The 72,089-nt window shown below is 42.4% G+C and overlaps 2 protein-coding genes across 2 annotated transcripts; one reads left to right on the top strand and one right to left on the bottom strand.

Annotated features, from left to right (window-relative positions):
- Positions 1 to 3,914: 3,914 nt before the first annotated feature.
- LOC120924365 (vomeronasal type-2 receptor 26-like) lies at positions 3,915 to 16,971 on the top strand. The gene is made up of 5 exons (XM_040335324.1): positions 3,915 to 3,926; positions 10,568 to 10,795; positions 11,872 to 11,995; positions 15,717 to 15,873; positions 16,149 to 16,971. The coding sequence occupies exons 1-5, from the start codon at positions 3,915 to 3,917 to the stop codon at positions 16,912 to 16,914; spliced, it is 1,287 nt and encodes a 428-aa protein (XP_040191258.1). The 3' UTR covers positions 16,915 to 16,971.
- Positions 16,972 to 36,539: 19,568 nt separating this feature from the next.
- LOC120924298 (vomeronasal type-2 receptor 26-like) lies at positions 36,540 to 46,473 on the bottom strand. The gene is made up of 4 exons (XM_040335209.1): positions 46,462 to 46,473; positions 44,692 to 44,919; positions 38,428 to 38,551; positions 36,540 to 37,504 (listed from the first exon to the last, which is right to left on the bottom strand). Exons 1-4 carry the CDS (start codon positions 46,471 to 46,473, stop codon positions 36,597 to 36,599), a joined length of 1,272 nt encoding a protein of 423 aa, XP_040191143.1. The 3' UTR covers positions 36,540 to 36,596.
- Between the last annotated feature and the right edge of the window lie 25,616 nt (positions 46,474 to 72,089).

Raw genomic sequence — 72,089 nt, 5'->3', positions numbered from 1 at the left:
AAGAGTAAATTTAGCCCAATTTTTTATATTGTAAAAGATAATGTTTTGCCGAGTAAATTCATACCCATGGAATGGCGACAACCTTTTACCCTTAAAAATCACCAAAGGCAATGTTTAAAAATTTCTATAGGTTACCAGTTTTGAGTTATAGAGGAGGTCTAGGGCTAGAATTATTGCTAGAATGATCGAGGCGCATATGAAAACACCGTTTTCATATGCGGGCGCTGCTTACATATGTGTCCACTTCTGCAGGTGAGCTTGGCGAAACAGGGCACTTTAAAACATTTTTTTTTTCAAAAATAGATTTTACTTTTTATTTTTTTATTTTTACACTGTCTTTAAAAAAATAAAAAATGGGTCACTTTTATTCCTATTACAAGGAATGTAAACATCCCTTGTACTAGAAAAAAAAAAGCACGATAGGACCTCTTACATATGAGATCTGGGGTCAAAAAGACCTCACATCTCATATTTACACTAAAATGCAATAAAAAAGTCACCTGAAAAACAATTCTCCTTTAAGAGCAATCCATACCAGACCCTTATCCAAGCACGCAACCTGGCTGGCCACAGGATAAGAGGGGAGGACGAGAGAGCGCCCCCCTTCTGAACCTTACCAGGCCACATGCCCTCAACTGTGGTTTTAAATATTTTGACACTTTTTTTGTGAAATGGTAGGGGTATAATGTACCCCATTACCAATTCACATAGGGGGGCAGGATCTGGAGTTCCCCTTTGTAAAAGGGGGCTTCCACATTCCTATAAGCCTCCCTGCCCGCAAACTCCCACAACCACCGGGCAAGGGTTGTGGGGATGAGGCCCTTATCCCCATCAACATGGGGACATCCTCTCTCATCCCCCCTTTTATCCTGAGGCCTGCCAGGTTTTGTGCTTGGATAAGGGCCTGGTATGGATTTTTGGGGGAACCCCACGCCATTTAAAAAAAATGGCGCAGGGTTCCCCTTGATATCCATGCCAGACCTGAAGGGCCTGGTAATGGACTAAGGGGGAACCCATGCTGTTTTTTTTCAATGACTTTTATCTGTATTGCCGGGACCCGACAATTCATTACAGCTGTGAGTCTTAAATGACTTTTTTTCCTTTTGAAATTACATTTTGTGCAGGGACTATTCTAAGCACGGGAAACATGTGCTGCTTTACAGACATACTATAGACACACCCAGGTACGAAATTTAAAGGAATATTTCACTTTTATTGTTTCACTTTAAGAATTATTAAAATCACTGCTCCCGAAAAAATGGTTGTTTTTAAAATGAATTTTTGCATTGATACATGTCCCCTGGGGCAAGACCCGGGTCCCCAAACACTTTTTATGACAATAACTTGCATATAAGCCTTTAAAATGAGCACTTTTGATGTTTCATGTTCGTGTCCCGTAGACTTTAATGGCGTTCACGTGTTTGAACAAATTTTTTGCATGTTCTGCTGCAAACCGAACCGGGGGGTGTTCGGCTCATCCCTACTCACCTTCAGTTTCCTCCTCTGCTCTATCTGACACCCAAGTCGAGTCAGTGACCTCATTATTATTATCATCTCCTCCATCCTCATTACCACTGGAGACAACTTGGTAATATTCTGTGGCTGGAGGAACATGACTGCTATTTTTTGTACCAGTGTTTTCCCATCTCTGTAGGCTCATGTTCCTGCCTTCCTCAACCTCAGAGTCAGAAGCAACAACTAAATCGAGTAATTGCTGTGCATTGTCATGGAGCAAGTGGCTGACGCTGTGTTCAAATAACTCAACTGACACCTCGGTCTCTGATGCTTGGTCTATGGTAGAAATAGCCGTGGACAAGTAGGCAGGTTTTGTCACTCTGGCAGCTGCAGGGGACTGGATACTAGTCCCTGGTTGTGTGATGGAGGATGAGGATGGTTTAGTAAGCCAGTCCACCACCTTCTCTGCATACTGTGGCTGGATAGCATCACTAAACAGAGGAAATGATGCCTATGGACTGACCATGTCCACATTTTCCTGTGGACACATATACACTTCTGGCCCACTTACAGTGCCATGGGAATGTCTGCCTCTCTTTGCTGTCCTCCCAGACATGATGGGGGTGCTTATTATGAAAATGTAATAAAGATGTGTAAATGTTGTAAGGGATCAGAGGGGTGAACAACCGGTTCAGAGACAGTCCAGTAAAATTAAAGTAAGCTTTATTCCGCAAAAGGTAAGTCAAACAGGAAAACGACAGGCTTGTCTTGTAACATAGTTGCACACACTGGTAAAGTTTGGTCTCTGTAGCAAACAGGTTAATGTGCGCAGTTCACAGCTCCAGCCAGAGCTTTCATTAGGGTTAGCGCAAACCAGCAGGCCACAATTAAGCAATGGAGCTCTCCTCTCAACGTGCTGATTTCTCTCTCGCTCCAAGCACACTGCTCCACTGACATTTTTAGAGCACCTGATTGATAAGCAGGTCTGAAAGGGAAATCAAAACTATACAGCGTTAAACTTGCAATAACGCACAGAACTATATGGCATTAAACTTGCAATAATGCAGAGAACCATACAGCGTTAAACTTACAGTAACGCTCAGAACTATATCCCGTTAAACTTGCAGTAACTCAATGAAATATTTGGCGTTAAACTTACGTTCAACTCAAACATCAGGCTCATCCCTGATGAGGACTAATCATTATTTGCCTATGACCTCTTATTATCTTGTAAAGTGTTGTTAATCCCATTGTGCCTGTAATAAATATTTTACATACTGCACTTAGAGGCGCCTTTCTCTTTCCTTTACAACATCCAATTTGTATCTGTTTTGTATCTGACTGATTTGTATTTTAGTTCTGAGTGAGTGAGTGAGTGAGTGAGTGAGTGAGTGAGAAACTTATAAAGCGCAAACAAATGAGAACTTAATCGCCTCAAGGCGCTGGCCTCCAGAGTTGTACAGGTCTTCAGAAGAGGTGGGTCTTCAGTTTTTTCCTAAAAACCCGATGGTTTTCTTCCAATCGGATAGTCGTGGGTAGAGCATTCCAGAGCATTTGGACCGAGAATCTACGTTCTCCCTTAGATTTGTAGCGAGATTTGGGGATTTGGAGAAGGTTTTGGTTGGTTGATCGGAGCATGCGCTGGGTGACGTAGGGTTTTATTTTCTCACTTAAGTATTGAGGAGCTTTACCCTGTATACATTTGTGGGTGAGGCAGAGAGTCTTGAATGTCACCCGGTCCTGTATGGGCAGCCAGTGGAGGGACCTCAAGGCCGGGGAGATTGGTTCCCACGGCTTTTTACCAGTTACCAGTCTGGCTGCCGTGTTCTGGACGACTTGTAGACGTGAAATTTGGTATTTTGGTAGTCCTAAGTAGAGGGAGTTTGCGTAGTCGAGTCGTGAGTTGATGATTGTTCCAACCACTACTGCTGTGTCCTCTTCCGGGATGAAGGGGATGAGTCTACGTAGCATGCGGAGCAGATGATGAGAACCGCTGATGACTGATCCTATTTGTGCATCCATCGTCATGTCTGCGTCAAAGATGACTCCGAGACTTTTGACTTTGTTGCGTGGCGCGATGGTTTGTCCGAGGATGGTGGGTGGTGTCCATGTGGTCCTGGAAATGGATTTCCTATTTGCGTGAAGGGTGAGTAGCTCTGTTTTGGATCCGTTGAGTTTGAGGGAGCTTTCAGTCATCCAATTGTCGATCAGTGTAAGGCACTTTCCTAATTCATGGAATTGGTCTTTTTTGTTGGTGATTCGAAGGTAAAGCTGCATATCGTCCGCATAGGAGTGGTAGCGCAGGTCCTGTTTGCTGATGATTTTGAGGAGCGGGCGGATGTAGATGTTGAAGAGTACAGGTGAGAGGGGTGATCCTTGAGGAACTCCGCATGAAATGGTCCGAGTTTCTGATGTAAAACCTCCAAGTTTCATGGTCTGAGAGCGATTTTCTAGGAACGATGCGAACCACGGTAGGGCCGAGTCAGAGACTCCTGCTACTTCTTTGAGTCGCGTGAGCAATATGTTGTGGTCTACCATGTCGAAGGCTGCACTAAGGTCCAGCAGCACTAGGAGACAGGATTCTCCGTCATCTGCTACTTCGAGAGCGTCGTCCCATATCTTGAGGAGAGCCGTTTCTGTGCCGTGGCCTTGGCGAAAACCTGATTGTAGGGGATCTAGGAGTTTGTGGTCGTCCAGATGGGACTGAAGCTGTTGTACTACTGCTTTCTCCATGATCTTGGAGATGGTGTTCAGGCTTGTTACCGGTCTGCGATGGTTTGGGTCTTTGGGATCGAGGTTGGGTTTCATTAGGAGGGGTTTTAGTATGCCTTGCTTGAGGGTGCTCGGAATATTCCCTTCCCTGAACGATTGGTTTATGATGTGCGTTATGATAGGTGCCAGGAGGGCTGATGTCGTTTGGTAATGTCTTGTCTCGAAGGCTTCCGATGATGTTTTTTGTGGTATCGATGGTAATTGGGACCAACTCGAAATTCGTCGATCGTGGACTATTTATGTTGATTGCTTCTTCTTGCTGTGTCTGAGTGGGGTTAATGTTTTTTTTCTGTTGTACTGTAGTCCGAATCTTTTCGATTTTGTTGATAAAAAGTCAGATAATTCATTACAGAATTCTTGTGTCTCACTTGTAGGGGGCTCCAAGCAGGAGGGGTTCATAGTCTTAGCGACTAGTTTAAAAAGTTCCCGTGGACGGTTTAGGGCTTTTGAGATGGTGTTTGCGAAGTGTTCTTTTTTGGCTTTAAAGATCGCTTTGTGGTAAATCTTGGTGAGGGTTTTGTACCTTGTGTGGGTTTCTATTGATGGGTTCCTCCTCCAGGCTCCTTCAGCTCTTCTGCAATCCTGTTTCAGTAGAGTGAGAGTGTCGTTAAACCAGCCCGAGTTGTTTTCCCGGCTGAGAGCTCTGCGTTTTGGAGCAACTGTGTCGGCTGTTTGCAGTAATGCTTTGTTTAAGGCATTGAGTGTTTGATCCGTTCTGGGAGAATCAGTGGGCCAATCACACAAACATGAAATTATATTTCTGGGGGAGGGGCGTTCTGTGTAAAAAATGCCTCCAGGTGGCCATATTGTATTTTACAGAACATTACAGAGCTGCAGATTGAAGAGAAAAGATCATGTTTAATAACATTCAATTACAATATGACTTGAGCTATTGTGTACACTATGGGCCAAATTCTCAAAAGAGATACGCAGACTTAACTGCTGTTCAGCCTGCGTATCTCTGTGCCTAACTTTGGAAACGATTCTCAAAAGGCTTTTTCCAAAGTTAGGCAGAAAATCTGACATGTGTAAGACACTTACACGGTCAGATTTTAGGATGCAGTACCGCATCCACCACTGGGGGCATTTCTCATTGAAATCCAGCTTTGCGTATGCAAATGAGGACTTAAGTAGATTTTCAAAGCATTTCAGCACTTTGATTTCTGCCTAAGTTCCGAATTTGCCGGCGCAAAATTAGGGCTGGATTTATAATGTGGAAAGTTAGCCAAACCTTGTAAAGGCCCATTCCAGCGACGGCATTTGGTATACATTCCTGAGGGAGAACTCCACGGCAATTTTGAAATTCAAAACCGGCATGGGTTCCCCCCCAGGAGCATAACAGGCCCTTAGGTCTGTTATGGGTTGTAAGGAGACCCCCCCACGCCGAAAAATTGACGTAGGGGGTCCCCCTACAATCCATACCAGACCCGTATCCAAAGCACGCTACCCGGCCAGCCAGGAAGGGAGTGGGGACGAGTGAGCGCCCCCCCCCCCTCCTGAGCCGTGCCAGGCCGCATGCCCTCAACATGGGGGGGTTGGGTGCTCTGGGGCAGGGGGGCGCACTGCGGGCCCCCCCACCCCAGAGCACCCTGTCCCCATGTTGATGAGGACAGGACCTCTTCCCGACAACCCTTGCCGTTGGTTGTCGGGGTCTGCGGGCGGAGGCTTATCGGAATCTGGGAGTCCCCTCAAATAAGGGGGCCCCCAGATACCGGCCCCCCACCCTAAGTGAATGGATATGGGGTACATCGTACCCCTATCCATTCACCTGTAGGCAAAAAGTAAAATGTAGTAAACACACAACACAAGGCTTTTAAAAATATTTTATTATTCTGCTCCGGAGGCCCCCCCTGTCTTCGTTATTAGCTCAATTAGCAGGGGGGGCTTCTTCTTCCGCTCTCCGGGGGTCTTCTCCGCTCTCCGGGGGTCTTCTCCGCTCTCCGGGGGGGCTTCTCCGGACTCCGGGGGGCTTCTTCCATCTTCTCCCCTCTTCCGCTCTTGACTCGGCGAACCCCGGTTCTTCTGCAGCTCTCCGGTGCCTTCTTCTTCAGCGCTGGCTGCCTGCTATGTTTGTGTGTTAGCTCGATTTCAAACAGGCAGCCGGCGCGGTCTTCTGTGGCGTCAGGGTCTTCTGGTCTTCTGTTCTTCCGATGTTGCCTCGTCGCCTGTTGTCGCTGTAATGATGGAAGCGCGCCTTGCATCACATTTATATAGGCATCACCGTCCCATCATGCTCCGGTAGGTACCCACGTGGTGGGTGCACGTGGGTAGGCACCCACCACGTGGGTACCTACCGGAGCATGATGGGACGGTGATGCCTATATAAATGTGATGCAAGGCGCGCTTCCATCATTACAGCGACAACAGGCGACGAGGCAACATCGGAAGAAAGGAAGAGAAGACCCTGACGTCACAGAAGACCGCGCTGGCTGCCTGTTTGAAATCGAGCTAACACACAAACATAGCAGGCAGCCAGCGCTGAAGAAGAAGAAGGCACCGGAGAGCTGCAGAAGAACCGGGGTTCGCCGAGTCAAGAGCGGAAGAGGGGAGAAGATGGAAGAAGCCCCCCGGAGTCCGGAGAAGCCCCCCCGGAGAGCGGAGAAGACCCCCGGAGAGCGGAGAAGACCCCCGGAGAGCGGAAGAAGAAGCCCCCCCTGCTAATTGAGCTAATAACGAAGACAGGGGGGGCCTCCGGAGCAGAATAATAAAATATTTTAAAAAGCCTTGTGTTGTGTGTTTACTACATTTTACTTTTTGCCTACAGGTGAATGGATAGGGGTACGATGTACCCCATATCCATTCACTTAGGGTGGGGGGCCGGTATCTGGGGGCCCCCTTATTTGAGGGGACTCCCAGATTCCGATAAGCCTCCACCCGCAGACCCCGACAACCAACGGCAAGGGTTGTCGGGAAGAGGTCCTGTCCTCATCAACATGGGGACAGGGTGCTCTGGGGTGGGGGGGCCCGCAGTGCGCCCCCCTGCCCCAGAGTACCCAACCCCCCCATGTTGAGGGCACGCGGCCTGGCACGGCTCAGGAGGGGGGGGGGCGCTCGCTCGTCCCCACTCCCATTCCTGGCCGGCCGGGTAGCGTGCTTTGGATACGGGTCTGGTATGGATTGTAGGGGGACCCCCTACGTCAATTTTTCGGCGTGGGGGGGTCTCCTTACAACCCATACCAGACCTAAGGGCCTGGTATGCCCCTGGGGGGGGAACCCATGCCGTTTTTTTCTTTGAAAATTGGCATGGAGTTCACCCTCTCAGGAATGCATGCTGAGCGACGCTGACATTTTTTTTTTCACCCGTCGCAACTTTAGTGTCCCGTCAAAATTCTCAAAGCCGACCGGCGTTAATTACGTTCGCGCGCTGCACGTCGGGAAAATGACGTCACACGCATGCGCAGTACGGCCGGCGCGGGAGCGCGCCTCATTTAAATTTTAAACGCCCCCAGGAGAGGAGGACCGCCTTACGACGGCGGCACTTAAGTTACACTGCGTGTAATTTCTACCTAAGTGCTTTGACGATCAGGTACTTAGGTAGAAATTTTAAGTCAGTGTAACTTAACTGCTGAAATTTAAGTTACGCACAGTTTTTGAGAATTTGGCCCTATATTATTATTATATGTATTTGCTTTTTTTTCTCCTGAAAGTGGAATTGCCCTTTAACCTTTTCGCTGCCAAAACCGTTTTTTGCTTTTTTACACACATGTTTAAAAAATTATTTTAGGTCTGAAGATTACACAAAACCCCCAAACATTATATATTTTCTGAAAGCAGACAATCTAGGGAATAAAATAATGGTAGTTACAATTTTTTTTATGTCATACAATATTACCGCAAAGGTAAAGGAAACAAAACATTTCAGTAAAAATCGCACTAACGTGAATTTTGGGCCAAACAAATTCAATAAATATAAAAGACGAGGTCGCACAGTAAATAGATACCCAACATGCCAAACCTTAAATTTTTGTGTGCCCGTGAAATTATGTCAAACTTCAGTACCCTATATTTTCTATAGGTGACGCTTCAGAAGCCTCCTATATGTATCAGGTTACCGTTAAGGAGGAGGTCTTGTATTAGCATTATTGCTCTCACTCCGGCGTGAGTGGCAATATGTAATATGTGTATCAAAATCAATGTTTTCATGCGTAGGCGCTCCCAGTTACATTTGTGCGTGTGTATACAGAAACAAGATAGGGGGCTAGATTCAGGTAGAAATAGGCGGGCGTAGCGTATCTCAGATACACTACGCCAACGTAAGTTTGAGCAGCAAGTCTTGTATTCACATAGAACTTGCACTGAAACGTACGGCGGTGCAGTGTAACTGGGCCGGCGTAAGCCCGCCAAATTCAAAATAGGCTGGTTGGGGGCGTGTTCTATGTAAAATGCTAGTGACCCCACGTATTTTACGTTTTTAATGAACAACGCATGCGCCATCCGTGGACCTATCCCAGTGCGCATGCTCCAAATGACGTCGGCAAATCGGCATGCTTTCGACGTGAACATAAATTTCGGCCAGCCCCATTCACGGACGAGTTGCGCAAACGGCGTAATTTTTTTAAATTTCGACGCGGGAACGACGGCCATACTTTACATTGGCTGCGCCATGTATTTGGTGGAATAACTTTACGCCTGAAAACCCCTTACGTAAACGGCGTATCTTTACTGCGACGGCCGGGCGTACGTTCGTGAATCGGCCTATCTAGCTGATTTACATATTCTAGGCGTAAATCAGCGTACACGCCCCTAGCGGCCAGCATAAAAATATGCAGTTAAGATACGACGGCGTAGGAGACTTACGCCGGTCGTATCTTAGCAACATTTAAGCGTATCTCAGTTTGAGCATACGCTTAAAGTTGCGACGGCGGGGATTCAGAATTACGACGGCGTATCTACTGATACGCCCGTCGTAAGTCTATGTGAATCCACCCCAGGGTCTGTAGATTTATTCTTAAATTTAATCTGTTTGTAAGTAGGAACAGACCATTTTTTAAGTGTAGCTCCAGCCAAAAAAACATTTTTTTTACACTTTTTGGATAGCATAGGGAATGGTTTACACCCCTGTAAAGTTTGTTTTTCTGCCTGTGCCCCTGTTCAGAAAATGTCACCTCACGTTTTGTCCCAATGACAATTGGATTTTGAAAATTTGGGGTTATTGTGGAAACAAGTCTTTGTTATGAAGCATCAGTGGAGACACCTTTTTCCCATAATAACTCTTATGCCCCGTACACACGATCGGAAATTTCGACAAGAAATCCGTGGATTTTTTCTGACGGAATGTTGGCTCAAACTTGTGTTGCATACACACGGTCACACAAATCTTGTCGGAAATTCTGACCATCAAGAACGCGGTGACATACAAGACATAGGATGAGCCAAGATCAATGAAGTTCAATAGGCAGTTCGGCTCTTCTGCTTGATTCTGAGCATGCATGTTTTTTTTTTGCATACAGATGTGCGGATTTTCCGATAGAAACTTTTTCCGTCGGGAAAATAGAGAACCTGCTCTCAATCTTTTTTTGGCGGAAATTCTGACAGAAATAGTTTGATGGAGCCTACACACGGTCGGAATTTCCGACAAAAAGCTCACATCTGACTTTTCTTGTTGGAATTTCCGATCGTGCGTACACAGCATTAGAGGAGCAAATTTCCCTTCCTAGGTTTAGATTTCCTCTCACTTCCGGTTGTCTCCCTCCATTAGTAAGCCAAATGTTTGTAAGTAGGTGACCGTCTGTATATGGGGGTGGGGGTGTCGATACCAGGGGGTGTGAGACCGATCATGTGGCTGTGGCACCACCCGAATGCTTTCATCTGACAGGCAGGAGGCTGTCTGTCAGTTTCATACACAATCCAAGTGGCTGCAGTCACCGGATTGTGTGCAATACCCCCACCATCAGGTCCGTACAACGTATGGACCCGGCAACGAAAGGGTTAAGTTCCTCTTCTCCAGAGTGAATACCTGTAATCTATCAGTCCTCATAGCTGAGATCTTCTGTCCTCCTTTTTAATATTATTGCCCTTTACTGAATGCTTTCTAATTTATTGACATCTTTCCTGAGGTTTGTTAACAAAACTGAACTGTACATTCAAGATGAGGCTGAGCCAGTGTATTGTAATGGGGTAGCATTAATAATTTATCTCTGGAGCGTTCACATTCACAAAGAAAATTGTTTATAAATAGTCCCATTACAATGTATCTGATTATAAATGCTCAGCAAACAGGTCATCTCATCCTGATGACATTCTCTGATTGAGATATAACAAGATAAACAATCTATACTCCAATAAATTACTAAATGTTCTATATACTTGTTACCTATGATCATTTCTGTCATTATTTTAGCTGTTCCGCTATGTAAAAGAAGTCCAGTACAAGGATCCGAATGGTGAGGTCATGATTTTTAATGATAAAGGAGAACTGCCCAGCCCAATGGAAATTGTAAATTGGATTACAAGAATTAAAGATAAAAATATCACTGATTGGATGATTGTGGGTCACTTTGATGGGTTCCTTTCAGAGGGTCAGCAACTTACACTAGAACCAGAGCGAATATCATGGAAAGGAGACAAGGTGAGTTACACTGGGGAAGCTGATCAACAACTTATACAAGAAACATTCTAGTTTTGTCCCTAAACCCATCTCCAGACAAAACCTAACCCCCTCCCCCCATCCTGTTCATAGACCACCAACATCTTCCCTGACTCATTCCATGGTGATTAGATGAAGGTGTCAGGTCTAGATGTGTGGATATAAATGCCGGGATATGTTCCCATCACTCATTATACCTGAAGAAGTGGATGAACTACAAAACATCTTCTAGACTTTGTAGTGGAATGACTGCCAGTATTATCCATGGCCAGATTCTACCCAGACCTTCTGAATTCACCTGACTGTAAACAGAAGTAAAAAAAAAAAACAGTTTGGAGTAGTAATTTCCCTGATCAGAAAAAACATTAAAAAACAAAAAAAATGGAGCTACCTGGATTTCTGTACGAGTGACTCCTAAAATGCGGTCAAATGCGGTTGATTTTCTCTTTGGATTTTTAAAGCAGTATTTATACTTGGGACAAATTATTAGAGGTTGCGTGAAATCACTGAGAAACCAATGTTAAAGGGCAATTGGATAACAAACTTCATGTGGTGGAAACAATAGTGTCAACATCAAAGTTCTCAATGTGAACTCAAATCTAAAAGTTCAAAATGAATACAAATCGTGTTCCTGTCCAAGAATTGTGACTGTGAGGCTTTGATTGCATGCAACCCTCAGTGATCACAGGCTGCCGGGCACATTTCTTTCCACAGGTAAAAAACAAGGTAAATGGGATATGGATCCCGACTCACCAGACGGTGTTGATCCTCTCTATCACATGACAGGCGGAGTCAAATCAGACTTGTGTGGTCACCGTGACCATTCTAATGAAAGGATTCTGCTAGTACTCCTAGATGTCTAATTCTGTCTTCTGGTTCAGAACATATTCTGTGGTATCCAGACTAATGAAGGGCCACCTTCTGGAATGGTCCATGTGTTTCCACCAAGGTATTCTGTACATGCTGCATCATTGTAAACATCAGAAGCTCGGCTTCCCTACACTATTATATCTGTACTTTTACTCTTGAATAGATCATAAAGCTCTATATTATCTCAGGTCCCAAGAGGTCAATGCTCCGAGGAATGTCTTCCGGGGTTCAGAAAATCTGTAAGAGAAGGATATCACCCATGTTGTTATAATTGTGCTCCGTGTTCAGAAGGAGAAATATCAAACCAATCTGGTAAGATTTATGGGCCATATCCACAAAAGAGATACTCCGGCGTAAGCCGTCGTATCTCTGGTTCTAACTTTGGAACTGATCCTCAGAAGCAGTTTTCCTAAGTTAGGCAGAAGATCCGACATCTGTAAGGGACTTACACTGCCGGATCTTAGGATGCAGTACCGCATCCGCCACTGGGGGCATTTCGAGTCGAAATGCCTCTTCTAGTATGCAAATTAGCACTTAGGGCGATCCTCAAAGCTTTTGTGCTTAGTTTTTTCGCCGTAAGTGTTAGTTTGCCTGGTGTAAAACTAGGGCTGCTTTTACAAAGTGTAAAGTTAGTCACACCTTGTAAAGGCCCATTCAAGCGACGGTATTTGGTATGCATTCCCGAGGGAGAACACCACAGCAATTTGTAAAATCCAAACCGGCATGGGTTCCCCCCCAGGAGCATACCAGGCCCTTAGGTCTGTTATGGGTTGTAAGGAGACCCCCCCTCCGCCGAAAAATCGACGTAGGGGGTCCCCCTACAATCCATACCAGACCCGTATCCAAAGCACGCTACCCGGCCGGTCAGGAATGGGAGTGGGGACGAGCGAGCGTCCCCCCCCTCCTGAGCCGTGCCAGGCCGCATGCCCTCAACATGGGGGGGTTGGGTGCTCTGGGGCAGGGGGGCGCACTGCGGGCCCCCCCACCCCAGAGCACCCTGTCCCCATGTTGATGAGGACAGGACCTCTTCCCGACAACCCTTGCCGTTGGTTGTCGGGGTATGCGGGCGGGGGCTTATCGGAATCTGGGAGTCCCCTTTAATAAGGGGGTCCCCAGATACCGGCCCCCCACCCTAAGTGAATGGATATGGGGTACATCGTACCCCTACCCATTCACCTGGAGGCAAAAAGTAAAAGTTAGTAAACACACAACACAAGGGTTTTTAAAATAATTTATTATTCTGCTCCGGAGGCCCCCCCTGTCTTCGTTATTAGCTCAATTACCAGGGGGGGCTTCTTCCACTCTCCGGGGGTCTTCTTCCACTCTCCGGGGGTCTTCTTCCACTCTCCGGGGAGGGTTTCTTCTTCCGCTCTCCGGGGGGGGCTTCTCCGCTCTCCGGGGGTCTTCTTCCATCTTCTCCCCTCTTCCGCTGTTGACTCGGCGAACCCCGGTTCTTCTGCAGATGTCCGGTGCCTTCTTCTTCAGCGCTGGCTGCCTGCTATGTTTGTGTGTTAGCTCAATTAGTAACAGGCAGCCGGCGCGGTCTTCTGTGACGTCAGGGTCTTCTGTTCTTCTCCCCTCTTCCGATGTTGCCTCGTCGCCTGTTGTCGCTGTAATGATGGAAGCGCGCCTTGCATCCCATTTATATAGGCATCACCGTCCCATCATGCTCCGGCAGGTACCCACGTGGTGGGTGCACGTGGGTAGGCACCCACCACGTGGGTACCTGCCGGAGCATGATGGGACGGTGATTCCTATATAAATGGGATGCAAGGCGCGCTTCCATCATTACAGCGACAACAGGCGACGAGGCAACATCGGAAGAGGGGAGAAGAACAGAAGAGAAGACCCTGACGTCACAGAAGACCGCGCCGGCTGCCTGTTAGAAATTGAGCTAACACACAGATAGCAGGCAGCCAGCGCTGAAGAAGAAGGCACCGGACATCTGCAGAAGAACCGGGGTGCGCCGAGTCAACAGCGGAAGAGGGGAGAAGAGAGATGACGACCCCCGGAGAGCGGAGAAGCCCCCCCCGGAGAGCGGAAGAAGAAACCCCCCCCGGAGAGTGGAAGAAGACCCCCGGAGAGTGGAAGAAGAAGCCCCCCCTGGTAATTGAGCTAATAACGAAGACGGGGGGGGCCTCCGGAGCAGAATAATAAATTATTTTAAAAACCCTTGTGTTGTGTGTTTACTAACTTTTACTTTTTGCCTCCAGGTGAATGGGTAGGGGTACGATGTACCCCATATCCATTCACTTAGGGTGGGGGGCCGGTATCTGGGGACCCCCTTATTAAAGGGGACTCCCAGATTCCGATAAGCCCCCGCCCGCATACCCCGACAACCAACGGCAAGGGTTGTCGGGAAGAGGTCCTGTCCTCATCAACATGGGGACAGGGTGCTCTGGGGTGGGGGGGCCCGCAGTGCGCCCCCCTGCCCCAGAGCACCCAACCCCCCCATGTTAAGGGCATGCGGCCTGGCACGGCTCAGGAGGGGGGGGGACGCTCGCTCGTCCCCACTCCCATTCCTGACCGGCCGGGTAGCGTGCTTTGGATACGGGTCTGGTATGGATTGTAGGGGGACCCCCTACGTCAATTTTTCGGCGGAGGGGGGGTCTCCTTACAACCCATAACAGACCTAAGGGCCTGGTATGCTCCTGGGGGGGAACCCATGCCGGTTTTTTCTTTGAAAATTGGCATGGAGTTCTCCCTCTCAGGAATGCATGCTGAGCGACGCTGTCATTTTTTTTAAAAATTATTTGTTTTCCCGGCGCATCTTTTTTTTCACCCGTCGCAACTTTAGTGTCCCGTCGCAATCCACAAAGCCGCCCGGCGTCAATTACGTTCGCGCGCTGCACGTCGGGAAAATGACATCACACGCATGCGCAGTACGGCCGGCGCGGGAGCGCGCCTCATTTAAATTGTAAACGCCCCCCGGAGAGGAGGACCGCCTTACGACGGCGGCACTTAAGTTACACGGCTTGAAATTTTTACGTAAGTGCTTTGTGGATCAGGCACTTAGGTAGAAACTTTAAATCAGTGTAACTTAACTGCTGAAAGTTAAGTTACGCCGCCCGGCTGAGGATTTGGCCCTATGTTTCTATGAGTATAAATTCTGATATTGAATTAGAAAATGAAAACATTTAAAGTCCTTTAAAGTGATTCTGTACACACTTTACACTTTGCAGGCCGAACATCTCCCTAAATTGTATGAAATTAATGATTACTGATGAGGCCTTTCTACACTTTTCTTCTCCTCTGACCTTAGTAAAAACAACACACACAGTACACAAAAACACTGGCTAGGCACACAGTTAACCCTTTTATCTCCCCTGATTTATAACCCCTTCCCAGCCAGTGACATTATTACAGAGACAGTGCATATTTGTAGCACAAATTACTGTATTAGTATCACTGGTTCCCACAAAGTGTCAAAAGTGTCAGTTAGTGTCAGATTGTCACCCAGACTTGTGTCACCAATCTCTCTCATTTCCACAATGTGTTCTCTATGTATATTCCCTTGACAGACTACAACCCGATCAAGTCTCAGCTACATATCCCTGGATCCAGATCCATTCAATCCACAGGTCTACACTCCACCTCTCTATCACCCAGCCTATCAGCAGACACCAACAATATCACAGTCCCTCTATAAGTCGCTGATCGCCGCCAATACTAGTATAAACAAATGTCATAAATATATACCACAGTTCACATAAACCAATCAATATACTCTTATTGGGATATATATATTTTTTTTACCAAAGACATGTAGCAGAATACAATTTATGAAGGAATGCAATTTTTTTATTGAATGTGTTTTATAGCAGAAAGTTCATTATTATTTTATATTTTCAAGATTGTTGGTCTTTTTGTTTATAGCACACAAAACGCAGAGGTGAACAAAAAATGGCCTGGTCACGAAGGGGGGTAAATCTTTTGGAGGTCAAGTGGTTTAGGAAAATTACAGAAAAAAATATTTAATACTGTCAAATAGCTACCGTGCCTAATGTTATTTTCACTTCTTTTTACTCTACAGACAGTGAACTCTGCAAGAAGTGTCCTGAAAATGAATGGCCTAACAAAGCTAAAACTATTTGTAGTGACAAGGTCATAGAGTATTTATCATACGAGGAGGACATTCTAGTTTTATTTTTTTCTATAACTTCAGTCATATTTGCTACAACATCTCTCCTAAGACCCCATTCACACCTAAGCGACAAAACGCCCGACGCGGGACGCTTCTGTCGCTAGAGGTGAGAATTCCCATTGCCGTCTATGGAGATGGTTCACATCTCATAGACGCGCAACGCCTGTCGCCTGAAAAAAAGTCCCGGACCCTTTTTTTCAAGCGACACGCGCGTTTTCCCATAGACAGCAATGGGAATACTTTAGAAAAAAAAAAAAAAAAAAAGAAACATTTGTAATCGCGGCAAATCTGCCGCTACACGCGTACGCGGCTGTCGCTTAGGTGTGAATGCAGCCTTATACTTGGACTATTTGTTTGGTTTCGGAGCACTCCCATAGTCAGAGCCAATAACCGGAACCTCAGCTTCATTCTGCTCCTCTCCCTCATATTGAGCTTCCTTTCTGTATTCCTGTTCCTTGGCCGTCCTGTGGATATTACCTGTATGCTGCAACAAGTCACTTTTGGAATTCCCTTCACCATCTCAGCATCTTCTATCCTCGCCAAAACCATCATGGTCTTCATTGCTTTTAAAGCCACCAGACCTGGAAGCTCTTGTAGAAAATGGGTGGGAGTCAAACTTCCCAATACAGTCATGTTATTCTGCTCATCCATTCAGGTTATGAATTGCATTCTCTGGTTGTCCATCTCTCCACCATTTCAGGAGTATGACATGGACTCCTATCCTGGGAAGATCATCATTCAGTGTAATGAAGGGTCAGTTATCGGCTTCTACTCTATGTTGGGTTATATGGGGTTTCTGGCAGCTGTGAGTTTTCTTCTGGCTTTCATGGTGAGGACATTACCGGACAGTTTTAATGAGGCCAAGTACATCACCTTCAGCATGCTGGTGTTCTGCAGTGTCTGGATTGCCATGATCCCGGCCTATCTGAGCACCAGAGGGAAATACATGGTGGCTGTGGAGATATTCGCCATACTGACCTCCAGTGCTGGAATATTATTGTGTATGTTTTCTCCAAAACTCTACATTTTACTTTTCAAACCTGAACTGAACACAAGAGGGACAATGCTGGGGAAGAGAATGATGTAAATGTAACACATTGATTCAATGTATAATGCTGTAGATCAGATTAAACAAATTCAGTCATATTGTTACCACCATCATCATCATCATTATGAATGACATCATCATCAGAATTATGATTTTTTTGGGGTACATTGACTGCCTCCTGTCTGCCTATTGTACATAAGTGGATGGAAGGTGGATGTCACAGGATTGAATGATATTTTAGAGCTTCATTTTTTTCTTGCTCTTACACGCCCCCCAGCATGCACAAGCAAACTACTGTCACTGTATTGTCCATTGGACAGTGCTGATCACAAATAAAATACTGTGACCAATCAAAGCCTCACACAATGTAACCAACACCTGAAGATAGCAGCTTGCCCCCACTTTGCCCTCACACACTGATTGGAGAGTGATAGAAAATAAAGATTCCAGATCACCAGCCAGTACAAGTGCAATCCAGTACCAGCAGTACCAGAAACAGCTTCAGTCTTCCTTCTATTATCATTCATCCCTCTACAGCACAGATATCAAACACAAGGCCCACGGGCTGAATACGGCTCGCCAGGCCTTGACATGTGACCCTCCAACCCAGTTTTGCAGCCGGAATGTGGAACTCCAATAATAGAATAGAATAAAATAGAAAGAATGTAGCTGTCTTCTGAAATTTTAATTTCAAATTTTGAATAAAATAGAAGAGAATGAAATAGAAAGCATATAGCCCTCTTCTGAAATGCTAATTTTGAACACAAACTACTAGAATTGAAAAGAATATCATTTATTAAAATAAAAAGAATATAGCATTCTTATGAAATTCAAAGTTTGAACTATGAATTTCAGATGTTGAATACAATAGAATAGAAAGTCACCTTCTAAAATCAGTGGGCTGGATTCAGAAAGATCAGCGGATCTTTCTGCAGGCGTAACGTATCTCCGATACGTTACACCGCCGTAAATTTGGGAGCAAGTTCCGTATTCAGAAAGAACTTGCGTAATGTATGTGGGCCGGCGTAAGCCCACCAAATTCAAATGGGGATGTTGTGGGCGTGTTTTACTTAAATTTAGGATGACCCCGCGTATTTTACGTTTTTTGTGAACGGCACATGCGCCGTTCGTGAAAAAATCCCAGTGCGCATGCTCGAAATTACGGCGCAAGTCGTCATTGCTTTCGACGTGAAGGTAAATTACGTCCAGCCCTATTCGCGAACGACTTACGCAAACGACGTAAAATTTTAAAAACTCGGCGCGTGAACGATGTACATACCTAACATTAGCTACGCCTCATATAGCAGGGGTAACTATACGCCGGAAAAAGCCTAACGTAAACGACGTAAAAAAATGCGCCGGCGGGACGTACGTTTCTGAATCAGCGTAAATACCTATTTAGCATATTCCTTGCGTAACTATACGGAAGCGCCACCTAGCAGCCAGCGTAAATATGCAGCCTAAGATACGACGGTGTAAGAGACTTACGCCGGTCGGATCTTAGGGATATCTATGCGTAACTGATTCTCTGAATCAGGCGCATAGATACGACGACGCAACTCAGAGATACAACGGCGTATCTCGTTTCTGAATCTAGCCCCATGATTTCAAATATAATAGAACATAATACAATCTAAAGCCACATTCCAAAATTTGAATTTCCAAATGTGTATTTTAATTTTTGAATAGAAGAGTATAGAATAAAATAGAAAGAATAGAAAAATATATAGCTATCATTCAAAATACAATTGGAAATATCAATATAAAAATTTTGAATAAAATTGACTAAAAATCAAAAGTTGAATAGATTAAAACAGAATGGAGTTGAATAAAATAGAAAGAATATAGCTGCCTTCCCAGATTTGAAATTTAAAAACAATAGAATAAAATAAAATAGAAAGAATATAGCCAATTTCCAACATTTTTATTTCAAATACAATAATATAAAATATAAATATATATATCTATGTTTGGAAATTTTTATTTTAAAATATGAATTATGAATATCAACAAATAGAATAATATAGAAATAATGTAGCCATCTTCTGAAAATTTGAATTTCAAACATAGAAATAGAATATAGCTTTCATCCAGAATATTTATTTTGAATTTCAAAATTTGAATTAAATAGAATAGAGGAAAAAAAGAAGGAAAATAAATATCATCTTAAATTCATATTTTAAATAGAATAAAATAGAAAAAATACATAATGAACTTTCAAAATTTGAATTAGTTAAGTTAAATTTAAAATTGTGAATAGAAAAGAATAAAGTAGAAAAAATTTAGCCGGTTTTCAAAATTAGTATTTCAAATAGAATAGAAAAAATATATCTGTCTTTTAACATTCAAATTTTAAATTTCAAAATTAGAATTTTGAATACAAAATAATGGAATAGAATATAATAGAAAGCCATCTTTTGAAATTTAATTTCAAAATTTGAATATAATAAAACAAAGTTAAGTAGAAAGCATAAAGCAACCTCCTTAAATTTAAATGTTGAAATTTGAGTTTCAATTTTTGAATACAATAGAATAAAAAACTATTCAGTAATCTTCTAAAATCCATAATTTCAAACAAAATAGAATAGAATAGAAAAAAAGATAAAGAGAAAAAATAATGAAATAGAAAGAACATAACTGCCATCCAAAATGATTAATTTTAAATTCCAAATTTTCGAATTTTGAATAAAATAGACAAAAAAATAAAAAAAATATAATTTTAAATTCAAAACATAATAGAATAAAATAGAAAGAATATAGACATCTTCTGAAATTCAGAATTCAAATAGAATAGAATAAAATGGAAATCATATATAGCTGGCATCGAAACTATGATTTTGAAAATAAAATTTTAATTTTAATATAATAGAATAGAATGAAAGAGAAAGAATATAGCTGTTTTCACAAATCTAATTTCACATAGAATAGAAAAGAAAAAAAAAACATATAGACAACTTTCGAAAATTTTATTTTGAAATTCAAATTTCAACTTTTTAGAATAGAATGGAATAAAAAAGAAAATAATTTAGCTGTTGTCTGGAATTTAAATGTTGAATGTTGAATCTTGAATAGAATAAAATACAATAGAAAGGCTCTAACGTCTTTCAAAGTTTAACATTTAAATTTAGAATAAAATAGAATAATATAACCATCTTTCAAAAGTAAAATTTCAAATCAAATGAAATAGAATAGAATAAATGGAAAAAAAATGTTGGTTATATTCATTATATTTTATTCCAAATTTGAATTTTAAACTTTAAAAGATGTTAAAGCCTTTCTATTGTATTCTATTCTTTTCAAAATTAAACTTTCAACATTTGAATTTCAGATGACAGCTATGTCTTTCTATTTTATTCCATTCTATTATAACTTGAAATTAAAATTTCAAAATTCAATTTTCGAAAGATGTTTTTTCTATTCTATTCTATGTGAAATTAGAATTTTGGAAACCAGCTATATTCTTTCTTTTTTATTCTATGCTACTATATTAAAATTCAAAATTATATTTTCAAAATTACATTTTGGAAGTCAGCTTTATATGTTTTCTATTTTATTCTATTCTATTTGAAATCTGAATTTTGGAAGATGTCTATATTCTTTCTATTCTATTATATTATGTTTTGAATTAAAAATACAAATTTCTAACATTAAATTTTTATTTTGAAGGACGGATATATGCTTTCTTTTTTAGTCTATTTTATTCAAAATTAAAATTTTGGAATTTGAAATGAAAAATTCTGGATGGCAGTTATGTTCTTTCTATTTTTTTTCTATTTTACTCTCTTTTATGCAAAATTTGAAATTTAAATTTGAATTTTGGAAGTTGGCTTTATTCTTTTTCTATTCTATTTTGTTTGAAATTATGAATTTTAGAAGATTACTGTATAGTTTTTATTCTATTGTATTCAAAATGTGAAACTCAAATTTCAACATTTAAATTTCAGAAGGTTGCTATAGTCTTTATATTTTATTATATTCTATTCTATTATTTCCTATTCAAAAATTTGAAATATGGCTGCATTCTTTCAAAATTCAAATTTCAAAATCTTAATTTCTCAAGACAGCTATATTCTTTCTATTTAACTTTGTTTTATTACATTCAAAATTTTATTTGGTATTCAAAATTCAAATTCTGAAATTTAAAATATGAATGTTAAAAGACAGATATATTTTTTATTTTTTTATATTCTATTTGAAATACACATTTTGGAAACCGGCTACATTTTTTCTACTTTATTCTTTTCTATTCAAAAATGTTAATTCAAAATTCAAATTTTGAAAGTTAGTTATGGATTTTTTCTATTTTATTTTATTCTATTTCAAAACATACATTTAAGAAGATGGCTATTTCCTTCTTTGTATGCTATTCTATTTAATTCAAATCTTGAAATTCAAAATTCTACTGATACGCCGGCGTACTTTCAAATTTCCCGCGTCGTATCTTTAGTTTGAATCCTCAAACCAAGATATGACGGCTTCTGGCTTCGATCCGACAGTCATACGGCTTCGTACGCCTTCGGATCGTAGGTGCAATACTTCGGTGTCCGCTGGGTGGAGTTTGCGTCATTTTCCGCGTCGAGTATGCAAATTAGATTTTTCCGACGATCCACAAAGGTACGCGCGGTCGTCGCATTCTCTTATGTCGTCTCTAGTCTGCGTTTTCCGGCGTATAGTTAAAACTGCTATTATCCGGCGTATAGATAGACTTGCCATGTTAAGTATGGCCGTCATTCCCGCGTCGAAATTTGAATTTCTTTTTTGCGTAAGTCGTCCGTGAATAGGGATGGACGTAATTCACGTCTAAGTTAAAAAAATGACATCCTAGCGACATCATTTAGCGCAAAGCACGGCAGGAAAGTTCTGAACGACGCATGCGCAGTTCATTCGGTGCGGGGACGCGCTTAATTTAAATGAAACCCGCCCCCTACTCGCCGATTTGAATTCCGCCGCCAGAAATACTTAAGGCGCAAATTCTTTGAGGATTCGAAGATCCGCCAGGTAATGTACGGCGGCGTAGCGTATCTCTGATACGCTGCGCCCATCTAATTATCTGTGGATCTGGCCCTATATTTTTTATAATTTATTCTATTATATTCTAAATCTGTAATTCAAATTTTCAGAAGATGGCTATATTATTTCTATAGTATTCTATTTGTTTCTATTCAAAATTCATATTTCAAAATTAAAATTTCGAAACATATATATACATATATATATATATATGTGTGTGTTTGGAAATTTAAATTTTGAAATATGAATTTTGAATAGAAACAAATAGAATTGTATATGAAATACATATTTTGGAAAATGGCTATGTTCTTTCTATTTTACTTTATTCTATCATTTAATCTATTCAACTTTTGATTTTTAGAAGACAGATTTATTCTTTCTATTTTAGTAAATTTTTTCAAAATTCTAATTTTGATATTTCAAATTGGATTTTGAATGACAGCTATATTCTTTCCATTGTATTGTATTCTATTCTATTCTATTTAAAATGTAAAATACATATTTTGAAATTAACATTTTGGAATTTGGCTATATATTTTGTTCTATTCTGTTGTATTTTAAATTATGGATTTTAGAAGGTGGCTATATACTTTCTATTCCATTGTATTCAACATTTCAAACTTTGAATATCATACGAATGCTATATTCTTTTTATTTTATTAAATTATATTATTTTCTATTCTATTATTTTCTGTTCATAACAGCATTTCAAAAGATGTGCTTTATATTTTATTCTGTTCTATTCTATTCAAAATTGTAAATACAAATTTCAGAAGACAGCTACATTCTATATATTTTGTTCTATTATATTCTTTTATTTTTAAAATTACATTTTTGAAATTTAAATTAGAATTTTGGAAGACAGAAGTATTTTATTTTATTTTTTTATTTTATTTGAAATGCAAATTTTGAAAACCATCTACATTCTTTCAATTTTATTCTTTTCTATTATATTCAAAATTCGAAATTTGAATTTCTAAATTCAAATTGTAAACGTCACCTCTATGGGCCAGATCCACATACAGTTAGATAGGCACAGCGTATGGGAGATACGCTACGCCACTGTAACTTACTTTTTAATTCTTTGAATTCACAAAGAATTTGCGCCGTAAGTTACGGCGGCGTAGTGTATCTCTCGGCGCGTAATTCAAATCGGCGGGTAGGGGGCGAGGTTCATTTAAATGAAGCGCATCCCCGCGCCGAATGAACTGCGCATGCGCTGTCCCTAAATTTCCCGCCGTGCATTACGCACAACGTCATTTTTTTAACTTAGATGTGAATTACGTCCATCCCTATTCACGGACGTCTTACGCAAAAAAAATTCTAATTTCGACACGGGAACGACGGCCATACTTAACATGGCAAGTCTATCTATACGCGGCAAAATACCAGCAAGATGGTTATATTCTTTCTATTTTATTCAATTATGTTATTTTCTATTCAAAATTCCTATTTCAAAATTTGAATTTTTTATTATTTTACAGCTGAAATACAAATTTATGAAAATGGATATTTTATTTCTATTCTATTATGTTTTGAATTAAAAATAAACATTTCTAAGTTTTAATTGTAATTTTGAAGAACTGATATATGCTTTCTTTTTTTAGTCTATTTTATTTGAAATAAAAAACTCTGGATGGCAGTTATTTATTCAAAATTCTAAGAAGAAGGCTATGGGCCAGATTCACATAGAACTGCGGCGGTGTAACGTATCGTAGATACGTTACACCGCCGCAAGTTTTCATCGCAAGTGCCTGATTCACCAAGCACTTGCGATGAAAACCTATGCCGGCGGCCTCCGGCGCAAGGCGGGCCTATTCAAATGGGCGTGTGCCATTTAAATTAGGCGCGATCCCGCGCCGGATCTACTGCGCATGCTCCATCCGTAATTCCCATCTTGCTTTGCGCGCCGTGACGGCATTTTTTTAAACGGTGACGAGCTTAGTGTAATTCCGTATTCCCGGACGGCTTACGCAAACAACGTTATTTGTTAAATTTCGACGCAGGAACGACAGCCATACTTTATACAGCATTTTATACGATTGCTGCGTAAAGTTAAGGCACCAAAAAAACCGACTAACTTTGCGACGGGAAACTAGACTAGCGGCGACGTAGCGAACGCGAAAATCCGTCGGGAATCGCCGTAACTCCTAATTTGCATTCCCGACGCTGGTTTACGACGCAAACTCCCCCCAGCAGCGGCCACGGTACTGCATCCTAAGATCCGACAGTGTAAAACAATTACACCTGTCGGATCTTCTGGCTATCTATGCGTAGCGCATAGATAGAAACAGAGATACACCATCGTATCTCTTTTGTGAATCTTGCCCTATATTCTTTCTATTTTATTCTATTATATTCGAAATTCCAATTAGGAAAGATGATATATTCTTTCTATTTTGTTCTACTCCATTCTATTTTAATCTATTCTAATTTAGATTTTCGGCTATATTCTTTCTATATACTTTAATTATATTCTAAATTTGAAATTCAAATATTGGAAGACAGTTATATTCTTTTATTTTATTCTATTTTATTATAATCTATTGTCTATTCTATTCTTTTCTATTCTAATCTGTTCTTTTTTCTATACTTTTGTATTGTTTTATTTTCTATTATATTCAGTTTTATTCTATTCTTTTATATTCTATTCTATATATACTTTTTATTCTATTATGTCATATCATATCATATCATATCATATCATACAGTATCATATTCTATTCTTTTATTTTCAATTTCATTCTGTTTTCTTCTTTTCTATTCTGTTCTATTTTATTTTACAATTTATTCTATTTCATTCAGTTTTATTCTACTCTACTCTATTTTTTTCTATTATATTATATTTTATTCGGTTTTACTCTATTATGTTCTATTATTTTTATATTATATTTTATTCTATAAAGCAGCCCAAGTAGGAATCATCATTGTTATTTCTTCTAAACCTTAATGTTATTTCATTGGTTTATATATTTGGGGAAATTATCACCCTCTGAGATAAAATGTGATAATTCTTACATATTTTGATTAGATGATTTAGAAAACAAATAATAAAGTTTTTTTTCTGAATATTGGTAAATATTAACTTTTGAAAAATCATAAATTCGGAAATTGGTAAATTCAAAAATTCAGAAGTTTGAAATTTGAGAATCCGAAAACCCCAAAATTTGAAAATATGAAATACATATTTATACACAGAGGAGTATATTTCCCTACAAGGGGGGGGAGGAGTCTGATGGTCATGATGTCTCGTAACTTCTCCACAAAGTACGGAGAACAATGAAAATGGCACCACATGGAAGTATAAATGTATCTTCACTGTGACACTAAAGATTATTACCTGACTGTAATTTATTCTTCTTTTATTACAAGGTACATTTGTCTTGGTCAGATCTACGCCTCATACAGTTACATCTGGTGACTTGTGAAAGTGTCATTGCCCAACATTTCCAAGGGACAGTTGTGTGATATTTTCCCTCAGAAGACAAAATTAGACATGTGCAATTTGTTTTGATCCAAATTTGTTTTTTTATCAAATTTCGAGAAATGTGTTAATCCGGAAATGAAATGAATGAAAACACATTTAACATTTTTTTCTGAATATTCGTAAATTTGAATGTTTAAAAATTCCTAAATTGGTAAATTTGAAGATTTCAGAAATATGAAATTTAAAAATCCGAAAACCTGAAAATGTGAAATTATGAAATAATAACTAATTAATAATAACTTAACTATTACTAACTACTAAATTATAGGTATTGGAATTTCCTTTCAAATTTGGTAGGTAGTGAATGTAACAAATACAAATTTATCTGAAGTTACAAATGATCCATGAAACAATGAATGTGTAAAGTGAAATTCCGCGCCTAACTAATATATATAAAGAGAAATTAAAATTATATATAAAAATATATACAAATATTGAGAGTGTATATAGATAAATAATAAGCTGCTCCTCAATAACACAAGTAGTATGTGGACATGATAGAATATAAATAGAGGGCGCTAGGCCCATACACAATAAGTATAGTGCCGTGACACAGTGTCTCTTTAACAATAAAATTGCAATATAAATAACACAAAAAATATATATAAATGAGTCCCAACAATTGCAGTCAAACCTGCACTTGAAACCACGCGAGTGAATTCAAATATGATCAAAAAAAAAATATAAAAATAAAACAGTGAACAAAGTCCAATTGTAATGATAATTCTGTGAAAAAAGAAATGCCACCACCGCTTCAGTATAATTATCAATTCCACCCAAGGTGCTTTAGATAAGGTTTGCTCTTACCAGAGCTCGTTGACCCCTTTAATGAAAAAGATGGTCAACTAAGCTTATGCAGAATTGTGCCTGCAACACATGGAGATATGGACAGACCACTTTGCAAATCCAGGAACCTCACACGGGATTGTATGTAAAAGAAGAGAGGCCAGATAGCCAAATAGCGTGATACCGTTTTAATTCAAATTTAAAATATACATAAAAATCAGCCGAATGGCTCCTTACATTAGGGGGTGCCCACCCGGCACTGAGGCTGCGGACCTGTCACCGCTCAAAGCGGTTCTTAAGTAGGATACGCTGGGGAATGAAAGCCGCCGCTCACATGTAAAGCCAAACGATCTCTCCAACAGTCCAAAGCACGGGGGGTACGTCACGTGACCACGTGGAGGCAGCCTGGTCACGTGACGTACCCCCCGTGCTTTGGACTGTTGGAGAGATCGTTTGGCTTTACATGTGAGCGGCGGCTTTCATTCCCCAGCGTATCCTACTTAAGAACCGCTTTGAGCGGTGACAGGTCCGCAGCCTCAGTGCCGGGTGGGCACCCCCTAATGTAAGGAGCCATTCGGCTGATTTTTATGTATATTTTAAATTTTAATTAAAACGGTATCACGCTATTTGGCTATCTGGCCTCTCTTCTTTTACATACAATCCCGTGTGAGGTTCCTGGATTTGCAAAGTGGTCTGTCCATATCTCCATGTGTTGCAGGCACAATCCTGCATAAGCTTAGTTGACCATCTTTTTCATTAAAGGGGTCAACGAGCTCTAGTAAGAGCAAACCTTATCTAAAGCACCTTGGGTGGAATTGATAATTATACTGAAGCGGTGGTGGCATTTCTTTTTTCACAGAATTATCATTACAATTGGACTTTGTTCACTGTTTTATTTTTATATATTTTTTTTGATCATATTTGAATTCACTCGCGTGGTTTCAAGTGCAGGTTTGACTGCAATTGTTGGGACTCATTTATATATATTTTTTGTGTTATTTATATTGCAATTTTATTGTTAAAGAGACACTGTGTCACGGCACTATACTTATTGTGTATGGGCCTAGCGCCCTCTATTTATATTCTATGAAACAATGAATGTCACATCTAAACAAAAGTAACAGCACTAATTATTAATAGTTAGCTGGATAATCAGTCAGTGTCAGTTCAGTGAGGGAGTAGGACGCTTCCCGACGAGTCTGCTCTCTCCAGGGACCAGACAGATAGCCAGCTGGACACCGCAGACAGGCAGGCAGGCTCCTACAATCTTTGCTGCATGAATCAACTTGCAGCCCATAGGACCGGCTCCTTCCTTCCCTTCGTGGGCCCCTCTCTTCAGGTAAGACCCTGTCTTTCAGGGCCATCTTTCCACCCCCAGGAATCGCTAGTGACCGTCCTTTTCAGGACAGCCACTCCAGTGATCCAAATTGCGGCTGTTTACCTTCTCTTAGAGCCGCATGCACCCCAATCAGTCACCCATAATCACCCCGGCCACCCGCCGCGCATAGCAGCGGTTTTTTCTGGCGATCTGCGGCTCTTTCCCGCATCCGCGCCAGACCAGGCCTTATTCGCGGCCGCCGCAATTAGGAAAGACTGCGGCTTCAGCCGCAGCCTAGCGGCGCGCCGCAAGAAGGAGCACTGACAGCCTGGAAATTTTCCTGGAATTGTCAGGGATCATCCCCCTATCCCTGGAGGATCCCATCCTCCCCTGGATTAACAACCAGCTCATACCCACCAAGCCAAACAGCCCCCAAACCTGAGGCCTGTGGCCCGGTCGGCGGCCATTTTGGTACTCCTCAGCTACAGTGACACCCTTCTTCCCCCCCTTCCCCCCATTCCAAACAGTACTTGATCCAGGGTTTCGTCCGATCGCCTTTCAGGGATCAGGAAGGAATTTTTTTCCCTGCGGCAGCAAATTGGCTTAGCACTGCCAGGGTTTTTTTGCCTTCCTCTGGACCAAGGCCAAGCGAGAGGATTCAGCGAATCTTCCCTCTATTGCAATTAATCCCCCCCCCCCGGTGACTGGCAACAATGGTTAAACTGTGATACTCTGCAGAAACGATTTGGGGTCTGAGACAATTCGCAAAAGTATTACCAGCCGTCACCAAAAAGGCCTTAAAAATAGACCAACTTTTGAGATTCGATCAACGATTGACCATCAAAAATTTCAACCATTTAACCCAGCTCAAGCACATATCATGTGCTTTGATCAACACAAGATCGGCAGTAAAACACCGATCAGAAATCCACGATTTCTTACTACAAAACGATCTAGACTGCCTCTTTATCACAGAAAGCTGGCTTTCAGACGACTGCAACACCATTCTTGGAGAATTGGTGCCAGAAAATTATCGAATTATAACGGAAAACAGAATAGGGCAAAGAGGAGGAGGCCTAGCGGTGATCCATAAGTTTCATATTGCAATCACTAAGCCGGTCCTTCAAAATCCTCTTCCATTTATGGAAACCCTTACTCTTCAACTTCAAACTAACCCCCAGGAGACTGTTCACATTCTCCTCTGCTATAGGCCACCTGGGCCAAAATCGCAGCTTCTACCATCATTAACGGAGTTCATATCCATAAAAACATCTTTTGCTGCTCGGGGACTTCAATCTGTGGGCCAACTCCTCACAGGATCCCATTGCGGATGCCTGCATCGATCACCTGGAAGGATTAGGACTACAGCAACTTATATGCGGACCCACGCATGCTTCAGGTCACACACTCGACCTAATTTTCAGACAAAATCTGAAAATAAACATTTTGGGAAATGAACCTTTGCCATGGACAGAACACCATGCAATTAGTTTCATAATTTCCAAAATTCCACCAGTTATAAAAGCACCCAAGCCGGTGACAATACACTGGGCTAGATCTCAGAAGCAGCTCCATTCGGAACTCTTCAAATCTACCTTGGGAAACCGAATCGAAACTATTCATCCTCAGTTAACAGCCTCAGATACACTGGATGCCATAAATGCAGCTCTGCTACAATCAGCCGACTTAGTAGCACCGAAACGCAAAGTCCGCATCCGGAAAAAAAAGTCCGGCTGGTTCAACAACCAGCTGTCCCTACTGAAGCAAGAGCGCAGAAGGGCGGAAGCCGCCTGGAAAAGAAGCCCTTCAGAAGATCACCTCATCATCTACAAGGCAATAACAACACAATATCATAAAGAAATCTTCAAAGCCAAGAAACATCATTTTTCTATGACGATTAACAGCGCCATGAACCGCCCCCGAGAACTCTTCAAGATGGTCACCCAGACCATGAATCCGGGATGTCTTGAAGTCCCCAATTCAGACACCCAAGAGTTCTGTAATGAACTATCGGATTTCTTCATCGATAAAATCAAAAGAATCCGGGTAAGTATTCTGCAAAATAATACCCCCCTCAGCCCCCTCTTCAATCAACTACAAAACACCAACAGAAACCTTCTACAATCAACTAAGTTCACTCTGGAACCCATCTCCATCGATACCACCAAAAATATCATTGGTGCGTTGCGGAACAGCACAGCACCCAATGACATCATTCCCACCAAGCTGCTGAAGGAATGCGCCGACATTCTGGCGCCTCCCATCACAAAGCTTATAAATCAGTCATTTAAGGAAGGCATAGTGCCATCCCTGCTGAAAGAGGGCACAATCCAGCCCATCTTGAAAAAACCTAACTTGGATCCCAAGGACCCAACTCACCGCCGCCCCATAACAGGCCTAAATATTCTCTCCAAGATAATGGAGAAAATAGTGGTACAACAGCTGCAACAGCATCTGGATACCCACAATCTACTCGATCCATTTCAATCAGGTTTCCGTCCCGGACACGGGACAGAAACGGCCTTACTCAAAATATGGGACGATGCCCTCGAGGCCGCAGACGAGGGAGAATCCTGTCTCCTGGTTCTGCTGGACCTAAGCGCAGCCTTTGACACAGTAGACCACAAAATGTTACTGATGCGACTGGCCGAGGTAGCCAGAAGCGCAGAAGGTGATTTACCATGGTTTTCCTCCTTTCTTGAAAACCGATCACAAACAGTGAAACTGGGATCTTTCACGTCGGAAAAACGCACGGTGCCATGTGGAGTCCCCCAAGGATCCCCCCTGTCACCGGTACTGTTCAACATCTATCTTCGCCCTCTCTTTGATATTATCAGTAGCCAAGAACTACTTTATCACTCTTATGCAGACGATACGCAATTGTATTTTCGCATCTGCAACAAAAAGGATCATCATCTCAGTCTAGAGAAATGTCTCTCTTCGATAGAAAACTGGATGACTAAGAGTTATCTTAAACTCAACAGTTCCAAAACAGAACTTCTTATGTTTCACGCCAGCCGAAAGAGTCAACTGGCAACAACCTGGACACCGCCGCCCATTCTGGGCCAAAGCATCACCCCTAGCTCCAAAGTCAAAAGACTAGGAGTCATTTTTGACACCTTCATGACAATGGACGCACAAATAGGGTCAGTAGTCAGCGGATCGCACCATTTGTTGCGCCTACTACGCAGACTTATTCCATTTATCCCCAAAGAAGACGTAGCAGTCGTGGTGGGAACAATCGTGAATTCCAGACTGGACTATGCAAATGCCCTTTACCTCGGGCTCCCAAAGTACCAAATAGCCCGTCTGCAAGTCGTACAGAATACGGCCGCCAGACTGGTGACTGGGAAAAGGACATGGGAATCAATCTCACCTTCGCTGAGAACCCTTCACTGGTTGCCAGTAAAAGACAGAATTGTATTTAAAGCACTCTGCCTGACACATAAGTGCATCCATGGGAAGGTGCCGCAATATCTTTGTGACAAGATAGAACCTCACAATTCTAATCACGTTCTGCGATCCACTGACCAAAATCTGGTCAAGGTGCCAAAAACCAAATACAAGTCCAAAGGAGAAAGAAGGTTTGCTTTTCAAGGTCCGAGACTATGGAACGCTTTACCAACCAGCGCTCGGTTGGAGGGAAACCACCTGACTTTCAGAAGACAGATTAAAACTCTACTCTTTTGATGTCATGAGACACAAAACATCAAGCGCCCAGAGGCGATTCAGTTCGCATGTGCCGCGCTATATACGTTTTTCATTCATTCATTCATTCATTAATTATTTGTTCTGTTCCATTTGTTTAGATTTTCGTTGGTTAATTCATAACTTTAGATAAATTCGAATTCGTTACGTTCACTAACAGCCAAATTTGAAAGGAAATTCCAATACCTATAATTTAATAGTTAGATATTATTAGTTAGTTAGATAATTAGTTATTCTTTCAAATTTTGGGATTTCCTTTCTTATTTTTCTGTTTTCTAATTTTTGAATTTATGAATTTTGAATTTTTATGAATTTTGAAATGTATGGATTTTTGAATTTTCAAACTTACAAATTTTTGAATTTTCAAATTCACAAATTTACGAATTGCGATCATAATGAATGGCCCGATAGAAAAAAATAAAACAAAACATTTTCTGGCAGTGCACATGTCTAGACAAGACGCCTCCAAACTGTGTAAACAACACAGATAACTTCTCATACATTTGTGGAATGTTACATTTGCACCCCAAAAGTGACAGCAGTGGTAAAAAAGACATAACACCTTTATTTTGGATGCAAAAAAGGGGATCAGGACAAGAGTCAGGCCCCTCATTGTTGTTGCATTACATGTGCAACTTATCTGAGTCATTGGCTAAAATAAAAATAAATAAAAAATTCCATGTCTTTCCCAGTCCCAATGGTGTGGAGGAACCACCAATCATAGTAGTGACTGATATTTTTTCATGGTTCCCCCAATTGTAAAAGAGATCTAAAAAGAATATCCAAACATTCCCTCCACACTGCGTCTTTTACCCCATGGTGTATAATCGCACATCCCCCTCATCATTTAGAATTATTTTGATGCAATTTTGACCTGAAGTTGTATCTTGGAAACTGGAGCCAATGAATACTCAGGACTTTGTTTTCCTTTATTAGTGACACAATTCTGGTAACATTTTGCTACTTTCATTTCATTTCCTTTCTACTCTTTGTAGTCCAGTGTTATTGTAATATGTTTCTATTTCAAATTCAAATTCATTTGCAAATTTGTATAATTCATTTTGTTATAATTTATTAGTTGACATTTGTTATGATTGTGATTTGGAAATTCAGAGACATCCGAATCTCCAATTAATGAAAATTTTGTCCGAATTTCGATGGGTAAATAAATGAATTGCACATGTCTAGTGTCTACATGGAAGACTCTCCTCAGTGCAAAACACATAAAGGTTCTCTTGGAGTTCACAAAACAATCCCCTGAAGAAATCTCAGACTGTGAGGACCGAGATTCTCTCATCTGATGAAACCAAAATGGAAATGTTTGGCCTCAATTCTAAATGTTATGTCTGGAGGAAACCAAGCAGTGCTCATTACACATGTGAGATTTGTTTCGGTGTGAATACAAATTCTGGGAAGTTTTTGGTTATTCAGAAATTCGGTTGTATCTGAATCTCTGAATAAAATTGTAACAAATCGTAACACATTTTGTTGAAATTCACTTTGTACATTTTCAGAACAATTACAAGTCAGAACAGTGGAAAAATGATTGACCGATTCAAATTCTGTGTGAAGAATAGCTGGTTGTTAAGCAGCGGGCACGGGAAGCCGGCCACCTCGTCCTTAACAACCGATGACTCTTCAGCTGTCAGCAGGTTTCTCCACCGACAGCTGAAATGTAAACAACAAAATGCCGGAAAAACAAAAATGTTTTAAAATAAATGGCGTGGGCCCCCCAAAAAAACATACCAGGCCCTTATCCGAGCATGCAGCCCAGCAGGTCAGGAAAGAGCAAGTGCCACACCTCCTGAACCATACCAGACTACATGCCCTCAACATGCTTTGGGGTGGGGGGGCTCTGTTTTTGTCCCAATATAACCTAACATCATGGAGCAATTCATTCTTAATTTCCTAATAGAAACAATGTAGACATTAATCAGGGCTCAGCACTCTGCTCTCCCCTCCTCCTGTGTACCTGATCTGTGTTTACATTAGAGATTAGAAGTCTGGCAGGCTGTCAAGCATGGAAGGTGGATCAGAATGAAACTGTTTCTGCTGGAAACATTGAAGATTAATTACTCCACAGTGTCTGCACCTACAGAGATGACTAGGAGCTTATCTGAACATCCTGAGCCCATTCACTAGATTTAGGTGGGTATGGGCCACCCGACATACTGATCAACACTGAAAAAGTATGAATGTTACTTTGTGAAAGAGACAAGGAAGGAATCCAGCAGCACAATGAGATATAAGTAGAAATGTTTACAGAAATATTATTCAGAAATGCAAATTCATCAGGAAATTACATTTAGCAGATATGTGTAACTGCCTAAGGACCGCCCCACATACATATACTGAAGCAGGGTGGCCCTTAAACGCGAAACCACATAACTGTACAAGATTTTTCTCTTCGAGTCTCGGATGCACACACGCCACCAGAGACCTGCTCTCCCTGTGATTGGACACAGCGGGAGCCAATCAGCGGGTCCGGCAATAATTCCAAGAGAGGCAGAACAGCAGTCTGTCTATGTAAACAAGGCAGACTGTCGTTCTGCTAGTAAGGAAGACATGGAATTTGTGAGAGACACAGATCTTATCTTTGTAAAGTTAAACCATCCCCCACACAGTAAAAAAAAACACTCCCAGGGAACACATTTAACCCTTTGATCGCCCCTGATGTTAACTCCTTCCCTGCCAGTGTCATTAGTACAGTGACAGTGCATTTTTTTAGCCGTGATTACTGTATTGGTGTCACTGGTCCCCAAAAAGTGTCAATTAATGTCCGATTTTTTCTGCCGCAATGTCGCAGTCCCGCTGATAATCGCTGATTGCCACCATTACTAGTGAAAAAAAGATTGCATAAATCCATCCCATAGTTTGTAGATGCTATAAAGTTTGTGAAAACCAATCAATATATGGTTTTTGGGATTTTTTACCAAAAACAGAATACATGTTGGCCTAAATTGATGAAGAAATTAAATTAGATTTTATAATTTATTTTTTATTGGATGTGTTTTATAGCAGAATGTAAAATTATATATTTTTTTCAAAATTATCATTTTTTTTGCGCAAAAAACTACAGAGATGATCAAATACCACCAAAATAAAGCTTTATTTGTGGGGGGGGAGGGAAAATAATGTTTATTTGGGTACATTGTCGCACGACCGCGCAAATGTCAGCTAAAGTAACACAGTGCAGTATTGCAAAAAATTACCTGGTCAGGAAGGGGGGTGAATCTTTTGGAGTTGAAGGGGTTAATGGCCAAATATGTGTAGTCACCTGACCTTCACACCTATATGGGCTTATTGGGCATCCCATTTCAAAATGGTGGTCATTAATATGGAGTCGCCCCCCCACCTCTGTGCCTATAACTGTCTCCACTTCTCTGGGAAGACTGTTCACAAGATTTTGGAATGTATCTGTGGGGATTTTTGCCCATTCAACCAAAAGAACTGTGTTCATGACATTTGAGTTCCTCCACACCAAACTTATCAATCCATTAGGTAGATTCAGAAAGAGTTAGGCCGGCTTATCAGTAGATAAGCCGACCTAACTCAGAATCTAAGCCGACCTATGTTTAAGCGTATGCTCAAACAGAGATACGCTTAAACATATCTAAGATAGGACGGCTTGCGCCGTCCTATCTTAGATTGCAATATTTTGGATGGCCGCTAGGTGGCGCTTCCATTTCGGTCGGCGTAGAATATGTAAATTAGGGGATACGCCGATTCACGAACGTACGCCAGGCCGACGCAATACTTTTACGCCATTTACGTAAGAGATAGGCCGCGTAAAGTTAGAGCTAGGCCCTAGTGGAATAGTAATGTCAAGTATGGCCGCTGTTCCCGCCGCGAAATTCGAAATGTTTACGTTGTTTGCGTAAGTCTTCCGCGAATCGGGATTTACATCGTTTACATCCACGTCGAAATCAATAGGCCCGTACGGCGTACTTAGCCGCAATGCGCACTGGGAAATATAGGCGCCCGGTGCATGCGCAGTAGCCAAAAAACTTCAAAAACTTGAGGTCAAGCCTCATTACCATTAAACACGCCCCCCTCCAACCCATTTGAATTAGGCGCCCTAGCGCCCGCCGCGTTTGCACTACGCCGCCCTAAGTAAGAAGGTAAGTGCTTTGAGAATCATGCACTTGCCTCTCTTACTTAAGGCGGCGTAGTGTAAACACGCTAGGCTACGCCGCCGCAAATTAGCGCGCCCCTACCTGAATCTACCTATATGTCTTTATGGAGCTGGATTGATTGGTGCCCAGGAGGACAGTCATGATGGAACAGAAAAGGTTGAAAGAAAACGCCTACATATACTGTAAAGCAGGGATGTCAAACTCAATTTCATTGTGGGCCGCATCAGCAGTATGGTTGCCCTTAAAGGGCCAGTTGTATCTGGGGTGTGCTATGTACAGAGTGCAGGGGTAAATAGTGTGTTACATAGAGAATGCAGAGTTCAGGAGTGCACTATGTACAGAGTGTAGAATTCAGGAGTGCACTATGTACAGAGTGTAGAATTCGGGAGTGCACTATGTACAGAGCGCAGGGTTCAGGGGAACACTATGCACAGTGTGCAACCTCACCCCCTCTACAAAGCTTCCTCACATTTCTCTCTCCTACCTGGCCTGACTCTAGTACCTCCCTGTGTAGGTGGCTCTGCCTCACCCTGCAGGGAGATTGTTTTCTCTCTCAGATTCTGGAGTTCTGTCCCCGCTGGGCCCCACTGTGACTGTGTACAAGGATCTTTTATTTCCAGGAACCACTGAGAGCAAAGATGTCCCTTGTAAACATAGAAGGCTTCTGTGTTTACAAGTGACAGTGAGGAGCGGAGGGTGAGAACTCCACATTCCGGCTACAAAACTGGATTGGAGGGTCATAGGTGAGCCATATTCAGCCCGTGGGCCTTGTGTTTGATATCTGTGTTGTAGAGGGATGAATGATAATAGAAGGAAGACTGAATCTGTTTCTGGTACTGCTGGTACTGGATTCCACTTGTACTGGCTGGTGATCTGGAATCTTTCTTTTCTATCACTCTCCAATCAGTGTGTGAGGGCAAAGTGGGGGCAAGCTGCTATCTTCAGGTGTTGGTTATATTGTGTGATGCTTTGATTGGTCACAGGATTTTATTTGTGATCAGCACTGTCCAATGGACAATGCAGTGACAGTAGTTTGCTTGTGCATGCTGGGGAGCGTGTAAGAGCAAGAAAACAAATGAAGCTCTAAAATATCATCCAATCCTGTGACATCCACCTTCCATCCACTTATGTACAATAGGCAGACAGAAGGCAGTCAATGTCCCCAAAAATCATAATTCTGATGATGATGTCACTCATAATGATGATGATGGAAACAATATGACTGAATTTGTTTAATCTGATCTACAGCATTATACATTGAATCAATGTGTTACATTTACATCATTCTCTTCCCCAGCATTGTACCTCTTGTGTTCAGTTCAGGTTTGAAAAGTAAAATGTAGAGTTTTGGAGAAAACATACACAATAATATTCCAGCACTGGAGGTCAGTATGGCGAATATCTCCACAGCCACCATGTATTTCCCTCTGGTGCTCAGATAGGCCGGGATCATGGCAATCCAGACACTGCAGAACACCAGCATGCTGAAGGTGATGTACTTGGCCTCATTAAAACTGTCCGGTAATGTCCTCACCATGAAAGCCAGAAGAAAACTCACAGCTGCCAGAAACCCCATATAACCCAACATAGAGTAGAAGCCGATAACTGACCCTTCATTACACTGAATGAGGATCTTCCCAGGATAGGAGTCCATGTCATACTCCTGAAATGGTGGAGAGATGGACAACCAGAGAATACAATTCATAACCTGAATGGATGAGCAGAATAACATGACTGTATTGGGAAGTTTGACTCCCACCCATTTTCTACAAGAGCTTCCAGGTCTGGTGGCTTTAAAAGCAATGAAGACCATGATGGTTTTGGCGAGGATAGAAGATGCTGAGATGGTGAAGGGAATTCCAAAAGTGACTTGTTGCAGCATACAGGTAATATCCACAGGACGGCCAAGGAACAGGAATACAGAAAGGAAGCTCAGTATGAGGGAGAGGAGCAGAATGAAGCTGAGGTTCCGGTTATTGGCTCTGACTATGGGAGTGCTCCGAAACCAAACAAATAGTCCAAGTATAAGGAGAGATGTTGTAGCAAATATGACTGAAGTTATAGAAAAAAATAAAACTAGAATGTCCTCCTCGTATGATAAATACTCATTGACCTTGTCACTACAAATAGTTTTATCTTTGTTAGGCCATTCATTTTCAGGACACTTCTTGCAGAGTTCACTGTCTGTAGAGTAAAAAGAAGTGAAAATAACATTAGGCACGGTAGCTATTTGACAGTATTAAATATTTTTTCTGTATTTTTCCTTAACCACTTGACCTCCAGAAGATTTATCCCCCTTCATGACCAGGCCATTTTTTGATTACCTCTGCGTTTTGTGTGCTATAAACAAAAAAAGACCAACAATCTTGAAAATATAAAATAATAATGTACTTTCTGCTATAAAACACATTCAATAAAAAAAATTTCATTCCTTCATAAATTGTATTCTGCTTCATGTCTTTGGTAAATATATATATATATATATATATATATATATATATATATATATATATATATATATATATATATATATATGTATATATATATATATATATATATATATATATATATATATATATATATATATATATATATATATATATATATATATATATATATATATATATATATATATATCCTAATAAGAGTATATTGATTGGTTTATGTAAACTGTGGTATATATTTATGACTTTTTTTTATACTAGTCATGGCGGGACTGTGATTGTGGTGGACAATCTCACACTATCTGACACTTTCGACACTTTGCGAGAACCAGTGACACTAATACAGTAATCTGTACTAAAAATATGCACTGTCACTGTACTGACACTGGCTAGGAAGGGGTTAAACATCAGAGACATTAAAAGCGTTATCTGTGTGCCTAACCAGTGTGTTTGTGTACTGTGTGTGTTGTTTTTACTAGGGTCAGAGGTACAGTAGAAGAAAAGTGCAGAAAGGCCTCATCAGTAATCATTAATTTCATACAATTTAGGGAGATGTTCGGCCTGCAAAGTTTAAAGTGTGTACAGAATCAATTTAAAGGACTTTAAATGTTTTATTTTCTAATTCAATATCAGAATTTATACTTATAGAAATATAAAACTTACCAGATTGGTTTGATATTTCTCCTTCTGAACACGGAGCACAATTATAACAACATGGGTGATATCCTTCTCTTACAGATTTTCTGAACCCCGGAAGACATTCCTCGGAGCATTGACCTCTTGGGACCTGAGATAATATAGAGCTATATGATCTATTCAAGAGTAAAAGTACAGATATAATAGTGTAGGGAAGCCAAGCTTCTGATGTTTACAATGATGCAGCAGGTACAGTATACCTTGGTTGAAACATATGGACCATTCCAGAAGGTGGCCCTTCATTAGTCTGGATACCACAGAATATGTTCTGAACCAGAAGACGGAAATAGAAATCTAGGAGTACTAGCAGAATCCTTTCATTAGAAAAGTTACAGCAACAAAACTATCAGTACAAACATAAACACTCAAAAATGTGTATATGTGCTAAACATATAGGGCCAGATCCACAAAGCACGTACGCCAGCGTATCTCGAGATGCGCAGCGTAAGTGTAAATATGCGCCGGCCTATCTATGCGCCGTATCTCCAATACAATATAAGCCTGAAAACCAGATTTTTCCGACCGACGTAATCTTTCTACACCGGCGCATCGTGGGCGCAAAAATCCGCTAGACGCACCATTGTTTTGCTATGCAAATGAGAGAGATACGGCGATCCACAAAAGTACGTTTGTCCGGCGCAGGCTACGCGCTTTGCGCATTAGCTGTACGTCCGGTCTAAAGTTACCCGTCATAAAAGCAGCTTTAACTTTGCACCAGACGTGTGCAGGTCAGCTAAAGCAACACCGCGAGCTGAGCACACACACTTGCAGGACAACAATCTGTATGCCAACGTGACAGGGGCATCCATGGTCAAAGCTATACTACTGGCTTTAGATGTGCGCAGAAGGAGGAGGGAACGGAGGAGGAGGAGGGCACTGGAGAGGATATACCGACCGCGCATAAACGTCTTTGGCATGTGTGATTCTGAGGTGTATCGCATCTTCAGATTCACCCCTACTGCCATCATGGAATTAACCACAACCCTGAAAGATGACATCACCAGCCAGAAACACCGCTCACATGCAGTGGAGCCACTGGTCAAGGTACTGGCAACACTCCATTTCCTTGTCAGTGGCTCTTTTCAGCATACAAGTGGAGTGGTGGCTGGGATGGCACAATCCTCCATTAGCAGATGTGTGCACCAGGTTATCCCCGCAATCCTCAGACGCATGGCCAAACAAATCATCAGACCCACCCAGGAGGACCTGTGGGTGAAGGCAATGCATGATTTCTATAGAATTGCCAGATTCCCACGCTCCAGCCCCCCGTGACATGGAGCACATATACCGCAATTGTAAGCATTGGCATTCCATCAACGTACAGGTGATAGCCGATGCCCAATGCCTCATATGGCACATCTGTGCCAAACCCCCCCGGGTCCAGCCACGACAGCTACATATACCGTCAAAGCCCCATCCCAACAGAATTTGAACAGAACATGTATAGGGACAGCTGGCTGGTTGGTGAGTGACATGGGTGTCAGGCATGTCTGTCCCCCCTAGAAGCAGACATCACAAGGGGCACATGCATGACTAACATCCTCCTGTCTTTTCCTTTACAGGTGACTCTGCATATGCACTTGGGCCCCATCTCATGACTCCATACCGGAATCCCCAAACCCCAGGAGAGCAAAGATACAATGAAGCACACGCACGTACTCGTGGAGTGGTGGAACACACCTTTGGCCTCCTGAAGTCCAGTTTCCAATGCCTGGATAAGTCTGGGGGTACCCTGTTGTATTCCCCAAACTTTGTGTGCCAGATCATCGGGGCATGTTGCATGCTGCACAACTTCGCTGTGAGAAGGGGCCTGGAGATTGACATACGTGATGACCTGAACCCCGAACCAGACAATCCCCCCCTGACCGAGGCTACCCTGTCTTCTGAGGGAAGAGCAGTCAGGAGACGCCTCGCAGTAGACATCTTTGCACGTTAAACACACACATTAATCATGGCACAATGAGAATGCATGCATGCACACCACTGTGGTCCCTAGCACAGACACATCACATCCTCATCAAATTGGATTAGCACAAGCTAAAAAAGACAAAAACTTAACACCACTGGCGTGACCCACGCCTGGGCCGGCCACGGCCATGGCCCCGGCTCCTCAGGGGAGACTCATGGGGGAGGGGGATCAGGAGAAGGAGGAGTATCCCCTGGTCTCTGCCCACCTGGCGGCCTGCCCTCCAAGGCCATGGCGATTCTGGTGAGGCCCACATTGAGGGCTGCCGTGTTGGCCTGGACAGCCTGGGTCAGGGCACACACCTCCTGACCCACGCCTGCTGTGGCAGTCTGCAGGTCGTTACAGCAGTTAATCATTGCCAGTGAGTTTCAAGACATGTCCTACACTGACTCCTTGATGGAGGCCAGACTCTCCTCCATCCGGCCCAAAGCCTGGGTGACCTGACCCAGATGGCGGGTCTGACGGGCCTGGTCCCTTCTTAGGTTTTCCAGCAGAACCTCTTCCACCCCCCTGGTCTTGCGGGTCGCCTTCCTGCCTCCAGATGAGGCATGTGGCCTGGGAGTAGGGGAGACCCCTGGGGGGAAGCCCTGTTGGGGGAGGAGTAGGAGGGGCTACCCCTGATGGAGGCCTGACTGCTGCCAGCCCTAGGGGAAGACTCCTCCAAATGGAGTGTGATATCATTCCCCGACATCACCTCCTCCCAGTCCCCTCCTCAGAGGACTCTGGGCTTGCCTGGGGGTCTTCCTCAGACTCATGTCCGGTGGAGGCTGCGGACTGACCAGATGGCCCAGCACCCTCCTGTACATCTGTGGATGTCCACACACTTGTCACATATTCCCTTCCCCCCCACACATGCTACTCACCAGATATATAAAAAAAAACACTTACCTGTCCTCACGGCCTCCTCAATGGAGTCAAAGCCAGGCAGCCCCTCCACTTGCTGCCTGTGTAAGCACTGGGCCACCGCACGCTCCTCAGCATTCAGCCTAATAGTACATGCATGTCCCCCTCCAGTGCCCCTGGCATGTGCTGCAATCTTTGCCAGCTTCCCACGGACCACACACCTGAGATCATTGATCTTTTTTTGGATCCCATTGCGGGTCCTGGTCTCACCACCCAACGCATTGACATTGTCTGTGATGTCTTGCAGTATCTGCCTCCTCCTGGCCGGGGTGGTGTTGGCACTCTCAGGGCCATGCAAAAAACGACCAAATCGGGTAATGGCCCTCACAATGATCTCCTTCTCCCGCAAGGAGTAGTTTAACTTCCTCTTCCTCTCAGTAATCTTTACAAAACACTCTCCAAAACACTCTCCAAAAACCACACCGACACGACACAAACCAACAAACAGCAACAGACAATGGAACAAAAGCACCTTGCTTAAGGGGGGGAAACAAATGGATGTACTATGGAAGGGAACAATGGAAGGGCGTATGTCTGGGTATGTCTGGGCCTATTTATGCCCTGGGCGTATCTCACTAAGTACGCCATGCCTAGTTCCTATCTCACTGATTGCGCCGGGCAGAGTTCTGAGCATGCGCAGAGAGGCTCTCTAGGATATCTACAAGAAACTAAGGCTGCGTACACAGGGTCAAACATGTCCGCTGAAACTGGTCCGCGGACCAGTTTCCGCGGACATGTCCGACCGTGTGTACGGCCTAGCGGACAGGTTTCCAGCGGACAAAAGTTTCTTAGCAAGGACATGTCCGATGGTTAGTACACCTAATCGGACATGTCCGCTGGTTATGACGTGTAACCAGCGTCCCGAAATCCCGTGCATGCGTCGAATTGATTCGACGCATGCGTGGAAGCATTGCACTTCCGTGTTTGAGAACGTCGGTGTCTTCTACGTCACCGCGTTCTCTGTCAGCGGGGATTTTGGTCTGATGGTGTGCCGTCCCTAAATTTTCCTGTCCTGCATTGCGCGAAATGACGTCGCAACGACGTCATTTTTTTAACTTAGACGTGACTTACGTCCATCCCTATTCATGGATGACTTATGCAAAAAAAAAATAATTCAAATTTCGCAGCGGGAACGACGGCCATACTTAACAAGGCAGATCTAACTATACGCCGCAAACTAGCAGCTTTAACTATACGCCGGAAAAAGCCGACTAGAGACGACGTAAGAGAATGCGACGGCCGCGCGTACGTTCGTGGATCGTCGGAAAAAGCTAATTTGCATATCCGACGCGGAAAACGACGCAAACTCCACCCAGCGGACGCCGAAGTATTGCATCTATGATTCGAAGGCGTACGAAGCCGTATGCCTGTCGGATCGAACCCAGATGCCGTCGTATCTTGGTTTGAGGATTCAAACTAAAGATACAACGCGGGAAATTTGAAAGTACACCGGCGTATCAGTAGATACGCCGGCGTACTCTCTCTCTGGATCTGCCCCTAAATATATATGAAGTGACAAATTATTAGTGGTTACGTGAAATCACTGTGAAAACAATGTTAAAAGTAGGGATGAGCTTCGAGTTCGAGTCAAACTCGTGTTCAACTTGACCATTTTGCCTGTTCGGCGAACAGCGAACAATTTGGGGTGTTTGTGGCAAATTCGAAGAGCCGTGAAACACCCTGTAAAAGTCTATGGGAGAAATCTAAAGTGCTAATTTTAAAGGCTAATATGCAAGTTATTGTCCTAAAGTCCTGCCCCAGGGGACATGTATCAATGCAAAAAAACTTTTAAAAACTGCAATTTTTTTGACCACCAGGGCATATGGCCTGGTACGGTTCAGAAGGGGGGGTTTCTCATCCCCCCTCTTTTCCTGCGGCCTGCCAGGTTACGTGCTTGGATAAGGGGTCTGGTGTGGATTTTTGGGGAAACTTTTATTTGAGGTGGAATACCCCTAAAAATCCATACCAGATCTGAAGGGTCTGGAATGGATATTTGGGGGGAACCTCACGTCATTTTCTTTTTTAAATTTGACGCAGGTTTCCCCTTAATATCCATACCAGACCTGAAGGGCTTGAATTTGGGGGGACCCCCACGTTTTTTTTATTTTTTATGAATGAATTTTCTCTGTATTGCCGGGAGCCAACAATTCATTATAGCCGTGAGTGATTTTAAATTACTTTTTTTCTTTCAGAAATGACACTTTGTGCAGGGACAGTTCTAAGCAAGGGAAACATGCGCTGCTTTACAGACATACTATACACCCCCCCCTCCAGCTACGAAATGTAAAGGAATATTTCACTTTTTTTTGTTTCACTTTAAGCATTATTAAGTTCACTGCTCCCGAAAAAATGGCAAGTTTTAAAACTTTGTTTGCATTTATACATGTCCTCTGGGTTCAGGATCCGGGTCCCCAGACACTTTTTAGGACAATAACTTGCATATTAGCCTTTAAAATTAGCACTTTAGATTTCAAACGTTCGAGTCCCATAGACTTTAACAGGGTTCTAAAGTTCACACGAACATTTGGTCTGTTCGCAGGTTCTAGTGCGAACCAATCGGGTGGTGTTCGCCTCATTCCTAGTTAAAAGGCAATATCCCGATTATTCTGCATTTTACCTGTGGAAATAAATGTGCCAGACAGCCTGTCATCACTGAGGGTTGCATGCAATCAAAGCCTCACAGTCGCAATTCTTGGATGGGAACGCGATTTGTATTTATTTTGGACTTTTAGATTTGAGTTCACATTGAGAATTTGGATGTTGAAACTATTGTTTCCACCACATGAAGTTTGTTATCCAATTGCCCTTTATCATTGTTTTCTCAGTGATTTCACGTAACCTCTAATAATTTGTCCCAAGTATAAATGCTGCTTTAAGAATCCAAAGAGAAAATCAACCGCATTTGACCGCATTTTAGGAGTCACTCGTACAGAAATCCTGGTAGCTCCATGTTTTTTATTTTTTTTTAATGTATATACAGTAACTGCACATTTCTGATTGGGGGAATTACTACTCTGAACTGTTTTTTTTGTTCTGTTTACAGCCGAATGAATTCAGAAGGTCTGGGTAGAATCTGGCCATAGATAATACTGGTGGTCATTCCACTCCAAAGTCTAGAAGATGTTTTGTAGTTCATCCACTTCTTCAGGTATAATGAGTGATGGGAACATATCCCGGCACTTATATCCACACATCTAGACCTGACACCTTCATCTAATCACCATGGAATGGGTCAGGGAAGATGTTGGTGGTCTATGAACAGGATGGGGGAGGGGGTTAGGTTTTGTCTGGAGATGAGTTTAGGGACAAAACTAGAATGTTTCTTGTATAAGTTCTGGATCAGCTTCCCCAGTGTAACTCACCTTGTCTCCTTTCCATGATATTCGCTCTGGTTCTAGTGTAAGTTGCTGACCGTCTGAAAGGGACCCATCAAAGTGACCCACAATCATCCAATCAGTGATATTTCTACCTTTAATTCTTGTAATCCAATTTACAATTTCCAGTGGGCTGGGCAGTTCTCCTTTATCATTAAAAATCACGACCTCGTTATTTGGATTCTTGTACTGGACTTCTTTTACATAGCGGGACAGCTTAAATAATGACAGAAATTATTATAGGTAACAAATATATAGAATGTTTAATAATTTTTTGACTAGAGATTTTTTATCTAGTTATGTCTCAATTAGGGAGGAGCTTTATGTTTGAGTCAAACATGAGTTCAACTCGAACATTGGCTGTTTGCCCGTTCGGCGAACAGCAAACAATTTGGGGTGTTCGCTGCAAATTGGAAAGCCGCAGAACACCATTTAAAAGTCTATGGGAGAAATCAAAAGTGTTAGTTTCAACGGTTAATATGCAAGTTATTGTCATAAAAAGTGTTTGGGGACCCGGGTCCTGCCCCAGGGGACATGTATCAATGCAACAAAAGTTCTAAAAACTGCAGTTTTTTCGGGAGCAGTGATTTTAATAATGCTTAAAGTGAAACAATAAAAGTGAAATATTCCTTAACATTTTGTACCTGGGGGGGGGTGTATAGTATGCCTGTAAAGTAGCGCATGTTTCCCGTGTTTAGAACTGTCCCTGCACAAAATGACATTTCTAAAGGAAAAAAGTAATTTAAAACTACTTGCGGCTATAAATAAATTGTCGGTCCCTGCAATACAGATCAAAGTCATTGAAAAAAACATCATCAAAATAAATAATTAACCACTTAACGCCCGCCGCACGACTATTTACGTCCGCAAAATGGCACGGACAGGCAGATGGACGTATATATACGTCCTTGCCTTTCCGCGGGTCGGGGGTCCGATCGGGACCCCCCGCTGCGTGCGGCAGGCGGCTTACCTCGAGGAGCGATCCGGGACGACAGCGCGGCTATTCGTTTATAGCCGCTCCATCGTGATCGCTCCCCGGAGCTGAAGAATGGGGATAGCCGTATGTAAACACGGCTTCCCCGTGCTTCACTGTGGCAGCGCATCGATCGTGTCATCCCCTTTATAGGGGAGACACAATCGATGACATCAGACCTACAGCCACACCCCCTACTGTTGTAAACACACACTAGGTGAAGCCTAACACGTTCAGCGCCCCCTGTGGTTAACTCCCAAACTGCAACTGTCATTTTCACAATAAAGAATGCAATTTAAATGCATTTTTTGCTGTGAAAATGACAATGGTCCCAAAAATGTGTCAAAATTGTCCGAAGTGTCCGCCATAATGTCGCAGTCATGAAAAAAATCGCTGATCGCCGCCATTAGTAGTAAATTTTTTTTTTATAAAAATGCAATAAAAATATCCCCTATTTTGTAAACGCTATAAATTTTGCGCAAACCAATCGATAAACGCTTATTGCGATTTGTTTTACAAAAAATAGGTAGAAGAATACGTATCGGCCTAAACTGAGGGAAAAAAATGATATACGTTTTTGGGGGGATATTTATTACAGCAAAAAGTAAAAAATATTGCATTTTTTCAAAATTGTCGCTCTATTTTTGTTTATAGTGCAAAAAATAAAGGTGATAAATGATCAAATACCACCAAAAGACGGGGCGTGGTCTGCCAGCGCCGGAGATGGCTTCCTAGACTGAGAGCTCGTCAGCCCGAGGGGATAAGAGAAGCTACACAGGCCCTACCAGCTTCACCATCGAGTGCCATCCTCACTCGGCAACGACCGGACACCACGGGGAACAATGTCCAGAAAGCGGATGACGGATCCGCAGCCCAAGAAGCTGACGGCGTTCTTCTCCACGCCACAGCACAAGGTCAGTCAGACCAAACATGGCGGCGGTGCGGCGGCGGCCCCAGCGGCCTACACAGATCTCCCTGACGAGATCCCGGAGGCAAATGTCACCCACAGCCCTCCGCTGTCCCCTACTACCAGAGCGGGCTATAATCCCCTCACAGGAAGCCCGGCCAAAGCCCGAATGCGGCTGGAAAGCCAGCCGGCGGCCTCAACATTAATCGAGCACCAGGCTTTCAGTCCCCTGAAATCCAACCAGGCCTTACAGTCATCCATGGCGTCTTTCCCCACCTCAGGCCAGCCAGTCATGGACACGACTTTAAAAGACATGCTGCTCTCACTACAGGGATCCTTAATGTCTGATCTGTCCTCCTTATTTACCAAGATGTCAGCTGACATGCATGCCATGGATAATAGAGTTACACACCTGGAAGATAGCATGGAGGAATGCACCTCGACTGTGAATGACCTCATAGACTCCATGCATGAAGTGAAAGATGAACAGTCCTGGATGAGGCGCAAAATCGCAGATTTGGAGGACAGATCCAGGAGAAACAACGTAAAATTGAGAGGAATCCCTGAATCGATCCTTCCGATCGACCTACCTACATACGCCAAAGAATTAATGCATGCAATCCTCCCAGATGCGTCACCTAGAGATCTAATTGTGGACCGCATCCACAGAATCGCAAAGCCATCGCACCTTGCTGCCTCTGTGCCCAGAGATGTGCTCATGAGAGTTCATTTTTTACACATAAAGGAAAGACTCCTCATTACGGCAAGACTTAACCCACAGCTCCCTGGACCATATGAAGGCGTCTCCCTATACGCTGACTTATCCAAATTCACTCTGCAACTGAGGAGGCAACTCAATCCTGTTACCAAAGGGTTACATAACCACAAGATTCAATTTAAATGGCGTTACCCAGCCACACTGCTGATCAACAAAAATGGAGCTACACATGTGATTCACGGCCTGGAAAAGGGGCTTTAACTGCTCCATACTTGGGGGATACTTCCTGATCCGCCACACCCTCCTGATGCTCCCCTGGACCAAAGGGGGCCGCGCCTACCACGGCACTCTCCTGCCACACAGTCTACCTAATAAGCCGTTCGGCTTTTGAGATCATTGGGCCTCTATATCTACCAAGATATTGCCCCTCGGCTACCAGCCTTTCCTTCATTTGTTTTCTTCACTGTTTTTGTTTTGTGTTACTGCTTCACTCTGATTTGACTTTGATCCCCTCATAGTGGCTTAGCTGGGTGTATCTGCCCTCTATCCCACCGTTTGACTCTGTTGGTGGTCGTCCCACCTGATTCAGTTACTGTCCAGAATCCGATCGACCTAGACCTTACACCGTTTCCTCAGAATAACTTTGCCTTTTTACAGATACAACCTACCAGCGCCGACTTCCCACAAACGCCCGGCCACCTCTGGACTCGCTGGGTGTCACCCACTGCCAAGTTCCGTGACACAGCTATCCGAAGCCCACATCTAACCATAAGTGACCAGTCCAGCTCCTGGACGCACACACCTCACAATGCCACTCAACATACTGTCCATTAATGCCAACGGGCTTAACCACCCGGCCAAGAGACACTCCTTATAGACGGCCCTGGACCTACAGTGTGAAATTGCGTGTGTTCAGGGAACTCACTTCATATCCACAGCGGCTCCGGTCTGCAGCCATAGACACTTTAACCAGGTGTTCTCCGCACCGTTTACCTCCAAGAAGAGAGGTGTGCTGATTGCAATCAAGGACTCAATTGCATTTCAACTGAAACAGTCAATTATTGACCCGGAGGGTCGCTTTATAATCCTTATTTGTACCATTAACAATGTTGTGTTCACTTTAGTTAATGTATACGCTCCGAATGCCAAGCAGATGAGATTCTTGCGAAAATTGATGGCTATAATATCTCCCATAAAGCAGGGTCGACTACTACTTTGTGGTGACCTAAATCTTGTACCGGAGGTCCATATAGACTCCACCTCTGCGGCCAAATGCAGAGAGTCCCCTCTGAAGGCATTCATGAGTAAACATGATCTTTTTGATGTATGGAGGTGCGTGCATGGAGCGGAGAGGGACTACTCCTATTTCTCTCCCTTCCATGGTACGTACACGCGCATTGACCTATTTTTGACAGACAAGTGGTTACTGCAGGAGGTCAGTGCAGCGGACATCCATACCATATCCTGGTCCGACCACGCCCCCATCACGCTCTCTCTGGCAGATCTGCCGAGACGAACGCAGTCATCTCTCTGGAGAGCGAACAACTATTTATTGCAACACCCCTCCTACTCTCCAGGAATCACAGATGAATTGCGGGAATACTTTAACGACAATGTCGGCTCTGTGTCGGACCAGGGTGTGGTGTGGAATGCACACAAAGCATTTATCAGGAGAGTGTTGATAAAGACCAGCTCCCAATATAAGAAAAAAAGACTGCAACAGATTGACTCCCTTACCTCCCAGATAGATGACCTAGAGACACGAAACAAAGCACATACCCTACCATCACGATCGGCACAAATATTATCCCTGAGGCAGGAACTAAGACTTCTTCTTCTGCACTCCTTTGAGAGCATGCAGAGAAGGCTGAAGGCCGTCTCGTATTCCACGTCCAATAAGGCGGGCAAGGCTCTTGCCCGGAGAATCAAAGGCCACAGAACAAAGAGTAAAATAGACCATTTATTCCATCCTCACACAAAAGCGGAACTTAGAGACCCCCAAAAGATAGCAGACGCTTTCAGCGACTACTACAGCGACCTTTATAATTTAAATCGCGATTCTAACACACACCAACCTACTTCCGACGATATCAAACGATTTCTTGACCATGTAGCTCTACCTGAACTGACGAGGGAACAGCTGGCCCGCCTAAACGATCCCTTCACTACCCAGGAGGTACTAGCCACGATAGCATCACTCCCAAAGGGGAAATCACCGGGCCCAGATGGCCTCTCAGGGGAATACTACAAACAATATGGCGACATACTAGCCCCCCATCTGACTTCCCTTTTCAATACTGCAGCCTCCTCCTCTAAATTCCCGAAAGAGTCCTTACAAGCAGTAATAGTCACTTTGCCCAAACCAGGGAAAGACCCCATACACCCGCAAAACTTCCGCCCCATCTCGCTTTTAAACCTTGACCTAAAGATTTATGTTAAGACACTAGCCACAAGACTGATTGACATAATGCCCACGTTGATTCACAGGGACCAATCCGGATTTACGACAGGTAGGCAAACTTCGGACGCCACCAGACGACTTATTGACATACTTCATTATGCCGAGTCCACTGGAACGCCTTCTCTGCTCCTATCCTTGGACGCAGAGAAGGCGTTCGATCGGATACATTGGGGCTACCTTCAACAAGTCCTCGAAAAATTCGGATTTAAAGGCCAGATCCTGAATGCCCTCTTAGCTTTGTATACCACACCCTCAGCCAGGGTTTTCTCAGAGGGCATGCTTTCCAGGCCGTTTGACATATCTAACGGTACGAGACAAGGGTGCCCCCTTTCCCCATTGATTTTCAACCTACTAATCGAACCCCTGGCAGAGCACATACGACTGAATCCTAAAATAACTGGCTTCAGGATTGGCCCCCATCACCATAAAATAAGTTTATTTGCGGATGATGTTATCCTCATGCTGTCCAATCCCACATCCTCCCTAGTAGAGACCCATAACACTCTGCAATGGTTTAGTAAGGTCTCTTACTATAAAGTGAATACCACTAAATCTTACGTATTGGACTTGGGTTTGGATGCTACCACAAAAAACCTACTACAAACTAACTGTCCTTTTGCATGGACCGATAGTGACGTATCATACCTGGGGATCAAACTAACAAGAAAATCGAAAAATCTCTTTACAACCAACTTTAAGCCCTTCCTTGCCAAACTCCAAATCGACGTACAGACCCTTGCCAAACACGAACTGTCCTGGTCAGGAAGGTTAGCAGCTTTTAAAATGATGTACCTGCCCCAGGTACTTTACTTATTTCGGGCTATGCCTATACCCATTCCCAAATCTTATTTTAGATCCCTTCAAACACTACTCAACAGGCTATTGTGGCAGGGGAAAAAACCCTGTTGCGCACAGCACATGCTGACCAAACATAAACTAGCGGGTGGGGCCGGATCTATAGACTTCGAAGACTACTATTGGGCATCAGTTATGACTCAGCTTCGGGAATGGTTTCAGACGCCTCCGGGTGCTCCTTGGAGCCGTCTGGAATCAGCTTTACTCCAACACCACGACCTAAAAAGTTGGGTACTGGGCATCCCACTAGGAATCCCCATCTCCAGTTCACTTCCACCAACCATGAAAACAGAGGCCATGGCATGGCGTAAAATTATAACCATGGGCAACACTTCTGAACACACCTTCTCCCCACCTCTCCCAATTGACATTCTACAACACTTCACGTCAGACCTCTCCCTCACAAACTGGAAGTCTCAGGGAATAGCTCTCCTTGGAGATATCCTCCAAGACAGGCCACTGTTACCGTTTGCTCACTTGCAAGAGAAGTTTGGCCTCCGCTGTACTGAACTCTTCAACTACCTTAGAGTAAAACATTGCCTCGATCATATCGACAATACAAGTTACACCATACCTCTTGGGGTATGGACGTTCCTGATGGCGAAAAAAACACACACTAAGGGAATATCCCTTTTCTACAGCCTCTCTCAACAAAAAAGCATATTTTCCAAATCAAAACCACATCTCCACTGGGACGCGGATCTGGGTCGCACCGTCTCCGAATCGCAGTGGCAGACAGCCTTAAGCTCCATATACAAGTCCACTAAGAACTCTGCCTTCTGGGAACTAACACAAAAAATATCCCTTCGGTGGTATCTAACCCCCACAAGGGTAGCGAAATTTAGCCCCTCCACGTCTGAGAACTGCTGGAGATGCGACTCCGGTAGAGGAGACATCCTCCACATCCTCTGGTCATGTCCTCTTATACAACCGTACTGGACAGAGATATTCCATATTGTTACGGATATCTCTCAGACACAGATAGACCCAACCCCTGCTTTGGCACTGTTGAACTTGACAATTGACGTAGTACACCCCAAATACAGGGTGGTACTGACCAACGTTCTCCTTGTAGCAAGACTGTCTATCACTAGACTATGGAAAACTACTCAAATACCATCCATGGAACATACCATAGACCAGATCAATGTACATTACAATTACGAACTGATGTTGGCATCCAGCGAGGGCCGCCTCCAAATGAGGCAACACAAGTGGGAACCCTGGTCACTATGGACTAGGTCAGAGGATTATCTGTGAATAGGCCATACGACGCAGTATACCAAAAGTATCCTCGCCTGCACTATAGGCGGTGATCTGATGTTTGCAATAAGCATACTTATTCCTGAAAAGTAGTACCTGTTCTCTTTTGTATCTGAGACGCTGTGAATATTTGTTTGCCACATATGCATACTTGATCGGAATGCTGACAATTTATATTTACCTTCTTTTTTGTTCTCTTTGTGCAAAAACTTTCAATAAAAACTATTGATTAAAAAAAAATACCACCAAAAGAAAGCTCTATTTGTATGGAAAAAAGGACGCCAATTTTGTTTGGGAGCCGCGTCGCACGACCGCGCAATTGTCTGTTAAAACGACGCAGTGCCGAATCGCAAAACCTGGCCTGGGCATTTAGCTGCCTAAAGGTCCGGGGCTTAAGTGGTTAATGGCGTGGGGTCCGCCCAACAATCCATACCAGACCCTTATCCGAGCACACAACCTGGCAGGCCACAGGAAAAGAGGGGGGATGAGAGAGCGCCCCCCTCCTGAACCGTACCAGGCCACGTGCCCTCAACATGGGGAGGTTGTTCCCATGTTGAGGGGGACAAGGGCCTCATCACCACATGGACAGTTCTAAGCATGGGAAACATGTGCTTCTTTACAGGCATACTATACACACCCCCCAGGTATAAAATTTAAGGGAATAATTCACTTTTAACTTCTCCCAAAAAAAACAGCTGTTTTTAAAACTTTTTTTTGCATTGATACACGTCGCCTGTGAATGAATGAAGAATTTATATAGCGTGGCACATGCAAATTAAATCGCCCCTTTGGCAGGACCCGGGTCTCCAAACACTTTTTATGACAATAACTTGCATATTAAACTTTAAAATGAGCACTTTTGATTTTTCATGTTCATGTTCTATTGATTTTAATGATCATGTGTTAGAACAAACATTTTTTGCCTGTTCGCATGTTCTGGAGCGAACCGGCTCATCCCTAATCTCACTCAGAGAATGTCATCGGGATCAGATGACCTATTTGATGAGCATTTATGATCAGATACATTTTATTGGGTCTATTTATAAACAATTTGCTCTGTGAATGTGAACGCTCCAGAGATTAATCAATAATTATTCCCCTTTACAATACACTGGCTCAGCCTCATCTTGGATATACAGTTCAGTTTTGGTCACCAATCCTCAGGAAAGATGTTGATGAATTAGAAAGAGTTCAGTAAAGGGCAACACAATTAAAACGGAGGACAGGGGATCTCAGCTATGAGGACTGATAGATTACAGGTATATACTCTGGAGAAGAGCCACTTAACCCTTTTGCCGCCGGGTCCATACTTCGTACGGACCTGACAGTGGGAGGTATTGCACACAATCCGGTGACTGCAGTCACTGGGATTGTATGTGAAACTGACAGACAGCCTCCTGACTGTCAGGTGAAACATTCGGGCAGCGCTACTGCCACATGATTGGTCTCACACCCCCTGGTACAGGGATTCCCATGCCACTGCACCCCACAATGCTTACTGGGCTCCACTAGCCTATCTGTGGGCCCAGGAGCTGCATGTCTGGTACTGGTGGCCAGAGGGGAAGGAGAAGAGCGGACACACATCCCCCTGAAATAAAATGGGAAAAACAACAAAGAAAAAGCGCCTCTTGGTGCAAATATTTAATAGCTGCAGCAACATGTAATTCCACATAAGCAATGGCTGACAAGCGCCCAGAGGGTGAGGAAACTGGAATCTCCTGAGTCCATCAGTCGGCCGGTTCCTGGCAGGCAGATGTGATTGAGGCCACTGGCCGGATCGGCCGCGGTGTCAGGTGGACGGGGAACCAACAGTCAAACTCGGCGTACGGGAAAAGGTGGCGAGACTCCGTGCTGAGATGGGATCAGCTGGCGTATGACGTAACCCAAGGTGAGAGAGAGAAACACAATGCATTTCAGAGCATTACTTAGAACATTACTTAGTTGGGTGATGAAGAAAGTCAAGTGCATTGTATGTAAAAAAGTCCATTCAATGTTGAATGGAAAAAGTTTGGTACATTCGACGTTAAGTGGGAAACGTTAGGTATATATGAGTACCTGTCTATACATATATATAGGGGGATAGATTATAACCAAAGGTTCTTCATTGGGCCATCATGTGCATAGTGCTAGAGGGAGTCAAGTATATTGGTAGTCAAGTTACTTTGGTTAGTATCCTTTGGTTATAATCTATCCCCCATATATACTGTACGTATGAACAGGTACTCATATATATACCTGTATATATATACCTCTATATATATATATATATATATATATATATATATATAATATGACATATATATATATTTAACATTTAACATGATGATGCTATGCTAGCTTTAAATTGGGCCTTAAGCCAACGTGAAGAATTGCCCCATAATCAGAAAGTGTTTATTGGACACGCCTTGAACTTCTGCCTATCGCACAATTATTTTTGGTATGGAAACAAATTTTGCATCCAAAAGAGGGGCATTGCAATGGTGGCTAAGTTCGCACCAAGCATCGCAAATTTATTTATGTCCGAATGGGAGGACAAAACTATCTTCAAAGAAATGCATCCAGATCTCATTTTTTACAAGCGTTATATTGATTATTTGTTTTTTATATGGGGAGGAACAGAAAGCACACTACAAAAGTTTTTATCTGTTTTAAATCTTAATAATAATAATATTAAATTAACAGCCGAATGGCACAGTGAAACCATACATTTTTTAGATATAACGGTGTATCGTAAAACTAATAAGTTAGAGACCAAAGTATTTTTTAAACCGACGGACAGGAACAGTTATTTACCCATCACAAGCGGGCATCATCCCCAATGGCTGAGAAATATCCCGAAGGGACAGATTATGAGGGTGAAACGCAACTGTTCAGAGATCAATAATTTTGTAAGCCAATCTCAAGTTCTGGCAGCGAGATTTGAAGCCAAAGGATATAACCCAGCGATACTCAACAAAATCATAGAAGAAGTAGAGGCCATTCCTAGGGAGATGTGTCTAAAAGAAAAAGAAAAAGACGAAGGTGCAACTTCAACCGTTCCAATGACGAATACCAAAGAATGGGGCTTTCTCTCCCAATTTCACGACCAATACAAGGAGGTTGAAGCCATCTTCAAGGAACATTGGCACGTCTTACTGCTTGATAAAAAGTTGGGTCCAGTACTCCCCCAAAAACCGCAGTTTATATATAAAAAGGCCCCTAATCATGGAGATGTGATAGTGAAGAAGGTGTTAGATATACCTACTAAACCTCAATCCTTTTGGGATAGAAACGGGTTCTTCTCCTGTAGGAGATGTAAACCATGTAGAGAGGTAAAATTATTACACAGAGGCCTTGACCATTTTACATCACCTTCTAACAACCAGCTATTCGAGATCAAACAGTTTATTACATGCAATAGTAGCTTTGTAGTATACGCTCTAAGGTGTCCATGCGGCCTTCTATACATAGGAAGAACTAAAAGACTGCTAAGAATACGCATAGCTGAACATATAAAAAATATCAGGCTTGGCTTTGAGGACCATAATGTCTCACTACACTTCAAGTTGAAACATAATCAGGACCCATCCGGGTTGGAATTTTGGGGGATTGAACATCTGGAACAACACTGGAGGGGTTCACACAGGGTCCGAGAATTATCTAAATGCGAGACCAAATGGATATTCCTAGCAGAAGTACTAGTACCAAAAGGCCTGAATGTAGAACTGGACATTAATTGTTTTATTAGTGATGCATAACATCACATTTACTGGTGGCGAGGATCCCTATGTCCTGTGAATTTCTTGATTTTATTTCCTATCTTACTTGTGTTATTGATAAATGATCCGGTTTTAACAACAAGTGATCCGGTTTTACCAACATAGGCTGTCTTATTTTTTTTTTATATTTTTTTATATATATACAGTGTATTTTAGTGTCTTTTTACACATATATAGATTTATATTTTTACATACATATATTAATATTTATTTATATATTTTAACTTGAGTCACCAACAAGCGTTGGGTCATATATTTTAACTAGGGCAAGCTTAATAAGAGGACATATACTGGTCGTCAATTCCTAGGATTATGCGTTTTGCTTAATCGCATTCCTATTGGATATCACTCACGATCCAATGGGATCAGATTACAACCTAGTGCAGTTCATTTATGTGGATTTTTTATATCCAGTCTCTTATTTTGAATAATCAAGTACAATCTAATTTATTTTAATTTAATTATTAGAATGTGTGATTTTATGTTAATCTTGGAATGCAATTTTTTATTCTATGTTTCTATGTGTTCACTTTAAAACTCTCATCCATGGTTGTACTAAATATATCTATCCGGATGTAGAGACTATGCTCAGAGAGATCAATATGGGGGCGTTTCATTCAATGCCCCACAATATGTTACGTTACACTATTTGACCCATAGAATATTAATTTGATCCTTAGTAAAAAAATGGATAATCATTTAGATCCAGCATTTTTATGATCTTTTCTTTAACAGACCATAAACTAAGGTTTAAAAATTACCTCAAGCATACATTATTGTGCACACTGACTTGCTTTATGATTATAAATAGGGTTGTCCCGATACCACTTTTTTAGGACCGAGTACAAGTACCGATACTTTTTTTCAAGTACTCGCCGATACCGAATACCGATACTTTTTTTTTTTTTAATGTGATGTGACAGTGGCGTTTTTTTCTTTTGTTTGTTTTTTTTTTACTTTTTTTTATTTTATTTTTATTTTTTACAGTGGCGTTTTATTTTTAATTTTTTTAGAGGGGGGTAGTAGATTGTCAGTGTGTTTTTGAATTTTTTATTACCATTTACATTTTTTTTTATTTATTTTTTTATTTATTGCAATTTTTATTTTATTTTTTAATCAACCCTGTTGGGGGGGCTTTGGTGAGATATCAGGGGTCTTAACAGACCTCTGACATCTCCCCTTTGAGACAGAGAAAGGGACTAAGGACACAGATTCCCCTGTCCCTTTCTCAGCAGCATCAGCTGCGCTGAAAATGAATGCAGAGAAGACAGCGTCTTCTCTTCATTCATAAAACTGAAACATTGTAATCAACAGGTTACGATGATTCAGTTCTGTGAATGGACAGAGTCATCGCTGACTCTGTCCATTCGGAACAGTAAGGAGCCGGGTTTACCGGCTCCTACCGCCGCTCTCCATCCTGACAGTTCGGGGGGGGGCACAGGGGAGAGACGGAAACAGCGGGGGACGCACGGGGGGAGAGAAGGAAACATCGGGACGCACGGGGGAGAGAAGGAAACAGCAGGGGGGGCACGGGGGAGAGAAGGAAACATCGGGACGCACGGAGGGAGAGGAGGAAACATCGGGGGTCACGGAGGAGAGAAGGAAACAGCAGGGGGGGCACGGGGGAGAGGAGGAAACAGCGGCGGGGGACAGGAGGGAGAAGGAAACAGCGGCGGGGGCACGGAGGGAGAAGGAAACAGCGGCGGGGGCACGGAGGGAGAAGGAAACAGCGGCGGGGGCACGGAGGGAGAAGGAAACAGCGGCGGGGGGCACAGAGGTTGAGAGACTGCATAAAAAGGGAGGGGGGGGCTGGAGGAGGACCTAGGACAAGTATCGGGTAAAGCATCGGGAGCATTTGCCCGAGTACAAGTACTCGGGCAAATGCTTGGTATCGGTCCCGATACCGATACTAGTATCGGTATCGGGACAACCCTAATTATAAATATAACATGAGCCGTTCGCCGTGCACGCCACTCCTCCTGCTTACCGCGTCATCATATAGCGGGATCAGTGATGGGCATGAGTGGCGCTGTACACATACTATGGGTCACTTCCGCCCTCACATGGATCAGCTTCTGAGGTGAGGGCGGATGACACTGACGCGCTCACCACACCTACTGTGGGCGTGTCCGGGCTCTACATATCCGGTTGGTGCTATGTGGAGCTACGCCCTCAGAAGAAGTCTAATACAGACGAAACGTCAGGGCGTTCCTCCACAGCACTGGAAACCGGAAGTGACGCGTGCGCTCCAACGAAGGGAACCAGGAGGACAAACACAAACCGGGATTTACACACGGCTGTCCTCAGAAATTTGTGAGCAAAACACTGCATTATTTACTTGATACCTGATTGAAATGTATTTGGGGTAGGGATATATGTATTAGGGGGGGTTTTAATGCAATAAACCTTTTGAAAGCAATATTGCCCTATGTACATTTTCTCAATTCCCATATATGCACATGAGTTTGGGACACCACACACTGTGACAAGATTGACGGGAGAGATCGGAGGAGGATTTGAATGTTTATGCTGATAAACTCTCAGGTTCTGGTGAGTTTAATCCCCTAAGGGGATCTGTTATCCCCCAACGCGGTGAACATCCTCTTTTGGTGAAAGGAGCACTCAGCACTACCATTTGAATCATCTCACTAGACTGACTGTTTAAATCCTCACAAACGCACTGTTTGCAGCGCTGCTGCAGGGCTAGCTATAGACTCTTTGAGCCTGTTTCTTTTTCTGCTGTGTTTGTGCATGTCTTTTAACTTTAAGCAGCTGCTTTGGATTTGTCTGTTTATTGACATTGTTTGTCATTAGATTTCTGCTTTACTTATTTAAGTGACAGTTTTCCTGAAGCGCAGGGTGGTACTTAGGTAGGGCCCGCCATCAGTACCCATTTGGTGCAAACGTTTTTAAACTACTCACTAGGGGGAGAACCTCTGGGGGAATCAAGGAGCAATAGCCTGCAATGTCAAGCTGCAGCTAACAAAGCCAGCAGAATATTAGCATGCATAAAAAAGGGATATACTCCAGAGATAAAACTATAATCCTACCACTTTATAAATCTTTGGTTAGACCACATCTGGAGTATTCTGTCCAGTTCTGGTCACCAGTCCTCAGAAGGGATGTGCTGGAACTGGAGAGAGTTCAAAGAAAGGCAACACAACTAATGAGGTGACTGGATGCCCTCAAATATAAGAAACACCTACAAGCACTACATTTATTCTCGCTGGAGAGGAGATATGATAACGATTTATAAATACCGCAATGGTGATCCCAGCATAGAAAAAAAAACTCTTCAGTCTCATGCAGTGTGAGAGGACACGGGGCCACACAATGAGATTGGTGGAGAAGTGGTTTAACATAGTACGTCTAACCAGCGGACAGAAATCCTGCGCATGCGTCGAATTGATTTGACGCATGCGTGGAAGCATTGAACTTGCGTGATAGAGAACGTCAGTGTCGTCTACGTCACCGCGTTCTTTGTCCGCGCGGATTGCGGTTTGATGGTGTGTACAGCCATCAGACCGAAATCTCCCAGCGGACATGTCCGATGAAACCGGTCCGGCGGACCGTTTACATCGGACTGTCCGCTCATCTGTACGGGGCCTTAGATGTGCATCTTAACCACTTAGGCCCCGGACCATTTCACTGGCCAAAGACCAGAGCACTTTTTGTGATTTGTCACTGCGTTCCTTTAACTGACAATTGCACGGTCGTGCGACGTGGCTCCCAAACAAAAATTACATCCTTTTTTCCCCACAAATAGAGCTTTCTTTTGGTGGTATTTGATCACCTCTGTGGTTTTTATTTTTTGTGCTATAAACAAAAATAGAGCGACAATTTTGAAAACAAATCTATATATTTTACTTTTTGCTATAATAAATATCCACAACAAATATATAAAAAAACATTCTGTTCCTCAGTTTAGGCCGATATGTATTCTTCTACATATTTTTGGTAAAATAATAAGTGTTTGTTGATCCGTTTGCTCAAAAGTTACAGTGTCTACAAAATATGGGATAGAATTATGGCATTTTTATTATTTTTTTTACTAGTAATAGCGGTGAACCGCGATTTTTATTGTGACTGTGACTTTATGGCGGACACATCGGACACTTTTGACACATTTTTGGGGCCATTGTAATTTTTATGGCGAACAGTGCTATAAAAACGCACTGATTACTGTGAAAATTACACTGGCAGTGAAGGGGTTAACCACTAGGTGGCGCTGAAGGGGTTAAGTGTGCCCTAGAGAGTGCTTCTAACTGTAGGGGGTATGGGCTGTGTGTGACACGACAGTGATCACCGCTTCCGATTACAGGAACCTGTGATCACTGTCCTGTCACTAGGAAGACTGGGGAAATGCTTGTTTACATACGATTTTCCCCTTCTTCCTCACCGTGACACGATTGCGGGTATGCCCGTGGACATCGAGTCCATGGGACGGAGTCATGGAGCTCGCGGCAGGTGCGTGCCACCGGCGGCACATGCGCATCCACAATGCTGCTTCTTAAAGGGGATGTATATATACGTCCTTTTGCGCAGCCGTGCCATTCTCTCGACGTATATCGTCGTGCGGCGGTTGGCAAGCAGGTAAAGAACACAACATACAGGCATATGAGAAAAATATATAGACACTGACACACACACACACCTACACAGGTTGAACTGGATGGACTATTGTCTTTATTAAACTTTAATGTAACTATAAGTGCACTGGTCGGCACAACAATTGTCCATTGATACTACAATTCTGTCTTCCACGATGGCAGACAGGACTTGTAGTTTATTCATTCACAGATTCTTGTAACACAGTCGTGTGGGCGGACCCATGCTGTTTTTAAATGTGGCTGCAGTTTTGGGGGAGAGGAACCCCTACCCACTGGCATGTGGGGTTTGGGGGGTAAGGGAACATGTGCTGGAATATGTTACACCCTAAATACTGATGTGCCATGTAACCTGTTCCAAAATGTGAACTTAGCCTTAAAAGCATTACCTATGGAAAAGTGAAGGTACTAAAGTTTGTCACCATTTCAGAGGTCCCGGTCATTGTTTGGCTTGACATACTGGCTATCTATTTATTCAGTGCAACCTCATCTTTTATATTTTACCAAATAAGTGGGTAATATATTACAACCTTCCTTCTATTCATTTCCAGCACCATCCTGGGGTGACCATGACTGACAATGTCATAGCAGCCCAGGCATGCTGGGATTTGTAGTCCTGGGAGCTCTTCTTTTCACACTGTGAACTGCTGTAACCTCTCCGTGTTGATATGCTTTTTTTTGCACATTATCATATGCTGCGTGATGTCACTGTATACATGGGCAGGCCAAAGGGGGTGGAGTCAGGGGTGGAGCCAAGGTGGGGGTAGCAAAATGTAGATTTGCCTAGGGTGTCAAAATCTTTGCACCGGCACCGAACATGAACCTAAACTGGGTGTAATCTTTGTCTGGGCGCATTGTGTTCCAGTACTGAACTGACCGAGTATAAAAAGATACAAGTAAACTTTCATTGGACGCTCTCACCTTATACTTTAGTGTGTGTGGATTTATTTCAGATTGTTTGTTATTTATTTTTAAAGAGAAATCCATGTCATGTAATGCTTGAGCCAAAATGTAGACTGAGATATACACTCTATAGGATGTTTTCTCATCAAGAAAATATAAATTAAGTGGACGTGTCACCACACCACAGTCCCTAAGAGGTACTCTATGTATGTGTGGAATAAGGAAATTTTTCATTTGGTTTTTTGAAAAGCATCCACATTCAGTTATCTGAATATCCTCCATCAGGGGGTCATTTGGGCGTCTCGATGGATAAATACTATAAAAATATTCCAGCAATCCCTTTATGTAGAGATAGGGGAATGTAAACACCAAGCTGCAGTTACTAAGAGCAAAAAACATTTCACTCATTGACCAAGAATCTGGTATAATAAATGTTTTCTCCGTGTAATAAGGGACATTATTATACAAAAACTTGTAATAAGTCAGACTAAATGAGCCACAAATAATGAGAATTTCCGTGGTTGAGCTCCGCAGCTCTGGAGGAATTTTATCACAATTCTCTTTAGACACCAGAATCTTGAATTCAATACAAATTCCATGATCAGATAAATGTTTGCTGAGTTGTCGGATCTCCCTCTCTCCGTATTCATCATCAGATGTAAGGATCCCGACCCAGTTCCACTTCAACCTTTCCAGTAACTTTGCTATGGCCACATATTGCATCTCATCATCCGGAACTGTCCGGAAAAAGTTTGGATACATCTTTCTATCACTCAGCAAAGTATCTCTGGCTCCATAACTAATCTGGAAAGAAAGAAAACAGTCTGTATAAATAATGTGGAACGCTTAATATCCAAATGGAAAGAACAAAATCTTAATAGCTTCAACTCTTCTGGGAAGGCTGTCATCAAGATTTATGAGTGTGTCCAAGGAGAATGTTTGACAATCCTTCCGGAAGCCCATTTGAGACGTCAGGCACCGGTTTTGGATGAGAAGGCCTGACTCACAGTCTCAGCTCTAATTTATCCCAAAGGTGTTCTTTCGGGTTGAGGTCAGTCAAGTTCCTCCACCCCAAACACCCTCATCCATGTCTTTATGGACCTTGCTTTGTGCACTGGTCAAAATCATTTGGTGGAGGACGATTATGGTGCAGGGTGGTGTTTCAGGGGTTGGGCCTTAGTTTCAGTGAAGGGAACTCTTAAGATGTCAGCATACCAAGACATTTTGGACAATCCAATTCTCCCAACTTTGTGGGAACAGTTTGGGGACGGCCCCTTCCTGTTTCAACATGACTGCACACCAGTGTGCAAAGCAAGGTCCATAAATACATGGATATGCAAATTTGGGTTGGGGAAACTTGGCTAACCTGCACAGAGTCTTGACCTAAACCTGATAGAACACCTTTGGGAAGAATTAGAGTGCAGACTGTGAGCCAGGACTTCTAGTCCAACATCTGTGCCTGACCTCACAAATGTGCTTCCTAAAGAATGGTCAAACATTCCCATAGACACCCTCCTAAACCTTGTTGACAGCCTTCCCAAAAGAGTTCAAGCTGTTATAGCTGCAAAGGGTGGGCCAACTCAATATTGAACCCTACAGACTAAGACTGGGATGCCATTAAAGTTGATGCGTGTGTAAAGGCAGGTGTCCCAATACTTTTGGTAATATAGGGTATAATTATCAGAGGACTTAATGGGCAAAAGTTCAGGCATTTGTCCAAATGTCATAGCAGCCAAATATTGGACTGAACCATTGGCCCATCCCTACACAGCACTGCCTTCTTTATTTAGAACAATGTTATAATTTATGAGGCTTTTCCACAAGGATTATTTGTACCCTTCTGTCCCACCTCACCATAAGACGACTCGCTGTCCTAACGTTACATAATATAGGAAATTCTTCTTTTCTTACATGGGTGTAACCATATAAACTCAGTAGCTGGGCCATTTGGAGAGTGGTGTCAGAATTGAGATCTCCAATGAAACCAGCCAGGGCACCCCGCTCCATACAGGAATAATTTGGAGCTTCCTTTGTATGTCCAGACAGTATCTGTAGAACGTCTTTTATAGCTTTATTCACATGTCCACAAGAATCATACACATGATATCCCAGAGTTATGTTGGGAAGAATATCTGGACTGCGGTTTATCTCATCAATAGCAAATATAAAAGCCAGGAGATGTCTGTATTCTCTCATGTAAACCCTGAAGAAAATGGAGAGTTTTGCATTGGTCTACAGGACAAGGATTCAAGCAGAAATTCTTCATGGCAAAATGTATAATACATTTCAACTAGAGATCTATGGTGGCATTGGTGGGCGTGTGTATTGCTCCATAGGACCAGCAACTTGAAAAAATGTAAACATATTTATTATCATCAGAACATGACATGGCACGTAGCAATTGATACATAACTAGATAGTAAAACATTCTCATATATATATATATACACACATCACAAAATGACATAAAAACTATTCATATATGTACACACGGGTCATATAGTGGCACATAAATGTAGTTCTAGTGTAATCAATCATATATGGGCATAGATCATGTGGTGACATATTGCAGTATCGGTAATATAAACCATAAATACCGGATATCATAAGATCAATTGGAAAACAAAATTGCTGTATGAATGTGAAAAATATACTGGATGTTAGGGACATGACTGCATCCCATAAGCTTGGTGCGTTTAGTGGATCAACTCCACTTCTTCAGGAGCGGATACATAACATGTGCTATGAAAAAGCAAAAATTACCAACATGATCCAATGTAAAGACCCAATAGGTGACTTCCTCAGGGGTCAAAGGTCAGATGTTGAGTGTCAGCTTTTTAAAACCCATATGCGTGGTCACCTGATCTTTGACCCCAGAAGAAATCACATGGTAGCGGCGATACGCATTGGGCAGAGTCGGGTGACAATTTTACGTCGTTTACGTAAGTGGTACGTGAATGGGGCTGTGCGTAGGTTACGTTCACGTCGAAAGCATTGAGCCGACGTTTCTTAGGGAGTATATGCGACGTGATTCTGAGCATGCGCGTGCATGCGCCGTACGAACGGGCATTCATTTACATGGGGTCACGGCTAATTTAAATGAAGCACGCCCCCTACCTGCCTATTTTGAATTAGGCGGGCTTACGCCGGCCTATTTACACTACGCCGGCGCAACGTACGGTTCAAGATCTTTGAGAATACTGTTCTGGGCTCCCTGTTTAATGTCGGCGCAGCGCATATGAGATGCGCTACGCCGGCCAAAAGAAGTGCCGAGCTACCTGAATCTAGCTCTATATGTTTTCTTGTTACACTCTGAAGTAATGTGTATTGATGTCACTAATGCAGGATTGTGTATATAAAGGGCTCTCGCGCCTCCAAGTGAAAAGGTGAAAGTAAAGTAAAAAATTGCTGCTCAATCTAAATGTAAATAAATATGTGTATATCTAAATGCCCAAGTGAAATATAAGAAAAAAGTGATAAGCACAATAAATACAACAAGTGCTAAATATGATGCGGATCATATAGTGCGGATAATATATACTATATGGCTATAAAAAACTAAAGTAATATAAAGTCCCATAAATCAAGTGATAAAGGCAATCTTCATGAATACAGACAGGTTTTTCCAAAAATCTTCTGAACAGTTCTTCAAGGAATGAGCTCACAGAGCGCTTACCTTCTTGTAAAGAAAATGACTCCTTGAATGTGCAGCTTTCTGTTTACAATGGCGGGGGATGGATGGATGTCTCCCACATGCCAAACCGAGTCTCCTCGTGATGTCCAGTTATAAAGGTCAAATCTTCAGTGTGTTCCTCGATCATTAGTAGAATAAATGAAAGAAGCTTCTCATGGTGAAGTACGTTTTTAAAATTTTAATAAAGAATAAAAAATCAGCTTATAAGCGGTGAAATGAATATGTACGGTTCTCACAGTACTTCCAGGTGCTGTTCCTGATACTTCCGTCCCTTACATGTTACGCCAATCACGTGGCTTCATCAGAGGTGATGGATTGATTGAAAGCCTGTTCATTTATACATACAAAACGGAAGTGTGTCAGCGGCCATCTTGCCGGAGTATATGTCTCCGTGCAGGCGGCGGCCATTTTGTAGGTTGTGACAATATCCTATTTCTCAGGATATTGGTGTGGACTACTCTGTTATAATATCACAGGCTCCCGGCGGCCATCTTGCTGGAGTAAATGTCTCCGCCCACGGTGCTGCCATATTGTGGATGGGTAGCAGTGATATAAAGCCTATGTAGTGAAGAGACAGGCTGTGCCCATATGTACCACTAGTTTCTAGTTAACCCTAGTAGTGCTGCTGGTGATAATAACATATGATGGGCGCTAGATAACTGGCTATAATTAAATACATAAATAACCTCAAAAGTTAATAAAACTAATTAAATAATACATATGGAGTGCAGCCTGCACAGAGACATATACTGAACAAATCCATCACCTCTGATGAAGCCACGTGATTGGCGTAACATGTAAGGGATGGAAGTATCAGGAACAGCACCCGGAAGTATTGTGAGAACCGTACATATTCATTTCATGGCTTGTAAGCTGATTTTTTATTCTTTATTAAAAAAAAAATGTACTTCACCATGAGAAGCTTCTTTCATTTATTCTACTAATGATCGAGGAACACACTGAAGATTTGGCCTTTATAACTGGACATCAGGAGGAGACTCGGTTTGGCATGTGGGAGACATCCATCCATCCCCCGTCATTGTAAACAGAAAGCTGCACATTCAAGGAGTCATTTTCTTTACAAGAAGGTAAGCGCTCTGTGAGCTCATTCCTTGAAGAACTGTTCAGAAGATTTTTGGAAGAACCTGTCTGTATTCATGAAGATTGCCTTTATCACTTGATTTATGGGACTTTATATTACTTTAGTTTTTTATAGCCATATAGTATATATTATCCGCACTATATGATCCGCATCATATTTAGTACTTGTTGTATTTATTGCGCTTATCACTTTTTTCTTATATTTCACTAATGCAGGATTGGGTTTTTATTTTGATAAGCGCAGCCAACACTTTTCAGTTGTGGGGACACAATATTTTGGTTGTTCGGCTGTCACACAAATATAGTTTGACAATGAAGGAGACAGCGCGGGATAACACATACTGTTATTCTTTAGTTTAACGAAAGAAACTTGGCAGGGCTGACACCATTCCTTGTTATTTCATTTAACAAATAGAAGGGTATTGTCAGTCCACAACAAGAACAGATCGATGGGAATTGTTCTGTGACTGTGTTGTCTTTAACCCTTTCACTGCCAGAGCAGCTTTTGTGTGAAATATTAAAATGCCTGATAATTAGTTAAATCCCCCAAACATTATATCTTTTCTGAAAACAAAGACCCTGCAGAATACAATGGTGGTAGTTTAAAATTGTTATGATATGAGAGGAGCTGCTTATCAAATACATATTTTCTGAAAAAAAATACAATAAAAGTAATGTTACTGCACACAAATGAGATTCATAAAATATGAAGTTGTTCCGAGTAAATAGAAACCCAACATGTAAAGTCTTAAAATTGTTCATGCCGGTGAAAAGGGAAATGCAATTCCGGAAACAGAAATACTATATAATGTTATTGTGGTGCCTTAAAATTCATGTCCAACCAAAACCTTTTTTTTTCTTTGGACAGACACTGTCCAGAGCTCCATTAGAGAGATTTCCCCTCACTTCCAGTCCTGCAGATAACATTTTACCAGACATGAAGAGAGGAAAAATCTGCAATAGGGACAGAAATACAAGACTGACAGGGATTCCAGCCTTCCAGGACTTTACTAATAATTGTGTTTATTTATGTGCTGCTATTGGAGAGATTCCCTCACTTTCTATAGTAGAATGTTATCTGCAGGACAGGAAGTGATGGGAAATCTGTTTTTGGAGCCCCAGATAGCAGTAAAAACCTGACAAAAGACATGGAGTCATTAAGGGCCAAACACATTGAAGGTCCTATTCACACTTGTACATTGTGGTAACACATAAAAATGCATGGCAAAGCCCCTTCTCTATGGGCAGTGCAATGCGGTGTCATTCATTGTGAATTGCCTCCCAATGCATTATACAGTAGATCCCAACACACAACACACCTCTAGGCTCCATAATACACATATCATGCTCTGCGCTGTGCTTCCTTATTAACAAACAGGTAATGTGTGTTTTTTCATCCATTGTGGTGCATTGGCAGCTATTCATAATGAATGAATGTGACCATTAACACCCGGCAATGGAACACCTAAATGTGAAGCTAACATATTCAATTATATACTTTGATTTTATATGAATGCCGTGTAACAGACTGAATGAGTCCTGCACATTATCACACATCTCTCCTAAAGACACAGCTCTGTAGATCAGATTGGAAGATTTACACTTCATATTTCACTTACGCTGCACACATGAGATTATAAATAAGACTTCCTTCCTCACTCCACCGTGACACTGCAGAATGTACAGAGAATATCCCTCCTATAATGATGTCTCCATCCTGAGAATACTTGTACTCAAATGTATATTTTCTCATAGTCATATCACAGCGGTGAGCAGAGTTCTGGGTGTCAGATGTGCAGGGGGTCACACACAAAGACAACAAGCACAGTATTCTAAGTGGATATCTGAAGACAACATGGCCGAGTCTCTGATAGACTCCAATGACTTCTTCCTCTTCTCCCGATCTCATCATTACTGACAGCAGCCCAGGATCCTGACACTGACTTCATGGATGAGCTGAAGGCTGTGAGAGTGTCAGGTTTATAAAGAATAATTCTGTTATTTATTACTGATAGAATAAAATATAAATCTGCTTATAGAGTAGGGAAAAAAAGCCAAACATAAAATACACATAATCCATCTTTGTCAGCACTGTAGATAGTGAAGGTTATAAAATTACCATTATGACATATTGTACATGAAACCGTAAAAATTTGAAGTATGATGGCCAAGACTGTCATGTTTATTATTATTATTATTATTATTATTATTATTATTATTATTATTATCATCACACTGTATAAATACAGGTTCAGGGATAAGGTTCAGCAGTTACCATAGATTTGGGGTGAATCTCTAGGATTTGTAAAGTTTGTGACTTTTGGCTGAAAATTTTGCAGGTTCTCCACCAAAATACAGAACAACCTCTAATGCACAAGGAATGGATGAAGGAATGGATGACCTATCGATGGATGGGTGGGGTCACAGCAGCTTTATTATCAGTGTTGTTAGGGACAGCTGACACTTCTTTGTAGAGAGAGATTATTATTATTATTTTTTATTTTTTTATTTCAGAACATTAGGGTGTTACTGCCAACCTCCTTTTTAAGCTGCTTTTTGTTTGAAGACTGCAACTGGATCATTTGAATGACTAAGTGCAAAAACAGTGTGCACCTAATCCACCGCCCATCATTCACCAAACCCCCTATCCCAACTGATAAGATAAAAGTTAGGCATATACCGGTTAGGCCTATTATCGTCGATTAAAATTATCCTCCTGCTGGACAATTTTACATTGCTGTGTGCTGCTTAGTATCCTAATTCCTAATGAGAATTTGAAATCAGTATAGAAAACTTTCCATGTAAGGCGAGCCAAGGTCTCTATATTGATGTCTGACTTGTGTGCCTTCTACTTTGACAATAAATCTGAGATCCAGCACATGGTACTGTAGACCTGTTTTTTTATTTGATATCACATTGTGTAGTGGGAAGTTGCAAGGTCTACAAGCTGAAATTTTCTGCGGCAGAGGTCAAAGGATGTACCAATCACAAAATAAAAAAGCTCTTCCTACAGAGGCACACTGTAATGGCTGCATAGATCTTCCTCTCTGCCAGCACAGGGAAGAATTCACCCAGTACACTCACCACGGCCACAATTCACGGACAAAGAATGGCAGCCCAGCTCCCGGAGACAATGCAGGACATGACAGGGAAAAAAATTCACCAGCCAAAGCCTTGCAAGCTCGCTGAATTCTCTAACAGCTCCTGGTGCGCAGACAGGCAAAATAATGCCAGGCTCACCTCACAGAGCGGCGCCTGCAGCCTAACAGTGCATCTCTTATAGAGCAGCAACAGAGGATATGGACTGCTCCGCTCCAAAGAAAAACAGACCCAGAGACAGCACCAAGAGTGTAGCATCTTCTCCACACTCTAACAAGTACAATCTAACAAGTACAATCTAACAAGTACAAATTTATCTGAAGTTACAAATTATCCGTAATAATGAGTGCCATATCTAAACAAATGGAAAATAACAAATTAATAATAATAATAATAATAATAATAATAATAATAATAATAAATAATAATATAAATGTATTATTATTATCATTGTTATTTTGTTTAGATACAGCATTCTTTATCTCGGCTAATTAGTAACTTTGGATAAATTTGTATTTGTTATATTCGCTAACAGCCAAATTTGAAAGGAAATTCCAATACCTGTAATTTAATAGTTATTATTAGTTAGTTAATTATTTCAAATTTTAAAAGTTTCGTGATTTTCGTTCTTCCTAATTTTTCATTCTTATTTTTCGGATTTTCAATTTTCCTAATTTTCTAATTTTCTAATTCTGAATTTTAGAATTTTAGAATTTACAAATTTTCTTCAAATTTTTACAAAATTTACCAATTTATGGATTCTGAATTTTCAAATTTTACAAAATTTACCAACTGTCCAAACCCCAAATTTTCAAATTTATGAATTTAAAACTTCAACATTTTCAAATTTATGGATTTCCGAATTCTGAATTTATGAATTTTCTATTTTTTTAAGTCAACCTTAGCGCATTTTTTATTAATTCTGGATTTTCTCATTTCCAAATTTACGGATTTACGATATCCAAATTTTCTAATTTATGAATTTTCAAATTTTCCAAGTTTCTTGATTTCCGAATTTTCTAATTTATGAATTTTTGGAATTTTAGAATCTCCGAAAAAAAAAAAATTCAATGAAAACTACAAATTTTTTTCAGCAGTGCACATGTCTAATTTCAGGGACACACAAAATGTTATATAGTGACATGTTGGGAATTTACTCAACACAATCTCATATTTTATATTTTATTAACAATTGGGGAATGTATTTCATCTGTGTGCACTAAGATCTAATTAACTGTGTTTTTTTATAATATGTATTGGATACTCTGTTTTAGTAAAAACATGTGACATAAAACCACCAACATTTTATTCTCCTGGGTCTCTGCTCTTGGACAATATAGAGGGGCAGATCCACAAAGCACTTACGCCGGCATATCTCGAGATGCGCGGCGTAAGTGTATATATACGCCAGTGTAACTATGCGCCATATCCACAAGATACGCCAGAAAAATCGTTTTTCCGACCAACGTAATTTTTCTGCGCCGGCGCATCGTGGGCGCAAATATACGCTGGACGCACCATTGTTTTGCTATTCAAATATGCAAATGAGGGAGATATGGCGATCCACTAACGTACGTGCGCCCGACGCGGGCTACGCGCGCCGCGCATAAGTCATACGTCCGGTCTAAAGTTACCCCTCAGAAAAGCAGCTGTAACTTTGCACCAGCCGTGTGCAGGTCAGCTGGAGAGCAGCTTCAGCAGCATGATTATGGACGAGCTGAGCATCCACACTTGCAGGACAACAATCTGTATGCCAACATGCCAGGGGCATCCATGGTCATAGCTATACTACTGGCTTTACATGCTCATAGAAGGAGGAGGGCACGGGAGAGGATATATACGGACCACGCATAAACGTCTTTGGCATGGATGATTCTGAGGTGTATCGCATCTTCAGATTCACCCCTGCTGCCATCCTGGAATTAGCCACAACCCTGAAAGATGACATCACCAGCCAGACACACCACTCACATGCAGTGGAGCCACTGGTCAAGGTACTGGCAACACTCCATTTCCTTGCCAGTGGCTAGTTCCAGCGTACAAGTGGAGTAGTGGCTGGGATGGCACAATCCTCCATTAGCAGATGTGTGCACCAGGTTGTCCCCACAATCCTCAGATGCATGGCCCACCACATTGTCAGACCCACCCAGGAGCATCTGCGGGTGAAGGCAATGCAGATTTCTACATGATTGCAGGATTCCCACGCACCGTGGGGGCCATTGATTGCACACATATGGCACTACGGCCCCCCCGTGTCACAGAGCACATATACCGCAATCGGAAGCACTGGCACTCCATCAACGTACAGGTGATAGCCGATGCCCAATGCCTCATATGGCATGTCTGTGCCAAACACCCAGGGTCCAGCCATGACAGCTTCATATACCGTCAAACCCCCTCCCAATAGAATTCGAACAGAACATGTATGGGGACAGCTGGCTGGTTGGTGAGTGACATGGGTGTCAGGCATGACTGTCCGACCCCCTGATGCAGACATCACAAGGGGCACATGCATGACTAACATCCTCCTGTTTTTTCCCTTCCAGGTGACTCTGCATATGCACTTGGACCCCATCTCATGACTCCATTCCGGAATCCGGAAACCCCAGGAGAGCAAAGATAAAATGATGCACACACACGTACCCGTGCAGTGGTGGAACACACCTTTGGCCTCCTGAAGTCCCGTTTCCGATGCCTGGATAAGTCCGGCGGGACCCTGTTGTATTCCCCAAACTTTGTGTGCCAGATCATCGGTGCATGTTGCATGCTACACAACTTTGCCGTGAGAAAGGGCCTGGAGATTGACATACGTGATGACCTGACCCCCGAACCAGACATTCCCCCCCTAACCGAGGCTACCCCGTCTTCTGAGGGAAGAGCAGTCAGGAGATGCCTCACAGTAGGCATATTTGTACATTAAACACACACATTCATCATGGCACAAGGAGAATGCATGCATGCACACCACTGTGGTCCCAAGCACACACCCCATATCCACATCACATTGGATTAGCCCAAGTCCACCATTCAGGACTTGGGAGCAGCAA

The sequence above is a fragment of the Rana temporaria genome, chromosome 1, assembly GCF_905171775.1.
Source record: "Rana temporaria chromosome 1, aRanTem1.1, whole genome shotgun sequence".
NCBI lineage: Eukaryota > Metazoa > Chordata > Amphibia > Anura > Ranidae > Rana > Rana temporaria.
Note: the sequence above shows the minus strand (reverse complement) of the source record. Positions and strands in the feature narration are given on the sequence as shown.

Excerpts from the sequence above, each read along its gene's own strand:
- LOC120924298 (XM_040335209.1), bottom strand. Across the intron at positions 38,552-44,691 it reads TATCATGGAAAGGAGACAAG|GTCCCAAGAGGTCAATGCTC; the intron begins GTGAGTTACACT and ends ATATTATCTCAG. Across the intron at positions 37,505-38,427 it reads AGAAATATCAAACCAATCTG|ACAGTGAACTCTGCAAGAAG; the intron begins GTAAGTTTTATA and ends TTTACTCTACAG.
- LOC120924365 (XM_040335324.1), top strand. Across the intron at positions 10,796-11,871 it reads TATCATGGAAAGGAGACAAG|GTCCCAAGAGGTCAATGCTC; the intron begins GTGAGTTACACT and ends ATATTATCTCAG. Across the intron at positions 11,996-15,716 it reads AGAAATATCAAACCAATCTG|ACAGTGAACTCTGCAAGAAG; the intron begins GTAAGATTTATG and ends TTTACTCTACAG.